General features: G+C 30.0%; 1 protein-coding gene across 1 annotated transcript; it reads left to right on the top strand.

Moving 5' to 3' along the window:
* The first annotated feature begins 49,351 nt into the window (after positions 1–49,351).
* LOC139896658 (aspartic proteinase PCS1-like) lies at positions 49,352–50,860 on the top strand. The gene has a single exon (XM_071879304.1). It carries the CDS (start codon positions 49,433–49,435, stop codon positions 50,699–50,701), a length of 1,269 nt encoding a protein of 422 aa, XP_071735405.1. The 5' UTR covers positions 49,352–49,432; the 3' UTR covers positions 50,702–50,860.
* Positions 50,861–72,089: the final 21,229 nt, after the last annotated feature.

The raw sequence follows: 72,089 nt of genomic DNA, 5'->3' as shown, positions 1-72,089 counted from the left end.
TTTATTATATCTAATGAGATGTTAAATTATTATATTATCATGATATTATGATATATTAATATATCTTAATATGATATATATACATTTCAATGTCGTTACAACGATAATCGTTACATATATGTCTCGTTTCGAAATCCTTAAGTTAGTAGTCTTGTTTATATGTATATAACTCATTGTTAATATACTTATGGAGATACTTACTTATCATAATCTCATGTTAACCATATGTATATCCATATATATATCGTCATGTCGTTTTTACAAGTTTTAACGTTCGTGAATCGCCGGTCAACTTGGGTGGTCAATTGTCTATATGAAACATATTTCAATTAATCAAGTCTTAACAAGTTTGATTGCTTAACATGTTGGAAACATTTAATCATGTAAATATCAATCTCAATTAATATATATAAACATGGAAAAGTTCGGGTCACTACACACGGTTTGTAATTTATGCGTTTTTATCGGGCTTTATATCTCTCCTTATATTTCAATGTCCCCATTTCTGTTTCCTATAATCATTGTCATCCACAGTTAATACTCCCTCCTATTTGCTGCGATTTATACTCCAATTTCTATTTCAGAGCTTTGTCCCTTTGTTTCTTCTTCTGGCGATTTGGCAATCTCTTGTAATGGTCCAGAATTCGCAGATATAAGTTTCAGAATGAACATTGTTAATGTTCTAAATAAGAAGGAACGTAATAGCACGATTTGATTTGTCAAATTACCAGATTCACTGAGAATGGAACTATCAAGAATATACTTTCTTGATATGTTCAGAAGTTAAGCAGAGTGACAGAGTTATGTAACATGGCACATGATGACGTTAAGATCTGTGAATCCTCACGTTCCATTAGAAACTCAGCATGACTTACTGTAATATAATCACGTTGATCAAGTGTCATTATATTATACTAATTCATGCATCAGTTCTCAACATTACTTCAATAACATTCATATTTTAAGCTCGAAAGTTTACAGAATATAGAAACTAACAGTTTCTATATGATGTAATACTGATAGCACGAAGAGATTAATGATTTCAGATAAGAATAGTTATAAAAATATTTCCCAAATATGGAGGATATTTATAATGAATGATACGATAATATCTCGGAATATCTAAAATCAGAGGATGATAGAAACTATTGTCTGCAAGGGTTTAGAGTAAGGAGCAAGATATTCGCTAAAGACTTTAGCAGACATTGAATCATTTGGATTCTTTAAAGTCAAACTTATTCTTTGTGATTTGTCCACGACTTTCTTCATAGTTTCGCATAATCTGCTTTTCGGTACTAAATTTTCTATTGGATGTTTCCAATATAATGATTCACAGGAAGCACGAAGAGGTATATAATTTCAGACGAGAATATTTATGAAAATATCCTCAGAAATATCGAAGATATTGATGTTGATATTTTGGAATTTCTAAGTTCGATGGTTGATGGAGGAAGATTTTTCCGCAAGATTTTAACATGACTTCGGAGCAAGATATTCTCTAAAGATTTCATCGGATCCAGAATTATCTGGATTCTTTAAATATAAGGTATGGTCCTTGTATTTGTCCTTGGTTTCCTTCGTGGTTAGCTCAATCCGTTTTCCAGTCCCAACTTTTCTGAGCTTTTCCAACATACTATATTTTATCATCAAACTTTCGATGATTAAGGTCGTTTACGGTTGTCTATGGTTTCTGCTGCTTCTTTCAGCTTTTTCAACATTCATAGTATTGATTTGTGACAGAGTGCTTTTTAGAATTTCAGAATGAGAGATCATAATTCTAAGAGATAAATGTCATACATATAACTGTTGATGTGGATATGATGTGAGTTTTTCAAAGTACTGATTGCTGAATCCCGGTAATTGGTATAGCAATTCTTGTTACAAGATGCGGATGAGTACATGACGAGACTTTAATAGATAAATATAGTGATTTGTTGGAGGAATTTAAACTAAGGAGCGACAAGGTTGCTGGTACATTTGCTGGTAATGTAGTGAAATATAAAAGAATTCTCCAGTATAAAAAGGGTAATCGTATATATATCAGGATTATAGTAAGGCTATTTCGAATGAAAAGTCGAAATTGACTTGTTGGAGCTATGACAAAATTGGCTACTTTGAAAAGGGATCGCAAAATTATTTTTGCTAATAAATGCCAAAGGATCTAACGCGGCTACGTGCTAAACTTTTACTCAGTTGCCGAGAATTTCTCAGGTGCATAACTATAGGCATAAATCTTTCCTTCTGTAGATGAAGTGCGGTTGATTCATCCTATCGATTGAGGTGTTTTCAAGAATCATGAAAGGTTTGAACGCAGATTGTAATCGTGATGACATGAATGGGGTTTAAAATGAAATCAAGTGGCAAACTTGAAGAATTGTTTAGTTTCATATGTTATAATCAATATTTTAATTCATTTTAATTGTCCAGTGTTGGTAGTCCACAGTTGATAGTCCACAGTAACAGTCCAATAATTCATATATAGTTTAATATATAATATTCGAATTAATTAATACGTATCGTGACCCGTATACGTCTCAGACTCGATCACAACTCAAAGTATATATATTATTATAGAATCAACCTCAACCCTGTATAGCTAACTCCCGCATTACTGCATATAGAGTGTCTATGGTTATTCCAAATAATATATATAGATGGGTCAATATGATATGTCAAAACATTGTATACGTGTCCCGATATTTAAAGTGCATAAAATAAATAACAGAAATTAAATGACGATAAATAAAATTGCGAGAATATAAATTGCGATAAATAAACTGCGATAAATTGCGATAATTAAATTGCGATAAATAAATTGCGATAAAATAAAATGTAATACGGAATAAACAGTTAGCTAGGAACAGTTAGCTAGGATCTTGTTAGCGTGGATTCTTAACAAAATTTCTTATTGTCAATTAGTCTGTTTCTAATCAATTTTTATTGTGTCCATTATTTCTTCATTATGCCACTTGTTGGATTCTGATAGGTCAAAATCAAAATATAAAATTGAATGAAAATGGTTATTCTGCGGTGAACAGGTACGTATCTCTGTAGATGTAAATAGGATAGTAAAGGACCGTTGAATCAGATTCGAAGAATGTACAATGTAACTTATTACTGTGAAATCTAAATATTCCTCGGGTATTACCTACCCGTTAAAATATTTTCACCATTAACAGTTTGTACGAAAGAATTTTTAATTACAGTCTTTATGAAACAATATATATATCCATATATATTTTCTTCAGACGTAATCATGGATTTAATGAGTCAATGCGATATTAAACTCATTAGGCTTACGGCTAGCACTAGAGTACATAATATCTAATACATTAGAGATTACGTAATCGCCATGAAGGACGAAGATAGTTTATGTAGAACGATTCGTAGAACGATGATTATGCTTGAGGTACAGATAGTGATATTGAAGCATAGATTGTTGATGGTACTGGTGCTGTTACTGATGGTACTGTTGGTGCCAGTGATGTTGCTGAAGCTGATACGTTTTGCACCATATTTTCCAAATTGATTACTCGAGCGCGAAGTTCGTTGACTTCTTCTATTATTCCGAGATGATTGTCGGTCGAAACGAGCGGATGAATAAGGTTTAGAATTGTGGATAAAATATAATCGTGTCGAGCTACTCTGGAAATGAGAGAGAAAATGGTGTCTCGAATAGGTTCGCCGGTAATTGTTTCAGGTTCTTTGCCAAGAGGTGAATTCGGTTGATGGAAAGGACCGCCTTCTTCGTGTCCCCATTGATTTAATAGACTACGAACCCATCAGATGAATTGGGGATGGCTGATTGGTTGTTTTCATTCTAGTGACACAGCTTTCGGAGTTTAGGTGAAACTCGATGTCGGAATAGCTGTCGGAATAACTATCGGAATAGCTAACGGAATCTGAAGGACTCGAACTGGTTGAGGGATTCATCTCGTACGATCGGACGAAGGAATTTCGATAAGAAATAGATTATAGGATGTAGATTAGTACCCTGCAATACATAATTTACATATGCATATATAATACTAAAATCCCATAAGTTACGGAGGAATCTACAGAAGCTATCAGACAAAGATAACAATAACAGATACGCTAAGATATGAATTTTTATCTATACACTATTCATGCAGTCAATGCAATAAGATGTGTCTAGACTAAGAATAATAAGCAGGTAATTTACTAAGGATGATAAGCAAATGATTTCCGACAAAAATGATAAGCAAAACTTTTGACATGCAGACACGGTCGAAGTCCAGACTCACTAATGCATCCTAACGACTATCAGTTAGACACACTAATGCAAGACCCGGTTCGCTAAGACCACCGCTCTGATACCAACTGAAAGGACCCGTCCTAACCCATCCGGACGAAGTCCATATTGATTATAAACGATTCACAACAGTTGATTACATCGCGAGGTACTTGACCTCTATATGATACATTTTACAAACATTGCATTCGTTTTTGAAAAGACAATCTTTCATTACATTGAAAGTTGACGGCGTGCATACCATTTCATAATATATCTAACTATAATTGACTTAATAATAATCTTGATGAACTCGACGACTCGAATGCAACGTCTTTTGAAATATGTCATGAATGACTCCAAGTAACATCTTTAAAATGAGCAATTTCACAGCGGAAGACTTCTTTCATACCTGAGAATAAGCATGCTTTCAAGTGTCAACCAAAAGGTTGGTGAGTTCATTAGTTTAACATAAATAATTATTTCATAATTTTAATAGACCACAAGATTTCATATTTCAATTCCTCATAAACATACGTCCCATGCATAGAGACAAAATATCATTCATATGGATTGAACACCTGGTAACCGACCTTAACAAGATGCATATAGAATATCCCCATCATTCCGGGATCCTCCTTCGGACATGATATAACTTTCGAAGTACTAAAGCATCCGGTACTTTGGATGGGGCTTGTTGGGCCCGATAGATCTATCTTTAGAGTTCGCGTCAATTAGGGTGTCTGTTTCCTAATTCTTAGATTACCAGACTTAATAAAAAGGGGCATATTCGATTTCGATAATTCAACCATAGAATGTAGTTTCGATCTCTTGTGTCTATTCCATAAAGCATTTATAAAAGCAGCGCATGTATTCTCAGTCCCAAAAATATATATAAAAAGGGAGTAATGAAAACTCACAATACTGTATTTTGTAGTAAAATACATATGATGACATTGAACAATGCAGGGTTGGCCTTGGATTCACGAACCTATATCATTTGTGTATTCATTAGTTATATAAATGTAATCGAATAAATATTTATGTATTTTGTTATTATTATTAGTGATATAATTATATTTATTAACTTATAGGTTTCCTTAATGGTTTAGTTAGATATAATTACCTTATTAACTTTAGATAGAAAATTTTTATAATAACAAATCTAATATAGTTATGTTATATGCATTAATTATTTCTTTTTTTTATATATATATATTTCATTTGTTTGGTAAAATAGTATCTATAATAATACCAAATTAATACTTGTAGTGATTAAAATAATAATAGTGATACTAATATTAATGTGTCTTTTAATATTAATGTTAGTTTTAATAATACATCTTAATCTTATAATAACACTAATAACAGAAATTTTTAAAATTGAAAAGGTTATTAATAATGATAATGAAAATAATAATTTTTATAGTAATACATAATACTTAATAATAATGATTATTATAGCAATTTCATTACTCGTGATAATATTAATAACAATACTAATATTAATCATAATCAAAAATCTTTATGTTAAACTTCTAACTAAAAAACTAAGATTTCTATAACATCAAATTGTAATCCTAATCATAATAATATTAGTAATACTAATGATAATAATAATAATCCTAATGGTAATTCTAATCATAATACTAAACGGTAATCTTTATAATAATACATGTGTTAATACAATTAAGCATTACTAATGAGCAATAAAAAGAATAACAATAATAATAATAACAATAACATAACAATAATAATAATAATAATAATAATAATAATAATAATAATAATTGTGAAATAATACTAACAAAGAAAGAAAAAGAAAAAAAATAAAAAGATTACTACCTCACAAAGAGTGTCAAAAAAAATTAGATGCTCACGCCCGGGATCGAACCCGAGACCCCTCGCTCAACCGCACCCATACCTAACCGCTACACTGTCTACTGTCTTTCTGTTTTAAACTTCAAACCGAAAATATTTAACCCGAAAAGGACATGTTTTCTCTTTTCTGCTTCTTCCTCCTCGAAATCAACTCAACCAAATTCTTTACAGCATCATTTGAATTAGTATAGAACTTGGAACAATATTTAACTATAAGTGTGATTAATTTATTTGATAAAGAAAAAAAAATAAAGACAGAAACAGCTACGCTGCTCGACGACTTGCAAAAAAAAATATATTGATTTTGTGAACGAGAATGTTTTGGACAAAATTTATAATACGAATTGTATTTCAAATTTAACCTTGAAACTTTTTCAAACATCAATTTCATCAAAAACATAAAAATGAACCCGAATTAAATCATTGTTCGTTCGTTTGACTTTTGAACTTAAAATTTGACTCCTCAAATTCGAATTAGATTTTACGAATTGGAACCTGGAAATTTGAGTAAACATTCCTGACATGATTTAAAGTACATCTGCACTTTTAGATTTTTGAATTGGATTCAATTTCGAATTATGAGTATAAAGTAGTACATCAGAGGTTTTCGAAAGAAGAAAGAAAGAAAAAAAAAATATATTGATTAATTTATAAATCTGATTCTGTAAAATAAATATAACTGATATAGAGATGGAGGATATCGATTGAGAGTTGTCTGTATTGATGATTCCAGTCGACAATTGATCACAAGCATACAGGAAAAAGGAGAACAAAGAAAGAAAAAAAATTGATTGAGATATAGATACCACGTTTTGTATATATATCTGAGTTATATTATTTATTTAATTTAATATTAGTAATTAATAATTGATAATATATAATAATAATACTAATAATATTAATACTAATAATATTGTTAACAATAATAATATTTATAGCAATATCAAATAATAACCATAATTTTTAATGATGTTACAAATGATAAAATACTAATACTAATAATAACAATAATAAGATTATTAATAATAATAATATTGAAATACAATTAATTATACTACTAATAATTATGTTAGTAGAGTATTAATACTAATTGTTAATGATAATGTAATAATAATATCTACTAATAGTATGATTAATAATTAAGTTATAACAAGTTACATATATCCTATTTGTATTTTATATATATATATATATATATATATATATATATATATATATATATATATATATATATATATATATATATATATATTGAATACCTAACACTTATCAAATTTACAAATGCTTCAATATAATAGTTATCAATAGAGATCTTTTATATATATTAATATATATCTATATAGATTTGTAATAATTTTATATATCAAGTTATATATCTTCATTTTACTAATAACTTACTTTTCTTTTTCTTTTTTTTTCTTTTTTTAATTGATCAAAGTATACTTCATTAATACATTTATATTTATATTTATATTTATATTTATATATATATATATATATATATATATATATATATATATATATATATAATTATCTGTTCGTGAATCGTCGGTAATTAGTCAAGGGTCAAATGAATCTATGTAAACAGTTAAAGAAGTTTTGAGGCTAAACATTACAGACTTTGCTTATTGCGTCGAAATCATTTAAAGATTCAGGTTTAAATTTGGGCGAAAATTCCCGGGTCATCACAGTACCCGTCTTGGGGCACTAGTCCCAAGGAGGTGAAATATATGTGTATATATCAGGAGCTAATATTTTAAGCTTGATGGTACGAGGTTATTTTTTATGCTCTATTTTTTCATAAGCTCTACTTTTTATTCGGTTACCAAAAAAAGCTAAAAAACTGTTAGCTCTACTTTTTTAAGCTCCAATAAGCTACTAAAGTAGGTCATCCACACACACCCTTAGATAATAATATCATAATCGTCATCCTTTTCAAATATTCCATTTTAGCTTTCCTTGCAAGCGGGGAACTTGCATCTCTTATAGTGTGAAATAGAACTACAAGAAGTCCACAATCTTACTAATAACTGCGAAAGGTGCAAAAGTTCCTTATAGGGGTGCCCCCGAAATGTGTTTGAATCAAACGGGGGACTAGATATGAACGTATTTAAATCGGACGTTGAACTACTTGGGGCTTTCGCTGAAAGACTTCGTTCAGAGGAAGAAAATTTCGAAAACGAAATCTCTCTCTAATCTAAAGAGGAATATCGACTAGGAGCGTGAGTATATGTACTAATTGGTGGGTCAAATCTCAGGGAAAACCTTCTAATCTATTCTCCTCTATCTAAGGCCATCACTACAGTCATGTGCTAACCTCATATATCTCTCATTAAATCGACGTCTTATTCAGGCAATAACGGGTCCATCCATCATACTGTTGGTCTCCTCGGAGCATAACCATACTTGGAGGCTTCATACTTGTATCTTGTTCGTTCTGGAAATACGTATTCTTATTTTACCTTTTCTCGAATCTCGTTTAACGTGATAAATGATTTGAAATTTCAACAATTAATTTAATTTCAATTATATATCTTATCTTTTATCTTTTATATATAATATATAAAAACAAAACAACATTATTTTTATTCATTTATATATATAAAAACAAAACTTATGTACTACTTTTATTATTATTATTCAATCATATTATAATTATTATTATATTATTATTATTATCCATGAAGTTGTGGATGTACATCCAAATTTTTAAAAAATATAATATTTGATAGATTAGATAAATACATCTAATCTAATAAGTATACTGAAAACATGTTTATATATATATATATATATATATATATATATATATATATATATATATATATATATATATATAGTGTATGGTAAATATATGATAGTGAATTAGATAAAGATGAAAATGAATACGAAAACGATGATACTTTACCATCGAACGTTTGCTTCAACGGTATCAAGCCTCAGTGTGGAAGGGTCCGCGATTAGTTGCCAAGCAACCCGGGTTCAATTCCTGGGAGCGGAAGGTTTTCTCTCCAATTTCCTGCGATTAGTTGCCAAACAACCTTGGTCCTGCGATTAGTTGTCAAGCAACCCGGGTAGGACTTTCCTTCTAGCGTGTGTGGGTGCAAATGATGAGGGTCGTTGAAATAAATGATCCGCTGATGCAAATTCGCCTTAAAAAAAATGATAATACTTTATTTAGAATCTTACGGTGTGGCAAATTGTAAGTACCCACATTTGTAGTGGTGGTGTATGATGATGAGCAGGGCGCCACCAAAATCCATATATACTCCATCTTTAAATTCTAAATACATGACCACAAATTATTATAAGTAACATACTAACATATAAACATATTATTACTATTTGTTTTATTTTTATATATTAGTGTAAACTGTAAAGTATTGTTCTAAACATATATGGTAAATAATAGAAATCAGATGTCAGATGTTAGCATTAAAAGGAAAACGAGAAGAAAAAAAATAAATAAAAATAAAAACTGCTACTGCAGTCTCGACGCATACAGAAAAAAAAAATCTTGATTTTTAATTAGATATCGTTTTAACAAAAACTTACTTCATGAAATAGGTTGCAAAACCCCTTTAGAAACTATCTGTGTACCTAATTGAATCTAAAACATCGAATTAAAAACGAATTTTGAGAAGAACTATTATTTTGACTTTTGAAAATATATCTTTGACTTCGAAATTCGACTTTGATTTTATGAATTAAGAACTGAAACTTTATATATAGATTAAATGAAGGATTTCTAACAATCCTCCATTTATAGATTTTTAAATGCGACACAGAATCGTGTTTTGGCTCAAAAGTTGAAGAACGGGTTTTACGGTCTGTTTAAAAAAAAAAATATTAATTTAACTAATTTAACAGTATTGGGTTGTTGAAATTGATATTGGAAATGGAAGGTAGTTCGAATGGATCCAATATTACAATGAATTAGTCGATCTTATAATGGAATCAGTCGACAGCCAGTACAAATATAACAGGAATTAAATAAGAAAAAAATATATAAAAGCAGATTACGTTATCTACTGAGTTTGGATGTTTTCTATTGATTGAATCACAATAGGGGACAGAAACAAGATAATGCTACAGATTGAGAGCTACTGATAACAGATCCTGATTCCAAATGAGTACGTTCTATAATATAATGTAAATTAATATATTAATTATTAGTAATTATAATTAATTAAAATCCTATTAATAATTGAATTAATAATAATAATATTAATAATAATAATAATGTTAATATTATCAAATAATACTAAAAATGATATCAATAATAATTTATAATAATAATAATACTAATTATTAATGGTAATAATAATATCCAATAATAATACTAATATTAATCATAAATACTAAAATTAAAAGTTTATTATTAGTTATAATACTAATGATATTAATAATCTTAATAAAGATAATAATAATACATAACCATTTATAGTAATTAAAATTATAATCTTACTACTAATTATGATATGAATAATGATAACAACAATACTAATAACACTAATATTAATAGTAGTTATGTAACAATTCAGTTGTATCAATTTCATATTTATGTAATATACAAAATATTAATAATAACTTTGTTATTAATATTAACTACATATTCTAATAATAGTAGTGAAAGTAATATTAATATTAGTAAAGGTAACAACTTAATTGCATTAGATTTCTTATCTATATCTATTATCTATAACAGTATAACTAATACTGATATTAATTATTAATATTAATATTAGTATTAATAATAATAATGAAAGTAATAAAATCTTATATAATTTGTTTAATAATATATTGTTAATTATGTAATATTTAATAATCATATAATATATTATATAGTAACTTTTACTGAATCTTTATCATTTAACTATATATATATTATTTAATAATATACATAAATCTCATATGTCTATATATTCATTTTAAATTTTACTTAATTATTTTGTATCTTATTTAACATATCTAATTCCAATGTTTAAATTATATTTTATAATTTTAAATTACTACACATATTTATATTTACATATATATGTGTACAATTTTATTTACAAACAATGGTTCGTGAATCATCGGAATTAGTCAGAGAGTAATTGATTACGTGACTATAGTTCCAAAACTTTTGAGGTTAAAAATTACAGACTTTGCTTATCGTGTCGGAAACATATAAAGATAAAGTTTAAATTTAGTCAGAAATTCTCGGGTCGTCACAGTACCTACCCGTTAAAGAAATTTCATCCCAAAATTTGAGTATGGTCGTCATGGTTAACAATAAAAATGTTTTCATGACGCATATGAGTTGATAAATAGAGTTTTATCATTATTGATTAATACAGAAAAAATAATTCGATTATTCGAAGGGCACGAATGAAGCTATCACAATAAAGTGAAATGAATAAATGAAGTTTCGTTTTAACTTTTGACGTTGCCTGGGTTGAATTCCGGAATTCAAGGGATTTAAAAGAAAATCTTGGAAATCTATAAGATCTGATTCTTCGGCGAATAAGAAAATTAAGATCTCTCTAATTAAATACGATGATCTGCTTCGATTACTCTGTCTGATATTTCCATTATAAATTAAACTCTTCTGTTCCATTATTTTCACCATTCATATACTTTCCTTCTTGTTTCATACATCCAAAAGATTCTGAAAGTGCTTAATCCAGTTTCAATCCTTGTCATTATCCTTTCTATCGCAACAATCATACTCCTTTTCCAACTTTCACCAGAGGAATCTGCTTTCTTCTACTTCGCCCTTGGGGTTATAGTGTTTTTAATTCTCCCGTGTCTTTATGTTGCGATAAACATCGACATACATGGTTTGTAATTTCGGTGTTGTTGTTGGGCTTTATATTTTCCCCTATGTATTGGAGCTTCATACTTTTGTTTTCTCTTCCTGACTTTAAGTCAACCGAATAATGGTCCAGAATTCGTAGATATGAATTTCGAAATGAACATAGTTAATGTTCTAAGATAGAAATGGTAATAGCACGATCTTGATTCGTCAAATTACCAGAATATCCAGGAAAGATAGAACTATCAAGAAAAATATGTTCTTGATATGTTTATAGATTAGACAGAACGTAAGAGTCGTGTAACATAGCACATGATGACGTTGTAATCTGTGAATCATCACATTCCATTTAGAAACTCAGCATGACTTACTGTAATATAACCACGTTGATCAAGTGTCATTATATTATACTAACTCATGCATCAGTTCCCAACACTACTTCAAAAACATTCATATTTTAAATTCGAAAGTTTACAGAATATAGAAACTAACAGTTTCTATATGATGTAACACTGATAGCACGAAGAGATTAATGATTTTAGATAAGATTAATTATGAAAATATATTCAGAAATATCAAGGATATTTATAATGAAAGATACGATAATATCTCGGAATATCTAAGATCAGAGGATGATAGAAACTATTGTCCGCAAGGGTTTAGAGTAAGGAGCATGATATTCACTAAAGACTTTAGCAGACATTGAATCATTTGGATTCTTTGAAGTCAAACTTATTCTTTGTGATTTTTCCACGGCTTTCTTCATAGTTTCGCATAATCTGCTTTTCGGTACTAAAATTTTCTATTGAATGTTTCCAATATAATGACACACAGGAAGCACGAAGAGGTATATAATTTCGGACGAGAATATTTATGAAAATATCCTCAGAAATATCGTAGATATTGATGATGATATTTTGGAATTTCTAAGTTCGATGGTTGATGGAGAAAGATTTTCCGCAAGATTTTAACATGACTCCGGAGCAAGATATTCTCTAAAGATTTCAACGGATCCAGAATTACCTGAATCCTTTGAATATAGGGTTTGGTCCTTGTATTTGTCCTTGGTCTCCTTCATGGGTAGCTCAATCTGTTTTTCAATACCCAATTTCGAGCGTTCCTAACACTCCTTTCTTTATCATCAAACTTTTGGCCGTTTAGACCATCTACCATTATTCTGTTTCTTCTGCATTTAATGCTATGATATCTGAATCATCGGTTATTAATTCGAGGTGGTTTCAGGAAAATTATGTTTTTAGATGATTAAACGCTGATGTTAATATGGTGGAATATGAAAGGTTCCCTGGTAACAATAAAAGAGCACGCGTATATATCAACGTTATAATAAGGTTGTTTCGTACGAAAAGTCGAAGTTGTCTTGCTGGAGCTGTGACAAAATTTGGCTATTTTGAAGAAGAACTGCAAAGTTATTTTGGGTAATAATAACACTAAAGAAATTAGCACAGTTATGTATTGAACGTTTACTCAGTTTCCGAGAGTCTTTCAAGTGCATTACTATATGCATCAATCTTTTCTTCCTTAAATGAAGTGCGGTTGGTTCATCCTCTCGATTGAGGTGTTTTCAAGAATCATGAAAGGTTTGAACGCAGAATGTAATCGTGAAGATACAAATGTTGTTTAAGACGAAATCAAGTGGCAACTTGAAGAATTGTTTAGTTTCATATGTTATAATCAATATTTGAATTCATTTTAATTGTCCAATGTTATTAGTCCACAGTCGATAGTCCACAGTTGACAGTCCAATAATTCATATATAGTTTAATATATAATATTTGTATTAATTAATACGTGTCGTGACCCGTATACGTCTCAGACTCGATCACAACTCAAACTATATATATTATTGTAGAATCAACCTCAACCCTGTATAGAGAACTCGGTCATTACTACATATAGAGTGTCTATGGTGGTTCCAAATAATATATATAGATGCGTCGATATGATATGTCAAAACCTTATATACGTGTCCCGATATTTAAAGTGCGTAAAATATATAACAGAAAATTAAATAACGATAAATAAAGTGCGTAAAGTAAATAACAGAAATTTAATGACGATAAATAAAATTGCGAGAATGTAAATTGCGATAAAATAAATTGCGATAAATAAAATGTAATCAGTTAGCTAGGATTTTGTTAGCGTGGATTCTTAACAAAATTTCTCATAGTTAATTTGTTTGTTTCTAACAAATTTTATTTTGTCCAATATTTTCTTCATTATGCCACTTGTCGGATTCTGATAGGTCAAAATTCAAATATGAAATTGAATGAAAATGGTTATTCTGTGATGAACGGATTCGTATAGCTGTGGTTGCAAGTAGGATAGTAAATGACTGTTGAATCATATTCGAAGAATGTACAGTGTAACTTATTAATCGAAATCTAAATATTCCTCGGGTATTACCTACCCGATAAATTATTTTCACCATTAACAGTTTGTACAATAAAAATTTTAATTACAATCTTTATGAAAACATATATACATATATATTTTCTTCAGACATAATTATGGATTTAATGAGTCAATATGATATTAAACTCATTTGATTTACCGTTAGAATAAGAATATATAATCTCTAAAACATTAGAGATTACCTAATCGCCATGTCGAACGAAGATAAATGATGTAGAACGATTCGTAGAACGATGATTATACTCGAGGTACAGAATGAGATGTTGAGGCATGGATTGTTGAAACTTGGGTTGTTGGTTGTACTGGTCCCATTGGTGCTGAGGCTGGTGATGTTACCGGTGTTGGTGATACAGCTGGTGCTTGCAAATTGTATATCGTGCTCTCTAAAGTTAATACTCGAGCTCGGAGTTCTCTAACTTCTTCTACTAACCCTGGTTGATTATCAGTGTGAGGTAGTGGTCGGATATCTTCTCTAGTTCCGTTAATGGTAGATTCAAGACGAAAAATTCTTGCAAATAGGGTATAAACGGTGTTGCGAACGGGTTCGCCGGTGAGCGGGTCAAGTACTCCAAGGTTAGGTGGTAGATTCGATTCATGATATGGAGTACCTTCTTCCCTTCTCCATAGGGTGAGTATGTCACGAACCCACCCCCATTTTCTCCAGTAATCACGGTAGTTGATTGGTTGGTGTGCTCCTGTCACGCTGTCTTCGGAGTCAGAGGAACTTGGTTGATTCATAGAGGCCATCTTAAGCGATCTCAGGAAAGATTTTTGGTATGAAGAGTTTAGTGACAGCAATTTATAGTTGGATGGTATTCTCAATGCATAATTTGCATAGATATATATAGTACCAGGATCCCTTAAATTAAGGAGAAATTTACGAGAGATATCAGGCAAGGTCTACAGTAACAGATACGCTAAGATATGAATTGTCAGATACGCTAAGATATGAATTTTGTCTATACACTATTCATGCAGTCAATGCAGCAAGACGTGTCTAGACTAAGAATGATAAGCAGATAATTTTCGACAAAAAATGATAAGCAAAACTTTTTGACATGCAGACACGGTCGAAGTCCAGACTTACTAATGCATCCTAACGACTTATCAGTTAGACACACTAATGCAGACCTGGTTCGCTAAGACCTCTGCTCTGATACCAACTATGAAGACCCGTCCTAATCCATCCGGACGAAATCCATATCGATTATAAACGGTTCACAACAGTTGATTACATCGCGAGGTATTTGACCTCTATATGACACATTTTACAAACATTGCATTCAATTTTAAAAGACATTTTTTCTTTACAACGAAAATTGACGGCATGCATACAATTTCAGAATATATCCAACTATAATTGACTTAATAATAATCTTGATGAACTCGACGACTCGAATGCAACGTCTTTTGAAATATGCCATGAATGACTCCAAGTAATGTTTCTAAAATGAGCAAATGCACAGCGGAAGATTTCTTTCATACCTGAGAATAAACATGCTTTCAATTGTCAACCAAAAGGTTGGTGAGTTCATTAGTTTATCATAAATAATCATTTCATAATTTTAATAGACCACAAGATTTCATATTTCCATTTCTCATAAACATACGTCCCATGCATAGAGACAAAAATATCATTCATATGGATTGAACACCTGGTAACCGACATTCACAATATGCATATAAGAATATCCCCATCATTCCGGGATCCTCCTTCGGACATGATATAAATTTTGAAGTACTAAAGCATCCGGTACTTTGGATGGGGCTTGTTGGGCCCGATAGATCTATCTTTAGAGTTCGCGTCAATTAGGGTGTCTGTTCCCTAATTCTTAGATTACTAGACTTAATAAAAAGGGGCATACTCAGTTTCGATCATTCAACCATATAATGTAGTTTCAATTACTTGTGTCTATTTCGTAAAACAGTTATAAAAACAGCGCATGTATTCTCAGTCCCAAATATATATATTGCAAAAGCATTTAAAAAGGGATTAATGAAACTCACCTAATGTATTTTGTAGTAAAAATACATATGACTATATTGAACAATGCAGGGTTGGCCTCGGATTCACGAACATATATCAATTGTATATTTATTAAAACATATAATCGTAATCGAGCAAGTTTATATATATTATTATTAATAATATACTTGTTATATTTCATGTTATTTGGATCATTTTAATATATTTAATTTATATATTTTATATAGTTAATATTTATCATTATTTATATTATACATATATATGTAAGGTTTTATATATGATAACAATATATATTTGTGTATTAACTGATACATTTTATATATATAATTTAGTAATTATCATTTTAATAATAACCATATAATGATACGTAATATTAATATTATTGTAATGTATTGTTGTATAAAATATCTATTTGTAATAATACCAGTATTGAATTGACAAGAATGATAATAGTAATGATAATAATAATAGTAATAATATTAGTAGTAATAGTATCTATTTTAATGTATATGGTAATCTTAATAAAAATGCTAATTTTGATAATTTTAATTAAAATGATACTTTTAGTAAATGATAATAATATCAGTGCTAATAATACATATCAGATTTATCCTAAGTTTCTTATAATTTCTAAACTTATGACTACAGTTTCTATAACTTAAATTTGTAATCGTATTCATAATTGTACCTATATTCAAATAATAATGGCCATTTTTCATAATTTTTATCGTATCACTTTTATTATTAATTTTGTAACATGAATGTTGTTAATATGTTCATAATCATCTTAATGACGATAATCATAATATTACAATAATAATCATAATAATATTAATAATAATAATAATAATAATACTAATACTAGTAATAATAATAATAATAATAATAATAATATAGTGATAATAATAATAATAATAATAATAATAATAATAATAATAATAATAATAATAATAATAATAATAATACTTAATGATAATATTAGTAATAATAATAATGATAATACTATTAATTAGATAAATGATAATAATAATAATAATTATACTTTAATTCTTAGGAACTAATAACACTTATCTTAATAATAACCATAATCAATAGTAATGATAAAAACAATAATAATAATAATAATAATAATAATAATAATAATAATAATAATAATAATAATAATAATAATAATAATAATAATAATAATAATAATAATAATAATAATAATAATAATGATAATAATAATTATAATTATAATAATAATGAAGTAATAACAATAACAATAAAAGACTACTACCTCACAAGAATAGGTTCCAAAAAGAATATAATTGCCCTTGCCCGGACTCGAACCCGAGACCTCTCGGATACACACAAACAACCTTAACCAACTGATCCATTCGATTTTTACTGATTATAACTCTTCTAAATATTATTTAACCTATTAACTTCTGCTTCCCTTTCATCTTCTCTTCAAACATATAAATCGACCAAGACAGTTTTAAATTGTCCCAATTAAGATATTTTAAAACATTTGTAAATAATAGAAATTAAATGTCAGATGTTAGCATTAAAAGGAAAACGAGAAGAAAAAAAATAAATAAAAATAAAAATAAAAACTGCTACTGCAGTCTCGACGCATACAGAAAAAAAATAAATCTTGATTTTTAATTAGAGATCGTTTTAACAAAAACTTACTTCATGAAATAGGTTGCAAAACCCCTTTAGAAACTATCTGTGTACCTAATTGAATCTGAAACATCGAATTAAAAACGAATTTTGAGAAGAACTATTATTTTGACTTTTGAAAATATATCTTTGACTTCGAAATTCGACTTTGATTTTATGAATTAAGAACTGAAACTTTATATATAGATTAAATGAAGGATTTCTAACAATCCTCCATTTATAGATTTTTAAATGTGACACAGAATCGTGTTTTGGCTCAAAAGTTGAAGAACGGGTTTTACAGTCTGTTTAAAAACAAAATTTATTAATTTAACTAATTTAACAGTATTGGGTTGTTGAAATTGATATTGGAAATGGAAGGTAGTTCGAATGGATCCAATATTACAATGAATTAGTCGATCTTATAATGGAATCAGTCGACAGCCAGTACAAATATAACAGGAATTAAATAAGAAAAAAATATATAAAAGCAGATTACGTTATCTACTGAGTTTGGATGTTTTCTATTGATTGAATCACAATAGGGGACAGAAACAAGATAATGCTACAGATTGAGAGCTACTGATAACAGATCCTGATTCCAAATGAGTACGTTCTATAATATAATGTATATTAATATATTAATTATTAGTAATTATAATTAATTAAAATCCTATTAATAATTGAATTAATAATAATAATAGTAATAATAATAATAATGTTAATATTATCAAATAATACTAAAAATGATATCAATAATAATTTATAATAATAATAATACTAATTATTAATGGTAATAATAATATCCAATAATAATACTAATATTAATCATAAATACTAAAATTAAAAGTTTATTATTAGTTATAATACTAATGATATTAATAATCTTAATAAAGATAATAATAATACATAACCATTTATAGTAATTAAAATTATAATCTTACTACTAATTATGATATGAATAATGATAACAACAATACTAATAACACTAATATTAATAGTAGTTATGTAACAATTCAGTTGTATCAATTTCATATTTATGTAATATACAAAATATTAATAATAACTTTGTTATTAATATTAACTACATATTCTAATAATAGTAGTGAAAGTAATATTAATATTAGTAAAGGTAACAACTTAATTGCATTAGATTTCTTATCTATATCTATTATCTATAACAGTATAACTAATACTGATATTAATTATTAATATTAATATTTGTATTAATAATAATAATGAAAGTAATAAAATCTTATATAATTTGTTTAATAATATATTGTTAATTATGTAATATTTAATAATCATATAATATATTATATAGTAACTTTTACTGAATCTTTATCATTTAACTATATATATATTATTTAATAATATACATAAATCTCATATGTCTATATATTCATTTTAAATTTTACTTAATTATTTTGTATCTTATTTAACATATCTAATTCCAATGTTTAAATTATATTTTATAATTTTAAATTACTACACATATTTATATTTACATATATATATGTACAATTTTATTTACAAACAATGGTTCGTGAATCATCGGAATTAGTCAGAGAGTAATTGATTACGTGACTATAGTTCCAAAACTTTTGAGGTTAAAAATTACAGACTTTGCTTATCGTGTCGGAAACATATAAAGATAAAGTTTAAATTTAGTCAGAAATTCCCGGGTCGTCACATTAACCATTCATCTGGTTAATTTATCATTCATTTTTGTTCGCGATGAATGATAAAATTAATCAATGCTAAAAAAAGCAGATGAATGGTTAATTTAACCATTCATCTGTTTATGATGAATGATAAAAAAAAAATAGATGAATGGTTAATTTAACCATTCATCTGGTTTTTTTTAGCATTGATTAATTTTATCATTAATCGTAAACAAGATGAATGATAAATTAACCCGATGAATGGTTAATTTTACCATTCATCATCGATTTTTGAAAGATTTTGAACTTTTTTTTTATGAAAAAAATTGATTAGAGGTGCATTTTAATGCAGATTTATGAATGTAAAAAAAAATTCAAAAAAAAAAATTTTATTTTGCTTATCCGGTTTGTACTCCTTTTAAGCTTATCCATGGATCGTGCCCCTATATATATATATATATATATATATATATATATATATATATATATATATATATATATATATATATATATATATATATATATATATATATATATATATATATATATATATATATATATATATATATGTATATGTGTGTGTGTGTGTGTGTTATGAGTTCGAATTTATAGAGCATCAGAAAATCTTTTATGGGTACAAATGTTCACCATGCACGTCTCCGAACTATTTGTAAAGCAGGCTGTTGCATGTATATTAGTGTGTTTACAAAGCAAGTTGATAACTCGAGCCCAAAGAAACCTGCTAAAAGATATTTGGTAAACGAATCCACCATCCAAAAATAAAGACTTTTTTACCGTTAGTCCCTCCATTATACACCAAAAAGCTATCAGTGTCCCTTCAATTTTATTTTATTTTTGCTAACAGCATCCTTCCATTATTCCAATTAAAGATACCGAGTCTCTCCGTCTAAATTTTGTTAAAAAATCCGTTAACCCCTAACATGTACCTTGCATGTGAGGGTAAATCGCCTTTTTTACCCTGTTACTCATTCCTTACTTGTATCTTCATCTCCATCTTTATCATAGTACAAAATAAGAAGCCTTTCCTTTCATGGAAAGAAAATTGGGAGATTAGGAGATAGAGTAGAGATTAGGCAAAATTAAAACCCCAAATTCAAAAACACAACAATTAAATCAAAAATTATTAGCCATCAACACTAAATCAAATACTGCTTCCTAAACATATTAACCATTTTTTTAAACCCACATTCAATCCAACCAAAAAGTGAAGATTAAACATGGGAAATGAATTTTTCGTCACCTGGAAACACAAACACAACTTCAATTTCTTCCAATATCATTTATCCCTAAATCCCCTTTCTTAGTTCCGGAGACAGGATCAAAGAGAGAATACAGTTGCTGCAATCGAAACACATAAATTTTAAATCTTGAAAATTTACGTGACATAAAATGGTTTATATTATAACTTGTAAGTTAAAGTTAAAGTTAATACCAGAAGACATAAGTGCATTCAAATACTTAACTTCACCACAAATACCAGTCTACCAATTGCATTCAAATATTTAACTTCAATTTGTTTCTTTCAGAAGTGCTACATAAAATACTTGCAAGTTCCTTCACCATGGGTATATCAAGCATCAAGAAATTTTATCAAGAATCAAATGAACCCATGGGTGTAGGAAGTCGCTGCTGCTGCTCGGTCAATGTTTGCGACGACGATGATACATTATTCAGAACGTAAGAAATAAACCTTGCATAAAAGCCGGAAAATTCAATCAGAGAAGATGAAAGCAACTCTGATTGAGGTGAGAGCAGGGTTTTTTATGAATGGGTTAGAGTAGATGGAAGGTAAGTGAGATTAGGGTTTTATTATGAACGGGTCGGGTCGGAGCTATTAATTGGTTTGAACAGTGATAACCTCACAACAGAGCCGATGACGGTTGGCATTTGACGGTTGGTTATAGGTTCGTGTTCTCTTAGTTTTTGGTTTGGTTCTGATCCCGTTCGCCCATCTCCTCGTCACCGGTTTCGGTTCGGAACGGGCCGGTGTAGTTGCCGCCTTAGCGACTTCTTGATATTCGTGAGGGGTTTTAGGATCGTTAAGCGCCAAAAGATTGGTTATTTGGAGTGTTATTCTCGTTCGATTCCCGATCTTCCGATGGTTTGGGGTTCGACAGGTTGGGGTTTCTGAGTTGACTGCTTTCAGGGGTTTTCTTAGTGGGCCAATCACCGGGGGTTTGTCTCTAGGTTTCTGGTTGATGCGGGCTCGAGGCGGATGATCTGGGTTTACCTGATGAACGATTTGGTACTGATCCTGAGTTCAGGGGTGATGCGGTTTGGTACGGGACTTGTGGATCGAGGTTCGTAGTTGTTTTCTTCGGTTCGAGATCCGTGGGATGTTTGGATTGTTGGTTGCAGCTGCTGTCTTCGGTTCAAGTGAGGTCTTTTTCAGGGTTCGGTGATCTAGGCGGCGGTTACTTTAATGAAGCAGCAGCTTCGTGTTCTATTTCTTGTTAGTGTTTCGTTTTCGTCATGTCAATGTGTATTCAATTCTAGTGTAGGTGGTCAAGCAATTTCAATTACGCCACTTATTAATTCATGTAACACCCTAGATCATCGGATCTATTTTTTTCTTTATTTATAATATATCGTTTTTCGCCACACACAAAAAAAAAAAAAAAAAAAAAAAACTGATAACAATTGTACACCATTTACACTAACGTTCAATATTAATATGTTTAGATTAAAGTTAGGGTTTTAATTTGAGGATGAAGATGAATGTGCGATGATTTAATTAAATAAATGAAAAAGAAAAGAAAAAACAAATAGATTAAAAGGACGAAAATACTCATCACATTTCAGGCACGTGATGACACTTAATGTTCAATTTAAACGGAGGGTTGACACAGGGCCTCGGTATGTTTAAATGGGATAATGAAAGGATGTTGTTAGGAAAAAAAAAATTGAGGGGACACTGTTAACTTTTTGGTGTATAATGAAGGGATCAACGGCGCAAAAGAAACTCAAAAATAAAATGTAGTTTATTACATTGTTGATGTTAATAGAATGGGACGTTATATATCCAAGGAGAAATTTTAATAGATCAACTTTCATTTAATGTACACTATCTTTAAGAAATACCCTTATTCAAATTTCAACATATAATTTGTCTAACACATTATTTAAGAGTATTTAAGACCCTTTAAGTAGATTTATCAAAATCATGATTCAAAATATCAACATTTAGAATAGATATAGTAATTCAAAATGCGAATGAATCGTATAAAGTTTCGTATGAACCAAAATGTTATGATGCAAGTCTACAATTCAACCACCACCAAGCACTAGTATACGAATGCGATATTGGTCTAAAAGTGCCGGCTAGAAAGCTTGCATAATATATGTGTATGCACAGGGTGGGTAACATATATAAGCAATATTTTTTGTTAGACCTAATAACATAAAAGCAAAACAAAAACTTTTTCTTTATGGATATATTCTTTAATTTTTCTTAAATTAGAAGGAAAGATATGATATCAACAGCTGTACGTGTTTCTTTTATGGTGCCCAATCTACGTGCCACCCATACAAACTTCGAACATATCATGCATTGTGAGTTGATTATTACACATCATTTTTTAATCTATAAACATTTAATTACTTATTTTATCCTTAATTTAGGAGCATAACTGTGAGTTTATGAGACAAAGTGTACATCCCTTATCATGTTGCTAATACGAAATACTTAATACACTAACAATTTTCTTTACTTTTAACAACACTACTATATCCTTTTAAAACAATTTAAGTAGAACATATATGTAATTAATTATCAATATATATAACAGCCGTCAGCAATGAACAGTACCGCTACAGTATCCGCTACAGTAAAATCGCTACAGTGCTTTTTTTTCTTCTTTTTTTACAAACTTCGTTTAGTAGCAAATTTTCTGGCCCAACGAAGTGGGCCAACAGCCACTTCCTAGTTACGAGTATAGTAGCACAAACTTAACATATACGGTTTTTTTTTTTTTTTCTTTTTGAAAAGCATGTAAAAATTTCTGTTAATATAAATGAGATTTACAATAAGCCCTATAATATTCTATACATAATCATAATGCGAATGAGAAATAATACTATTGTTTATAGCTTTCACCCTTACTGTTAAATTTACAAATAAGTTATATACTTTCATTTTAATTTCATTGTAGAGTATATACCTTAAATACTCTCACTATATGGTATAAACTTTCAAAAAAGTATATTAACGTAAACAACCAAATTTTTCTAACCTGAAACAAAAACATGTCATGATGTGTCATCCTATCTGATATTGAGTTGTCATTCCACATAAGAACAAGAGAGAAACTATATATCATTTAGAATTAAAAAATGTCAATTTAGAAGTTACAAGAACGACATGTCGTTCAAAATAACTACACCTAGAATAAATGTCCTTTTAGAAGTCAAATAACTTTAAAAAAAAAAAAAGTAAATAATATACAAATATTTTAGAACGACGTATCGTTCGAAAAGTGTACGTAATTGGTGAAAATTTTGTCGAGTAGTGAGGACGAAAAAGTGGCCTTCCGAAATATAGATTTTCTTGTAGCACGAGGTTAGATCTTGATCTTTTTTTTATACGGAGTGGTTATTTCATTCAACTATAAGTTGTTTACCTTTATTTCATCAAAATTACGAACATTGTGAAGATATTGTTTTTTTTCATTTTTTAATGTATATCTATATTTATTTATTTATTGTAGTAGTTATTATGAACTTTATGATCGAGAACAATATTACACGCGTTCTTTCAGCGAAGAAGATGACCCAACTCTATTGTTATACGTCACTACTATATGTTTGGTTCATATATAAAGTTTTAAATAAACGACAACCAAAAATAACGACAAAATATAATATAAATTTAATTTTGTGTGTAAAAACAAACATTATAATTATATTATACTTGTAATAAAATAAAAACATCATAAATCCTTTTATACTGTACGAGGAGTGTTGACTAATAGTCTAAGTTATGGACAGTGTTCTTGTTATATACTCAGTATCGTGTTGACAAATTGAGGATTGAAGGATAATGTTTTAGATAGTGTTCAGAAAAGAATTTTAAACACTGAAACAACTATGGATAAATCTCTTGCTTTAAAAAAAACACACATTAATTGTGTGTACACGTGTGTATATATATATATATATATATATATATATATATATATATATATATATATATATATATATATATATATATATATATATATAGAGAGAGAGAGAGAGAGAGAGAAAATAAATAATTTACATACAAAAAGTTTACAAAATATTTTTTACACAATAGTTTTATCAGTAAATATGAGCTCTTTATGTAAATATTTGTTTACAAAATGAAAAAATTACGCCGTTGGTATCTGTGGTTTGTTTACATTATCTTGACAGCACCTAAACATTTTATTTTACATAGTTGATACCTATGCTTTGATTGACTTTCGTGATTGGTACCTCAACCTAACTTCCGTTAAGTTTTGATGGTTAACCCCTCACCTGTGCCATATATGTGAGGGCAAATTCGTCCATTTCATTAATTTAGTATTGCTTTAATTAATTTTCATGAAAACTGACGCATGGCAGCTACTTGAAATCCACAACACAATTCTTTTGACATAAAAAAAAAGAATAAAAATCTGTGATTCTCTCTCAATTGCTCATCTTTACTGCCTATCCTCGTTCATATTTTATGTCGAAATCTCTCATTTTTCCCCTTAATAAAAAATGAGATTTACACATTCAATGAGGCCAATGCGAAAACCAAATCGGATCCAAATTATGGGAAGTAATCTGCAACGAACACTAATCGATTCATCTGGTTACATCACCGGAATCTGATTTAAAACTTGAAAGAATCAATATTTATTATGATGAAGCATCTTGTGAACGTTACGTTCCCGCATCTGTTTTAATGGATCTTGGATCTTAAACCAAGTGCAATGGATAGTATTAGATCTGGATCGTATGGTCAATTTGGTTCAAGATCCATTGTATTGAAGGGTCTTAGAAACATGAGTTTTAGAGCGGATAATTTTGTGTTTGGTCAATCTGATGCTTAGGAATAATTGGACGAAAGGGCAATATACTCAAGAGGTGGAGTTAATGGATAGATTATGTTCTTTCTAAAGAATATAAATGTTGATTTTAGTCTGATACTGTGATGACCCGGTAATTTCCGACCAAATTTAAACCTGAATCTTATTTGATTTCGATACGATAAGCAAAGTTTGTTAAATCGAGTCTCAAAATTTTTGAACTGTATTCATGTTATCCTTAACCTCTGACTATTCCCGACGATTCACGAACAATTGAGTGTAAATAAATATGTATACCAGTATGTATATATATATATATATATATATATATATATATATATATATATATATATATATATATATATATATATATAATGATTTAGAATAATTATAAAAAAAAATTACAATAGATCAGTAAGACTAAGTATGTAAAATAATATACAAGATAATAAATTGACTATTTAAATAAAACTCTATATAAATGTGCATAAATTCTATAAATAATTATTATGATATATATATATATATATATATATATATGTATATATATATTGAATTATATTATATGTTATTGTATATAGATATAATTAATAATATGTAAAATTAATATATTAAATTTAATTACGAAATATAATATAAGTTGTTATATCATTATTACATTCATTATTATTATTAATATTATTAGTATTCTATTATTGTTAATATTCGTATTAATATCTTATTAATAACATTATCAATGTTATTATTAATATTACTAAGAACATTATCATTAATAGTTATTATTATTAATATTATTAAGTATCATGGATATTATCATTATTATGATTATGATTATTATTATTAGTATTATGAAAATAATACAAAGTATTATTATTCTCATAAATATTGGTGTTAGTATCATTTTATACTTATTAGTATTATTATTTTTGTTTATAGACATAAGTGTTATCAATATTATTATTATTATTAATATCATTATTACTCTTATAGTTATTCTTAATAGAAAATAATACAATATATTATTAATAACATTAATAACATGATTATTATTATTCTTATGATTTTTAGTATCATTATTATTAATATAACTATTATTATTATCATTATTATTATTAATTGTATATATTTATTAAATATTAATATTAATTTAATTATATAAATTATAAAAATCAAGAAAAACTTGTACGATCTTTCTTTAATCTCCCATCAACTATTTTTCAAATTTGTTTCTGTCGGTAATCTGTTACATGTCTATCTCATTAACATTATCAAACAAAAATTCGTTCTTTATTAGATACTTGTGCAGATTGTGATTGATTTAAAAAAAAGATAAATATAAAGAAAAAGAGAGTCGACACTCTCTGCTCTTGGTTCAAATTATCCATAAATCGATTTCAAATGAATTATCAAAATCTAATAACGCAGTGTTGTTAGGAACGATCTAATCAAACTATCTGTAAGTTTTCAAGTTCCAATTTTGTCTCTTGAATTCGAATTTCAAAGTCAAACTTCTAACTTTAAAAGTCAAATGTTTGTTCTTCATTAAAATTCATAATTTTTTTAATGTTTCTGATAAAATTAAGGATCCAGAAAGTTTATAGGAACATTTTACTACCTAATTCATGTTATAACTTTTATCTGAAACGATCTAGAATTTGAAATTTTATTTTGAGTTCATACTCAAGAAATATGAAAAAGCAATTGCTCAAATTCGATTTTAATCTCAAAATGTATAAATGTGGTCTTGTTAGGAATCTTTTGTTTAAACTATCTGTAAAATAGCAGCTTCCAATTCCTAACAACGAATCCAAATTTTGGAGTCAAAGTTTACTTTTAAAAAGTTAACCAAATCGTTCTTGAAGAAATTCGAGGCTGTTGTTGCGAGTCAACTGCAATTGAAGATTCCAATAGTTTATATGAACCATTTACAAAATATTTGATGTTATAATCATGAACCATTACATGCTCAAATTCGAAAACAAATTTTTTTTTCTTCTCCTTTAAACAGCGACGGTAGGAGTGCTTGTCTTCATAATTTTTTTTTTTCAATCACTTTAATTACTTTAAATACTCATTAGTTGATTCTCAATATATTTTAAGTCTTAAAACCGATAATATAGTTAATTGTTTTGAGTAGATAATCCTTGATAGACTTATTATAAATAATGAAGAAGATGAAGAAGAACTGAAATAATTATGGGTTATAATAAAATGGGGTGAGCAATTCTCAGAAAAAGCAAGGCAGTCGAATGGTTTGAGGTGATCTTGGGTGAGCGGGAGATCGTGGGTTCGAGCCCGGCTCAGTGCATTTATTTTTAGAAAAAGGTTTCAAAGGGTATACACTCTTATATATTTTTTTATTTATTGTTATCATTATTATTATTATTATTATTAATTATTATTATTGTTGTTATTGTTAGTATTAATTACTATTATTATTAACATAAATTATGATGTTATCATTATTATTATTATTAATACTAGTATTAACGTTAAAAACTATTAGTATTATCAATACTAATAATATTATCATTAGTATTATTATTATCGTATTATTATTGCTAGTATTATTATTTTGACTTCAAGAAGATTAAACATGTTAATAATGCAAACGTATAATAAAAGATGCTATGATATAAGTTATGAAATGGGATATGATTATATGAGTACATGTAAAAATTATAACTACAAACTAATGTTATAAGAAAACTATAGTCATTAGTTTATAAAATAAACACGAAAATTATGATTATTATGACTATGAATATAAAGGTTTTAATAATACAGTTAAGATTACAAATATAGAAATTTTGAATATAAATATTATTAAGAAAATGATTAAGATTTTAAGTTAAAGGAATTATTAAAACTATTATAATTATTGTTACCATAGCTATTATAATATAATTCAACTCCGTATCATTATCATTATTAATATCATTATTTTTATTTACATTATTATTATTACTTTTATCATTATTATTATATGAATCATTATTAATACTAATATTAGAATTATCATAATTATAAATTTCACAAACAAATGATTCATAATATAAAAATATATTTAATATATAACTTAACTATATTAAAATGTTTACATATAAAACAGATATATTTAATTATGTAATGAAATATATAAGTTATTAATATAAAAACTATCTCATTAATAATAATATGTATAATTGTTAAATTACAAGTATACGTTTTGATATATAAATGAATGATATAGGTTCGTGAATCCAATGCCAACCCTGCATTGTTCAATATAGTCATATGTATTTTTACTACAAAATACATTAGGTGAGTTTCATTTGCTCCCTTTTACTCTTTATATTTTTGGGCTGAGAATACATGCGCTGCTTTTATAAATACTTTACGAAATAGACACAAGTGATCGAAACTATATTCTATGGTTGAATTATTAAACCGAATATGCCCCTTTTTAGTCTGGTAATCTAAGAATTAGGGAACAGACACCCTAATTGACGCGAACTCTAAAGATAGATCTATCGGGCCCAACAAGCCCCATCCAAAGTATCGGATGCTTTAGTACTTCGAAATTTATATCATGTCCGAAGGAGGATCCCGGAATGATGGGGATATTCTTATATACATATTGTGAATGTTGTGATGACCCAGGAATTTCCGACCAAATTTAAACTTTAATCTTTATATGTTTCCGACACGATAAGCAAAGACTGTAATGTTGAGTCTCGAAAACTTTGAAATTTATATTCATGTAATCAATTACCATTTGACCATGCCTGACTATTCACGAACAATTATGTGTATATTGGTATGTATATATAATGTATACTTATTAATTGAAAACGTTTATGATATAGATGAAACCTTGTAATGAATGAAGTTGAATATATACAATACGTCGGAATGTAAATTGTTAGAACTATATATATAAATAACTTGCATCGTGTATACTAAAATGTAGTTATGTATATTGTTAAATTGTATAAATATAAAATATATATATAAATATTAATTATTTCATAATTAATAATATATAATGTTAATGTATATAAGGTGTAATTACAAGTTAGAAATAGAAGTGTTATACTAAAAATTTTAGTACATTCATTAATATTATTAATATTAAAACTAATATTAATATTGAAATCAATATTAATTATATTATTATTTTCAATATATTGATATGAAATATAATATACATAAACTGTTATATTATTATTACTAATATTATGATCATCATTAATAAACATCTTATTTATTATCATTATTATTAATATCATTAATGATATTATTATTGCTAATATTATTATGTACTTGTTAAAAATTATTGTTATTAATATATTATTAAAAGAGGTATTAATATTATTATTAATATTATGAATAATTATTGTATTTAAATAGTAATAATATAATATCAAAATTATGATTATATTATAGATATAAAAAAAGAAAACCAGATTTACATGCTACAGATATAGATATAGATACATGTATACAAATAAATAAATATAAATACAGTATATATATAAATAAAAATAAATAAGTATGTAATATGTTTTATATCCTTGTCAATCTGTAAATGATTTTCAGTTTTGTCTTTAGAATCTGCACAAGGACGATTTCCATATCAGATATATCCAAGAATCTGTTTGCAATCACTTTCACTTTTATTTTTTTATTTATTTGTGTACTGGATGAGTTAAACCTGTCGACTCAATTTTTGAGGTATAACAAACGAATTACTCAGAGTATCACAAGAAGATAATTAGAAACTAATATCAAATCACCAATATCTTTACTGTATCTATTTCTATATTTCTGTTCCGGTTTGCATTTACCCACGATTATCACCCAAGCCATCATCACCACAAATCAACCATTTTAATTCCAAGTCTTCTTCTTTAATAACCATTGTACAAACACCATGACAATCACCTTCTTGTTCGATTCACCTCACCATCTCCACCCTATTCGGTTGCTAGGGTTGCAGCTTTATTTATATATTTTTTTGTTTTTTGTTTTTCTGTCGTGAACACCCAAAACCCCACAAACTATCACCACCATCGGCCTTTTAACAAAACCTCCACTGATATTTGGATCGACACCCCAGCCATCAAACACGAGCCAAACCTTGTCACGTCTTTCCCATGATAAACCCATATCGAGCTTTTAATTTTTTCTCAGTTTCATTGCAGCACATTCGAATCACACCCTCACCGCTATATCTCTCTCATCAACTCTCTCTCTATAATTCCTTCTGTATTTTTTTCTCTAACCAAGTTAAACCATCACAATCTTCACTAATTATATTCTGTGCTTCTTTCTTCTAATTCTTCTGATTCGAATTTCATCACCATCCCATCCAATATTGTCGACAACTACAGCTATATCTTTTTTTTCTTCTCTCGAATAAAATAACATGGTGATGAGAGGATAATGAGTGGAACTACTATGAAGTGTTCTCTCTTTTGGCCGACAACCCCCAAATACAATATCCCCATTTGAATTTGAATATAATATGAAAATAAGAGTGGATGAGAAAGGCTGCAGAATTCGCTGCTGTTTTTTTTTATTTTTTTTTTCCAGAATACCCTACCACTATATTATGTCATGATATTAGTTGATGAGAATGTAGGGTTGTTAATCGTGGAATCCAGCTGGAAGAAAAACTGACCGACACTATTTTTTTTTTCTATCGGCCTGCTAATTTAATTTCTCTCGGGCTTATTGAATTGGAGATTTATGTGGGCCGCAGGATGATAGCAATGGGCTGAAATAGATAGAGCTTGTTACGTGTTATATAGGTTTAGTTTAGTGTATTAAACAGAAAAACTGAAGTAGCCGATTGGTTTGAGGTGTTGTGGTGTGAGCGGGAGGTCATGGGTTCGAGCCCTGGAGGTGACATTCTTTTTGAGCCTTTCCTCAAGGTTCGTGAATCCGAGGTCAACCTTACACTTGTTCAATGTCGTTATATGTATTTTTTACTACAAAATACATTAGGTGAGTTTCATTACTCTTTTTTTAAATACTTTTGCAATATATATTTTTTTGGACTGAGAATACATGCGCTGTTTTTATAACTGTTTTACGAAATAGACACAAGTAATCAAAACTACATTCTATGGCAGGATTATTAAACCGAATATGCCCCTTTTTAGTCTGGTAATCTAAGAATTAGGGAACAGACACCCTAATTGACGCGAACTCTAAAGATAGATCTATCGGGCCCAACAAGCCCCATCCAAAGTACCGGATGCTTTAGTACTCCGAAATTTATATCATGTCCGAAGAAGGATCCCGGAATGATGGGGATATTCTTATATGCATATTGTGAATGTCGGTTACCAGGTGTTCAATCCATACGAATGATATTTTTGTCTCTATGCATGAGACGTATGTTTATGAGAAATGGAAATATGAAATCTTGTGGTCTATTAAAATTATGAAATGATTATTTATGATAAACTAATGAACTCACCAACCTTTTGGTTGACACTTGAAAGCATGTTTATTCTCAGGTATGAAAGAAACGTTCCGCTGTGCATTTGCTCATTTTAAAGACAGTATTTGGAGTCGATCATCGCAATGGAACCAGTTGTTGGTGACTTCGTCCAGATGGTTTAGGACGGGTCCTTTCAGTTGGTATCAGAGCGGTGGTCTTAGTGAACCGGGTCTGCATTAGTGTGTCTAACTGATAAGTCGTTAGGATGCATTAGTGAGTCTGGACTTCGACCGTGTCTGCATGCCAAAAGTTTTGCTTATCATTTTTGTCAGAAATCATTGGTTTATCATCCTTAGTAAATTACCTGCTTATTATTCTTAGTCTAGACACATCTTATTGCATTGATTGCATGATTAGTGTATAGACAAAATTCATATCTTAGCGTATCTGCTATTTCATATCTTAGCGTATCTGTTGCTGTAACTTTGCCTGACAACTTCCGTAGATTCCTCCGTAACTTATGGGATTTTAGTATTATATATGCATATGTAAATTATGTATTGCAGGGTACTAATCTACATCCTATAATCTATTTCCTATCGAAAATCCTGTATCTGATCGTACGAGGTGAATCCTTCAACCAGTTCGAGTCCCTCAGATTCCGATAGCTATTCCGATAGTTATTCCGACAGCTATTCCGATATAGATGTTCACCTAAGCTCCAAAAGCAGCGTCACCAGAATGAATCAACCAATTCATCTAATGGGTTTGTAGTTGACCTAACCAATGGAGACGCGAAGAAGGCTATCCCTTCCACCAACCGAATTCACCTCTTAACAATGAACCTGAAGCGTTTACCGGCGAACCTGTTCGAGACACCATTTTCAGTCTCATTTCCAGGGTAACTCGACAAGATGATATTCTATCCACAATTCTGAAACTTATTCATCCGCTCGTTCCGACCGACAATCGTCCTGGAGTAATGAGTCAACAAACTTCGCGCTCGAATAATCAATTCAGAGAATATGGTGCAAAATGTACCAGCTTCAGCAACATCACCGGCACCAACAGTACCATCAATAACAGTACCAGTACCATCAACAATCCATGCTTCAATATCATCATCTGTACTTTGAGTATGATCTTCGTTCTACGTATCGTTCTACCTCATTTATCTTCGTTCGACATGGCGAATATGTAATCTCTAAAGTTTTAGAGATTATTTATTCTAGTTCCAACCGAAAAGCAAATGAGTTTAATATCATATTAACTCATTAAATCCATGAATACATCTGAAGAAAATATATATGTATATATGTTTTCATAAAGATTGTAATTAAAAATTCTCTTGTACAAACTGTTAATGGTGAAAATATTTTAACGGGTAGGTAATACCCGAGGAATATTTAAATTTCACATTAATAAGTTACATTGTACGTTCTTCGAATCTATTTCAACAGTCATATACTATCCTACTTACATCCACTGATATACAAATCCGTTCACCACAGAATAACCATATTCATCCAATTTCATATTTGGATTTTGATTTATCAGAATCCAACAAGTGGCATAATGAAGAAAACATTTGACAAAATAAAAATTGTTAGAAACAAACAAATTAACTATGAGTAATTTTGTTAAGAATCTACGCTAACTGTTCCTAGCTAATTATTCCTAGCTAACTGATTACATTTTATTTATCGCAATTTAATTATCGCAATTTACATTCTCTCAATTTTATTTATCGTCATTTAATTTTTGTTATTTACTTTACGCACATTATTTATCGTCATTTAATTTCTGTTATTTATTTTTACGCACTTTAAGTATCGGGACACGTATACAAAGTTTTGACATATCATATCGACCCATCTATATATATTATTTGGAATAACCATGGACACTCTATATGCAGTAATGCGGGAGTTAGCTATACAGGGTTGAGGTTATTCTATAATAATATATATACTTTGAGTTGTGATCGAGTCTGAGACATGTACACGAGTCACGATACGTATTAATTAATTCGAATATTATATATATAATTATATATGAATTATTGGACTGTCAACAGTGGACTATCGACTGTGGACTAATAACATTGGACAATTAAAATGAATTAAAATATTGATTATAACATATGAAACTAAATATTTCTTCAAGTTTGCCACTTGATTTCACCTTAAACCTCATTTGTATATTGACGATTACAATCTGCATTCAAACCTTTCATGATTCTTGAAAACACCTCAATCGATAGGATGAACCAACCGCACTTCATCTACGGAAGAAAAGATTGATGTATGTTATGCACTTGAAAGACTCTCGGAAACTGAGTAAACGTTTAACACATAACTGTGCTAATTTCTTTAGTGTTATTATTACCCAAAATAACTTTGCAGTTCTTCTTCAAAATAGCCAATTTTGTCACAGCTCCACCAAGACAACTTCGACTTTTCGTACGAAACAACCTTATTATAACATTGATATATACGCGTGGTCTTTTATTGTTACCAGGTAACCTTTAATATTCCACCATATTCCCATCAGCGTTTAATTATCTAAAAACACAATTATCCTGAAACCACCTCGGATTAATAACCGATGATTCAGATATCATAGCATTAAATGCAGAGGAAACAGAAAAATGGTAGACGGTCTAAACGGTCAAAAGTTTGATGATAAAGAAAAGGAGTGTTAGGAACGCTCGATAGAAAATTGGGTATTAAAAAACAGATTGAGCTACCCATGAAGGAGACCAAGGACAAATACAAGGACCATACCATATATTCAAAGAATCTAGGTAATTCTGGATCCGATGAAACCTTCAACGAATATCTTGCTCTGTACTCATGTTAAAATATTACGAAAAATCTTTCTCCATCAACCATCGAACTTATAAATTCCAAAATATCATCATCAATATCTTCGATATTTCTGAGGATATTTTCAAAAATATTCTCGTCCGAAATCATATACCTCTTCGTGCTTTCTGTGTATCATTATATTGGAAACATTCAAGAGAAAATTTAGTACCGAAAAGCAGATTATGCGAAACTATGAAGAAAGTCGTGGACAAATCACAAAGAATAAGTTTGACTTCAAAGAATCCAAATGATTCAATGTCTGCTAAAGTCTTTAGTGAATATCTTGCTCCTTACTCTAAACCCTTACAGACAATAGTTTCTATCATCCGCTGATCTTAGATATTCCGAGATATTATCGTATCTTTCATTATAAATATCCTCCATATTTCTGGAGATATTTTTTTATAACTATTCTTATCTGAAATCATTAATCTCTTCGTGCTAGCAGTATTACATCATATAGAAACTGTTAGTTTCTATATTCTGTAAACTTTCGAGCTAAAAATATGAATGTTATTGACGTAATGTTGGGAACTGATGCATGGGTTAGTATAATATAATGACACTTGATCAACGTGATTATATTACAGTAAGTCATGCTGAGTTTCAAATGGGACGTGATGATTCACAGATCCTAACGTCATCATGTGCCATGTTACATAACTCTTTCATTATGTTTAACTTCTGAACACATCAAGAAAGTATATTCTTGATAGTTCTATTCTCAGTGATTCTGGTAATTTGATAAATCAAATCGTGCTAATACATTAGTTCTTATTTAGAACACAATGTTTATTCGAAATTTCATACTTACGAATTCTGGACTGTTACTCTCTTTACTAGAGGACAGGAGGATAACAAAAAGGCAAAGAGCTCCAAAATATAAGAGGAAATATAAAGCCTAACAACAACACCGAAATTACAAACCGTGGATATCAGTGCGTATAACAAATAAAGACACGAGAGGATTATAAATACAATAATCCCTAAAGCATAGAAGAAATAAACGGATTCCTCCGGTGGAAGTTGGAAAAGGAGAATGATTGTTGCGATAATCAGGATAAGGACAAGGATCAGAACCGGATTAAGCATTTTCACGATCTTTTGAATTTGGGAATTGAGTATTGAAGTGGTGAAAATTAATGGAACGGAAAAGGTAAAATTTATAGTGAAAATATCAGACAGAGGAATCGAGGCAGATCACCGCATTTAATTATAGAAATCTAAATTTCCTTGTTCGCAGGAGAATCAAATCTTTTAGATTTCGAAGATTTTCTTCAAATCCCTTAAATTCCGGAATTCAACCAAAACAACGTCAAAAGATAAGACGCATCCTGTTTTCTAAATTCAATCGTGACTACATCAAAAGTTAAGATGTATCTTACTTTCAAAAATTCAACCCTGACCACGTCAAAAGCTAAGGCGAATCTTATTTTCCTCATTTCAATCTTTTGTGATAGCTTCATTCGTGCTCTTCGAATAATCGAATTATTTTATCTGTATTATTCAATAATGATAAAACTCTAGTTATCAGCTCATACTCGTCTGGGAAACATGTTTATTGTTAGCCATGACGACCTCACTCAAATTTCGGGACGAAATTTCTTTAACGGGTAGGTACTGTGATGACCCGGGAATTTCCGACCAAATTTAAACTTTAATCTTTATATGTTTCCGACACGATAAGCAAAGACTGTAATGTCGAGTCTCGAAAACTTTGAAATTTATATTCATGTAATCAATTACCATTTGACCATGCCTGACTATTCACGAACAATTATGTGTATATTGGTATGTATATATAATGTATACTTATTAATTGAAAACGTTTATGATATAGATGAAACCTTGTAATGAATGAAGTTGAATATATACAATACGTCGGAATGTAAATTGTTAGTACTATATATATAAATAACTTGCATCGTGTATACTAAAATGTAGTTATGTATATTGTTAAATTGTATAAATATAAAATATATATATAAATATTAATTATTTCATAATTAATAATATATAATGTTAATGTATATAAGGTGTAATTACAAGTTAGAAATAGAAGTGTTATACTAAAAATTTTAGTACATTCATTAATATTATTAATATTAAAACTAATATTAATATTGAAATCAATATTAATTATATTATTATTTTCAATATATTGATATGAAATATAATATACATAAACTGTTATATTATTATTACTAATATTATGATCATCATTAATAAACATCTTATTTATTTTCATTATTATTAATATCATTAATGATATTATTATTGCTAATATTATTATATACTTGTTAAAAATTATTGTTATTAATATATTATTAAAAGAGGTATTAATATTATTATTAATATTATGAATAATTATTGTATTTAAATAGTAATAATATAATATCAAAATTATGATTATATTATAGATATAAAAAAAGAAAACCAGATTTACATGCTACAGATATAGATATAGATACATGTATACAAATAAATAAATAAATAAATAAATATAAATACAGTATATATATAAATAAAAATAAATAAGTATGTAATCTGTTTTATATCCTTGTCAATCTGTAAATGATTTTCAGTTTTGTCTTTAGAATCTGCACAAGGACGATTTCCATATCAGATATATCCAAGAATCTGTTTGCAATCACTTTCACTTTTATTTTTTTATTTATTTGTGTACTGGATGAGTTAAACCTGTCGACTCAATTTTTGAGGTATAACAAACGAATTACTCAGAGTATCACAAGAAGATAATTATAAACTAATATCAAATCACCAATATCTTTACTGTATCTGTTTCTATATTTCTGTTCCGGTTTGCATTTACCCACGATTATCACCCAAGCCATCATCACCACAAATCAACCATTTTAATTCCAAGTCTTCTTCTTTAATAACCATTGTACAAACACCATGACAATCACCTTCTTGTTCGATTCACCTCACCATCTCCACCCTATTCGGTTGCTAGGGTTGCAGCTTTATTTATATATATATTTTTTTTGTTTTTCTGTCGTGAACACCCAAAACCCCACAAACTATCACCACCATCGGCCTCTTAACAAAACCTCCACTGATATTTGGATCGACACCCCAGCCATCAAACACGACCCAAACCTTGTCACGTCTTTCCCATGATAAACCCATATCGAGCTTTTAATTTTTTCTCAGTTTCATTGCAGCACATTCGAATCACACCCTCACCGCTATATCTCTCTCATCAACTCTCTCTCTATAATTCCTTCTGTATTTTTTTCTCTAACCAAGTTAAACCATCACAATCTTCACTAATTATATTTTGTGCTTCTTTCTTCTAATTCTTCTGATTCGAATTTCATCACCATCCCATCCAATATTGTCGACAACTACAGCTATATTTTTTTTTTCTTCTCTCGAATAAAATAACATGGTGATGAGAGGATAATGAGTGGAACTACTATGAAGTGTTCTCTCTTTTGGCCGACAACCCCCAAATACAATATCCACATTTGAATTTGAATATAATATGAAAATAAGAGTGGATGAGAAAGGCTGCAGAATTCGCTGCTGTTTTTTTTTATTTTTTTTTTCCAGTATACCCTACCACTATATTATGTCATGATATTAGTTGATGAGAATGTAGGGTTGTTAATCGTGGAATCCAGCTGGAAGAAAAACTGACCGACACTATTTTTTTTTTCTATCGGCCTGCTAATTTAATTTCTCTCGGGCTTATTGAATTGGAGATTTATGTGGGCCGCAGGATGATAGCAATGGGCTGAAATAGATAGAGCTTGTTACGTGTTATATAGGTTTAGTTTAGTGTATTAAACAGAAAAACTGAAGTAGCCGATTGGTTTGAGGTGTTGTGGTGTGAGCGGGAGGTCATGGGTTCGAGCCCTGGAGGTGACATTCTTTTTGAGCCTTTCCTCAAGGTTCGTGAATCCGAGGTCAACCTTACACTTGTTCAATGTCATTATATGTATTTTTTACTACAAAATACATTAGGTGAGTTTCATTACTCTTTTTTTAAATACTTTTGCAATATATATTTTTTTGGACTGAGAATACATGCGCTGTTTTTATAACTGTTTTACGAAATAGACACAAGTAATCAAAACTACATTCTATGGCAGGATTATTAAACCGAATATGCCCCTTTTTAGTCTGGTAATCTAAGAATTAGGGAACAGACACCCTAATTGACGCGAACTCTAAAGATAGATCTATCGGGCCCAACAAGCCCCATCCAAAGTACCGGATGCTTTAGTACTTCGAAATTTATATCATGTCCGAAGGAGGATCCCGGAATGATGGGGATATTCTTATATGCATATTGTGAATGTCGGTTACCAGGTGTTCAATCCATACGAATGATATTTTTGTCTCTATGCATGAGACGTATGTTTATGAGAAATGGAAATATGAAATCTTGTGGTCTATTAAAATTATGAAATAATTATTTATGATAAACTAATGAACTCACCAACCTTTTAGTTGACACTTGAAAGCATGTTTATTCTCAGGTATGAAAGAAACTTTCCGCTGTGCATTTGCTCATTTTAAAGACAGTATTTGGAGTCGATCATCGCAATGGAACCAGTTGTTGGTGACTTCGTCCAGATGGTTTAGGACGGGTCCTTTCAAATGTCGGTTACCAGGTGTTCAATTCATATGAATGATATATTTGTCTCTATGCATGGGACGTATGATTATGAGAAATGGAAGTATGAAATCTTGTGGTCTATTAAAATAATGGAAATGATTGTTATGATAAACTAATGAACTCACCAACCTTTTGGTTGACACTTTAAAGCATGTTTATTCTCAGGTACGAAAGAAATCTTCCGCTGTGCATTTGCTCATTTTAGAGATATTACTTGGAGTCATTCATGACATATTTCAAAAGATGTTGCATTCGATTCGTTGAGTTCATCAAGATTATTATTAAGTCAATTATAGTTGGATGTATTATGAAATGGTATGCATGTCGTCAACTTTCAATGAAATGAAAGTTTGTCTTTTCAAAAACTAATGCAATGTTTGTAAAATGTATCATATAGAGGTCAAGTACCTCGCGATGTAATCAACTATTATGAATCGTTTATAATCGATGTGGACTTCGTTCGGATGGATTAGGACGGGGTGTTACAGTTGGTATCAGAGCGGTGGTCTTAGTGAACCGGGTCTGCATTAGTGTGTCTAACTGATAAGTCATTAGGATGTATTAGTGAGTCTGGACTTCGACCGTGTCTGCATGTCAAAAGTTTTGCATATCATTTTTGTCAGAAATCATTTGATTATCATCCTTAGTAAATTACCTGCTTATTATTCTTAGTCTAGACACATCTTATTGCATTGACTACATGAACAGTGTATAGACAAAATTCATATCTTAGCGTATCTACTAATTCATATCTTAGCGTATCTGCTAATTCATATCTTAGCATATATGTTATTGTTATCTTTACCTGACAGCTTCCGTAGATTCCTCCGTAACTTATGAGATTTTAGTACTATATATGCATATGTAAATTATGTATTGCAGGGTACTAATCTACATCCTATAATCTATTTCTTATCGAAAATCCTTCATCTGATCGTACGAAATGAATACTACAACCAGTTCGAGTTCCTCGGATTCCGATAGCTATTCCGATAGTTATTCCGACAGCTATTCCGACATAGATGTTCACCTAAGCTCCGAAAACAGCGTCATCGGCATGAATCAACCAATCAGCCATTATCAATTCATCTGATGGGTTCGTAGTCGACTTAATTAATGGAAACGCGCAGAAGGCAATCCCTTCCACCAACCGAATTCACCTCTTGACAATGAACCTGAAGCGTTTACCGACGAACCACACCGAAATACCATTTTCACCCTCATTTCAAGAATATCTCACCATGATTATATTCTGTCTAAAATTCTAAACCTTATGCATCTATTCGTTCCGACTGACAATCATCCTTGAGTAATACAAGAAGTCAGCGAACTTCGCGCCCGAGTTATAGTCTTGGAAAAATATGGTGCAAAACGTACCAGCTTCAGCAACATCATCGGCATCAACAGTACTACCAACAACATAAGTTTCAACATCACATGCCCAATATCTCATTCTGTACCTCGAGTATAATCATCGTTCTACGAATCATTCTACATTATTTATCTTCGTTCGACATGGCAATTATATAATCCTTAATATTTTAGAGATTATATATTCTTGTTCTAACAATAAATCAAATGAGATTAATATCACATTAACTCATTAAATCCATGATTATATCTGAAGAAAATATATATGTATATATATATTTTCATAAAGATTGTAATTAAAAATTCTTTCGTACAAATTGTTAATGGTGAAAATATTTTAACGGGTAGGTAATACCCGAGGAATATTTAGATTTCACATTAATAAGTTACAATGTACATTCTTCGAATATGATTCAAAAGTCATTTACTATCCTACTTACAACCACCGATATACGTATCCGTTCACTGCAGAATAACCATTTTTATTCAATATCATGTTTTGATTTTGATCTATCGGAATCCAACAAGTGGCATAATGAAGAAAACATTGGACAAAATAAAATTTGTTAGAAACAAACAAATTAACTATGAGAAATTTTGTTAAGAATCCACGCTAACGGTTTCCAGCTAACTGTTCCTAGCTAACTGATTACATTTTATTTATCGCAGTTTATTTATCGCAATTTACATTCTCGCAATTTTATTTATCGTCATTTAATTTTTGGTATTTACTTTACGCACTTTAATTATCGTCATTTAATTTCTGTTATTTATTTTTACGCACTTTAAATATCGGGACACGTATACAAGGTTTTGACATATCATATCGACGCATCTATATATATTATTTGAAATCACCATAGACACTCTATATGTAGTAATGATCGAGTTCTCTATACAGGGTTGAGGTTGATTCTATAATAATATATATACTTTGAGTTGTGATCGAGTCTGAGACGAATACGGGTCACGATACGTATTAATTAATTCGAATATTATATATTAAACTATGTATGAATTATTGAATTGCTAACTGTGGACTATCAACTGTGGACTACCAACATTGGACAATTAAAATGAATTAAAATATTGACTATAACATATGAAACTAAATAATTCTTCAAGTTGCCACTTGATTTCATCTTAAACTTCATTTGTATCTTGACGATTACAATCAGCGTTCAAACCTTTCATAATTTCTTGAAAACACCTCAATCGAGAGAATGAATCAACCGCACTTCATCTACGGAAGAAAAGATTTACGCATATAGTTATGCACCTAAAAAATTCTCGAAACCTGTATAAATGTTTAACACGTATATGTGCTAGCTCCTTTGGCATTGTTATTACCGAAAATATTTTTCAAACTCTTTCCAAATTGGCCAATTTTGTCACAGCTTCAACAAGGCAACCTCGACTTTTCGTTCAAAATAACCTTATTAATACCTTGATATATATGTGTGTTCTTTTATTGTTACCGGAGAACCTTTTATATTACACCATATTACCATCAGCGTTTAATCATCTAAAAACACAATTTTCCTGAAACCACCTCGGATTAATAACCGATGATTCAGATATCATAGCATTAAATGCAGAGGAAACATAAAAATGGTAGATGGTCTAAACAACCAAAAGTTTGATGATAAAGAAAGGAGTGTTAGGAACGCTCGATAGAAAATTGGGTATTGAAAAACAGATTGAGCTACCCATGAAGGAGACCAAGGACAAATACAAGGACCAAACCCTATATTCAAAGGATTCAGGTAATTCTGGATCCGTTGAAATCTTTAGAGAATATCTTGCTCCGAAGTCATGTTAAAATCTTGCGGAAAATCTTTCTCCATCAACCAACGAACTTAGAAATTCCAAAATATCATCATCAATATCTTCGATATTTCTGAGGATATTTTCATAAATATTCTCGTTCGAAATTATATACCTCCTCGTGCTTTCTGTGTATCATTATATTGGAAACATTCAATAGAAAATTTAGTACCGAAAAGCGGATTATGCGAAACTATGAAAGAAGCCGTGGACAAATCACAAAGAATAAGTTTAACTTCAAAGAATCTAAATGATTCAATATCTGCTGAAGTCTTTAGCGAATATTTTGCTCATTACTCTAAACCCTTGCGAACAATAGTCTCCATCATCCTCTGATCTTAGATATTCAAAGATATTATCGTATCTTTCATTATAAATATCCTCGATATTTCTGAATATATTTTTATAACTAATATTATCTGAAATCATTTATCTCTTCGTGCTATCAGTGTTACATCATATAGAAACTGTTAGTTTCTATATTCTGTAAACTTTCGAGCTTAAAATATGAATGTTATTGAAGTAATGTTGGGAACTGATGCATGAGTTAGTATAATATAATGACACTTGATCAACGTGATTATATTACAGTAAGTCATGCTGAGTTCTAATGGGACATGATGGTTCACAGTGGATCATACCACCATCATGTATCATGTTACATAACTCTTTCATTTTAATTAATTTCTGAACATATCAAGAAAGTATATTCTTGATAGCTCTATTCTCAATGATTCTGGTAATTTGACGAATCAAATCGTGCTATTACATTCTTTCTTGATTATAACATTAAATTCATTCGAAACTCCATACTTACAAATTCTAGACCATTACTCGTTTTACTAGAGATCGAGAGGAGATTAAAAAGACGAAGAGCTCCGAAACATAAAGGAAGATATAAAACTCGACAACAACACTGAAATTACAATAATAAAAAAAATTAAAACATCACGACAATTAAAAATTAAAAGATTACAATCAAACTACTCATCGTCGTCAATTGTCATCTGCAAAGTAGTGTTCACCAGTCATTTCACCATCCGTGAGGTACTCTGGAGACATCGGTATTTCTCTTGATGCCTCAACTACTGCTTCAGCTGATTCATCGAGGTAACGATAACCCAACGTCTCTTCATCTTCAAGAACCGCATACAAAGAAATGCGTTTACCGCGATCTTCAATGGTATCTTTTATAAAGTACCATTGATCATCGGTACACAGAAAACTTGCCCTACAATCCGCATCATAATCGGCTTTATAAAAGAACACAGACGTGAATTCACACGGAACTTTTTTCTTCAGAAAGGATAGCAAGTCTTGTAAACCAACATCACGAATGTCGATATCTTCAAACGAAATACTGTCGCCCTACTTATATTCCTTCATTTGATTACAGAAATCACCTCCGTAATGAACATCGAATGAAACAATCATTGGGGGAAGTGTTAACATTTTGCAGTTTGGGAGTGTTTGATGTTGATTTTGAGAAAGGTGGAAATATAAAAGAAATATATGTTTGAGTGTATAAAATGAAGTATATGGTTGGTGTTTTTATAGTGTAAAAGTGACCGTTGGGATAGCCGTTGGAATTTTTTTTATTTTACTAACGGCTAAAAATTTGGGCAAGTTTTTGGGCGAAGGTGGACGATGCCCGTTGGGACCTCTCTCATGATAATTTCATTCGTGCTATTTGAATAATCGAATTATTTTATCTGTATTATTCTGTAATGATGAAAACTCTATTTATCAGCTCATATTCGTCAAGAAAAACATATTTATTTTTAGCCATGACGACCTCACTCAAATTTCGGGACGAAATTTCTTTAACGGGTAGGTACTGTGATGACCCGGGAATTTCCGACCAAATTTAAACCTGGATCTTATTTGATTTCGATACGATAAGCAAAGTTTGTTAAATCGAGTCTCAAAATTTTTGAACTGTATTCATGTTATCCTTAACCTCTGACTATTCCCGACGATTCACGAACAATTGAGTGTAAATCAATATGTATACCAGTATGTATATATATATATATATATATATATATATATATATATATATATATATATATATATATATATATATATATATAACAAAAGTATATATAATGATTTAGAATAATTATATAAAAAAATACAATAGATCAGTAAGACTAAGTATGTAAAATAATATACAAGATAATAAATTGACTATTTAAATAAAACTCTATATAAATGTGTATAAATTCTATAAATAATTATTATGATATATATATATATATATATATATATATATATATATATATATATATATATATATATATATATATATATATATTGGATTATATTATATGTTATTGTATATAGATATAATTAATAATATGTAAAATTAATATATTAAATTTAATTACGAAATATAATATAAGTTGTTATATCATTATTACATTCATTATTATTATTAATATTATTAGTATTCTATTATTGTTAATAATCGTATTAATATCTTATTAATAACATTATCAATGTTATTATTAATATTACTAAGAACATTATCATTAATAGTTATTATTATTAATATTATTAAGTATCATGGATATTATCATTATTATGATTATGATTATTATTATTAGTATTATGAAAATAATACAAAGTATTATTATTCTCATAAATATTGGTGTTAGTATCATTTTATACTTATTAGTATTATTATTTTTGTTTATAGACATAAGTGTTATCAATATTATTATTATTATTAATATCATTATTACTCTTATAGTTATTCTTAATAGAAAATAATACAATATATTATTAATAACATTAATAACATGATTATTATTATTCTTATGATTTTTAGTATCATTATTATTAATATAACTATAACTATTATTATTATCATTATTATTATTAATTGTATATATTTATTAAATATTAATATTAATTTAATTATATAAATTATAAAAATCAAGAAAAACTTGTACGATCTTTCTTTAATCTCCCATCAACTGTTTTTCAAATTTGTTTCTGTCGGTAATCTTTTACATGTCTATCTCATTAACATTATCAAACAAAAATTAGTTCTGTATTAGATACTTGTGCAGATTGTGATTGATTTAAAAAAAAAAGATAAATATAAAGAAAAAGAGAGTCGACACTCTCTGCTCTTGGTTCAAATTATCCATAAATCGATTTCAAATGAATTATCAAAATCTAATAATGCAGTGTTGTTAGGAACGATCTAATCAAACTATCTGTAAGTTTTCAAGTTCCAATTTTGTCTCTTGAATTCGAATTTCAAAGTCAAACTTCTAACTTTAAAAGTCAAATGTTTGTTCTTCATTAAAATTCATAATTTTTTTAATGTTTCTGATAAAATTAAGGATCCAGAAAGTTTATAGGAACATTTTACTACCTAATTCATGTTATAACTTTTATCTGAAACGATCTAGAATTTGAAATTTTATTTTGAGTTCATACTCAAGAAATATGAAAAAGCAATTGCTCAAATTCGATTTTAATCTCAAAATGTATAAATGTGGTCTTGTTAGGAATCTTTTGTTTAAACTATATGTAAAATAGCAGCTTCCAATTCCTAACAACGAATCCAAATTTTGGAGTCAAAGTTTACTTTTAAAAAGTCAACCAAATCGTTCTTGAAGAAATTCGAGGTTGTTGTTGTTGCGAGTCAACTGCAATTGAAGATTCCAATAGTTTATATGAACGATTTACAAAATATTTGATGTTATAATCATGAACCATTACATGCTCAAATTCGAAAACAAATTTTTTTTTCTTCTCCTTTAAACAGCGACGGTAGCAGTGCTTGTCTTCATATTTTTTTTTTCAATCCCTTTAATTACTTTAAATACTCATTAGTTGATTCTTAATCTTTTTTAAGTATTAAAACCGATAATATAGTTAATTGTTTTGAGTAGATAATCCTTGATCGACTTATTATAAATAATGAAGAAGATGAAGAAGAACTGAAATAATTATGGGTTATAATAAAATGGGGTGAGCAATTCTCAGAAAAAGCAAGGCAGTCGAATGGTTTGAGGTGATCTTGGGTGAGCGGGAGATCGTGGGTTCGAGCCCGGCTCAGTGCATTTATTTTTAGAAAAAGGTTTCAAAAGGGTATACACTCTTATTTTTTATTTATTTATTGTTATCATTATTATTATTATTATTAATTATTATTATTGTTGTTATTGTTAGTATTAATTACTATTATTATTAACATAAATTATGATGTTATCATTATTATTATTATTATTAATACTAGTATTAACGTTAAAAACTATTAGTATTATCAATACTAATAATATTATCATTAGTATTATTATTATCGTATTATTATTGCTAGTATTATTATTTTGACTTCAAGAAGATTAAACATGTTAATAATGCAAACGTATAATAAAAGATGCTATGATATAAGTTATGAAATGGGATATGATTATATGAGTACATGTAAAAATTATAACTACAAACTAATGTTATAAGAAAACTATAGTCATTAGTTTATAAAATAAACACGAAAATTATGATTATTATGACTATGAATATAAAGGTTTTAATAATACAGTTAAGATTACAAATATAGAAATTTTGAATATAAATATTATTAAGAAAATGATTAAGATTTTAAGTTAGAGGAATTATTAAAACTATTATAATTATTGTTACCATAGCTATTATAATATAATTCAACTCAGTATCATTATCATTATTAATATCATTATTTTTATTTACATTATTATTATTACTTTTATCATTATTATTATATGAATCATTATTAATACTAATATTAGTATTATCATAATTATAAATTTCACAAACAAACGATTCTTCATATAAAAATATATTTAATATATAACTTAACTATATTAATATGTTTACATATAAAACAGATATATTTAATTATGTAATGAAATATATAAGTTATTAATATAAAAACTATCTCATTAATAATAATATGTATAATTGTTAAATTACAAGTATACGTTTTGATATATAAATGAATGATATAGGTTCGTGAATCCAAGACCAACCCTGCATTGTTCAATATAGTCATATGTATTTTTACTACAAAATACATTAGGTGAGTTTCATTTGCTCCCTTTTACTCTTTATATTTTTGGGCTGAGAATACATGCGCTGCTTTTATAAATGCTTTACGAAATAGACACAAGTGATCGAAACTACATTCTATGGTTGAATTATTAAACCGAATATGCCCCTTTTTAGTCTGGTAATCTAAGAATTAGGGAACAGACACCCTAATTGATGCGAACTCTAAAGATAGATCTATCGGGCCCAACAAGCCCCATCCAAAGTACCGGATGCTTTAGTACTTCGAAATTTATATCATGTCCGAAGGAGGATCCCGGAATGATGGGGATATTCTTATATACATATTGTGAATGTCGGTTACCAGGTGTTCAATCCATATGAATGATATTTTTGTCTCTATGCATGGGACGTATGATTATGAGAAATGGAAGTATGAAATCTTGTGGTCTATTAAAATAATGGAAATGATTGTTATGATAAACTAATGAACTCACCAACATTTTGGTTGACACTTTAAAGCATGTTTATTCTCAGGTACGAAAGAAATCTTCCACTGTGCATTTGCTCATTTTAGAGATATTACTTGGAGTCATTCATGACATATTTCAAAAGACGTTGCATTCGAGTCGTTGAGTTCATCAAGATTATTATTAAGTCAATTATAGTTGGATGTATTATGAAATGGTATGCATGTCGTCAACTTTCAATGAAATGAAAGTTTGTCTTTTCAAAAATGAATGCAATGTTTGTAAAATGTATCATATAGAGGTCAAGTACCTCGCGATGTAATCAACTATTATGAATCGTTTATAATCGATGTGGACTTCGTCCGGATGGATTAGGACGGGGCGTTTAAATATTGATATTTCTATTTACTTGAAAGGATAGCAATGGATGTAGACGTTTTTTGTTAATCGATGATGATGAGTTGTTTTTCAATTTTATTTTTTTTTAGTGTGTGAAATGAATTTGTGTATGTATGTACCTAAACTTTTTTTTTTCAATTAAATGGACGAATATGCCCTAACATGTGTGGCACATGTGAGGGGTTAACCATCAAAACTTAAGGGAAGTTAGTTCAAGTATTAATCACGAAAGTTAATCAAAGCATAGGTATCAACTATGCAAAATAAAAAGTTTATGTGTTGTCAAGATAATGTAAACAAACCACATGTACCAACAGCGTAATTTTTTCTTACAAAATATTTTGATATTGATTTGTAAGTAATTATAGATAGATATAGATTATAGATTATAACTTAATTAATAAAAAAATAAAAAAATATTTCATGAAAATAAATGAATTAAAAACGCGTTTTGGTTTCTTCTTTCGGCTTTGTATTGTTCTTTTCCATCTCCTGTCCCCTCTTCACTTTCAAATGTTTAGTTGTATATAAACCTCCTCCTTCATTCATTCTCTTTCAAACAAACCAACCAATTTTCATTTCATAATAAATAAATCAACCATCAACACTTGAAGTAACACAAACATACTGTCACAATAATCAACCATGGTTCAATCTTGTTCCCTCATCATCTTCTTTTTCATGTTCTTCAACTCTGTTTCTTGTTCTACACAGAACAATTCACTTTCATTCTCACTTACTTACATTCCACCTTCTCATCGATCCAAAATTCGGTCTACTTTAGTACAACCATCATCATTGGGCTCTAATCATAAGTTATCTTTCAAGTATTCAATGGCTCTAGTTGTCTCGTTACCAATAGGGACCCCACCTCAAACGCAACAAATGGTTCTTGACACTGGTAGCCAACTTTCATGGATTCAATGTCACAACAAAACACCTACGACGTCGTTTGATCCTTCTCGATCATCTTCTTTTTCTATACTTCCTTGTAACCACCCTATTTGTAAACCACGAGTACCCGATTTTACTCTCCCAACTAATTGCGACCAAAATTGGTTATGTCACTACTCTTATTTTTACGCGGATGGTACTTTGGCTGAGGGGAATTTAGTACGAGAAAAAGTTACATTTTCTCGTTCCCAAAGTACCCCTCCTGTCGCTCTCGGATGCGCAGCTGTATCCGATGAGGCTGAGGGTATTTTGGGAATGAATTTAGGACGGTTGTCCTTTGCTTCACAAGCTAGAATATCTAAATTTTCTTATTGTACACCCACGCGTCAAAATAACGCAAGGGTAAAAGTAAAACCGAGTGGAGCTTTTTACCTCGGTCAAAATCCAAGTTCAGGGACGTTTAAATACGTTGACATTTTGACTTTTCCAAAAAGCCAACACTCACCGAATTTTGACCCGTATGCTTACACGGTTGGCTTGGAAGGGATCAGGATTGGTGCAAAAAGGTTAGCCATACCACGAACCGTGTTTAGACCGGATGCAAGTGGGTCCGGGCAAACAATGATTGACTCGGGCACCGAGTATACGTATTTAGTGAACGAGGCGTATAACAAAATTCGTGAAGAGATTGTGAAAACTGCCGGGTCGAGAATAAAAAAAGGGTACGTTTATCGTGAGTCGTTGGATTTGTGCTTCGATGGAAACTCAGTTGAGATCGGACGGTTGATAGGGAACATGGTATTTGAGTTTGAAAAGGGTGTGGAAGTTGTGATTGGTAAAGAAAGGATATTAGATGACGTGGACCGTGGGATCAGCTGCTTGGGGATCGGACGGTCAGAAAGACTTGGTGTTCCAAGTAATATAATTGGAAATTTTCATCAACAAAATCAATGGGTAGAATTTGATTTAGTAAAACGAAGAATAGGGTTTGGTGCAGCAGATTGTAGTAAATCAGTGTAAGTATGGTTGGTGAAAATGTGGTAAATACGTATACGTACCAAGTCTTTATAGGGTGTCTTAAATACCATTACCATATACAAATATATACAATCCAGTGTGTGCATTGTTTCATGTACTTTTTGTATAAACACACAAGTAATTAAGTGCTACTTTTGCTTTTTTAATACTCTATGAACGGCTAGTGAGTAGTGACTATCGCTATTGAGTACAATTGTACAAACATTATCATTATAGATTTATAGATACATATTAGTATAGATTTATGAACCTATCTACTTTACAGATGGAAACTTATTAACCGTCTCTTATGATGGTTCACGCTATACAAAGAGCAAAGTGAAGCAAACATCTTAAAATTATGTTATTTTAAATTTTTTCTTGTAACAAATTAGGTATTTAGTGAGATAAGATCATGACCTTAACCCAAGGGGTGGTGGCTAAGTAGTTAGCGCGTATCATGGCCTCCCAATAGGAGTAAAATACTCAATGGGTCTCAAGTTTATTTCCTTTTCGGTACTCGCAAAGTAATTAGTCGTTCTGAAATTAATAAATTCGTAAAACGAGTTGAAACAAAAGCTAAAAAAAAATACTATGTAATGAGAGATGATCGAATATTTGTTGTGTAGTATTTTTTTGGTATACATGGATGATGTGATTATGATCAATTTATATTCATATAATTATCATAAATGTGTTATTATGCATATCTATATTTATATACTGGACCAATCTATGGATAAGCATAAATGAGGCACAAACTGGATAAGTAAAATTTCAAAATTTTTTTTTTAAAAAAAAACGATCCTTTAATATGCAAATAGAAGAAAACGAAAAAAATTTAAAAAGTTTTTTAACAAAATCGTTCGAAAATCGATGATGAATGGTAAACATCGATGATGAATGATAAAATTAACCATTCATCTGGTTAATTCATCATTCTTTTTGTTCGCGATTAATGATAAAATTAATCAATGCTAAAAAATTTTCAACAATTCATCTGTTTATGATGAATGATAAAAAAACAGATGAATGGTTAATTTAACAATTCATCTGTTTATGATGAATGATAAAAAAACAGATGAATGGTTAATTTAACCATTCATCTGGTTTTTTTAGCATTGATTAATTTTATCATTCATCGTAAATAAGATAATGATAAATTAACCCGATGAATGGTTAATTTTACCATTCATCATCGATTTTTGAAAGATTTTGAACTTTTTTTTTATGAAAAAAATTGATTAGAGGTGCATTTTAATGCAGATTTGTGAATGTAAAAAAAATTTCAAAAAAAAAAATTTTTATTTTTGCTTATCCCGTTTGTACTCCTTTTAAGCTTATCCATGGATCGTGCCCCTATTTATATATTTATATTTATATTTATATTTATACTACAAAGCATATACTACAAATACATTTTACAACATTTAATTGTAGCTCAACTGGTAGTGGTCTGCATCTCTTTGCGAGAGGTTAGAAATTCGACTCCACTGAGCTGCAACATAATCTGAAATATCTATCCATGTCGTCTTTCGCTCCGTTGGTACATGATGAGATTTTCTATATATACCAAAATTTGTTTTTTCTTCTTCTGCTTGGCATAGTTTAATACTATACTATTCAGGAAAAAGGGGCTTTCTGACGATAAATGAAAAAATGAAATAGATAACGGGTCAAAATGCGAATTCGAGCAAACTTAATTATTGTTTGTAAAACTCAACATGTGGAGTGGACCTCACCTAGTTACTTCCGTTACTGGAAGATAGTTGTACTCTTAAAGGATGTTTTAAAGACTCAGGACCAACTTGAAAAGAGGATAGTGATTAAAGGTGCATAGTCTAATTTTTTGTGTTTAAAATTCAGTTTAGCTTTTGCGAAAATCTAACAACACATATGTAATAATTGTTAAAATACGGTATTTTTTTTAAGATTAAAAATATACAATCAAACACGTGTCGACTAGCTAGTTTAGGTTTTGTCACGAGAAATTGAAGATTTGCTTTTGGTGATCGAATTGATATGAATAAAAGAACGTAAAAGAAGAAAGTTGAAAAACAAATGAAGTGGGGTTGTCTCGTGAACAAGAAGTCATGTCGAATGAAACATAGCTTCCTCGTGTCGACTATCTTTTGGTTTGTGGTATCAAATGTGTCATTTTCTCAGGTGAGATACATTATATTATTATTATTATTTATTATTATTATTAAAATTTTGTTAACGATAGTCTAACACGTTTTAAGTAATTGTAAATTAATACCAACATTACAAAACTAATAAGAAATCACGATATACGACTGTTAAAGCGTGTTAACGACATTCCTTAGTAGAGATATTCATTGGTTCAGTTTTCGATTCGATTTTCTCAGTTTTGAAATTTTTGGGACCAAAATGAAAAACCGAACTGAAAATCAAATTTGAATTCGATTCAATTCGGTGAAAATCGAAAACTAAAAAAATCATAATAATCTAAATAAAATAAACATAAAATTGACTTTGATTTTTCAATTTTGGGATTTAATCTAATTTTCGATCTATATAAATTAATAATTTAATATACTGTTAATCAAATTCGATATTGAATTTGATTTTGGGCTTAACCAAAAAAAAAAAAAAAAAAAAAAAAAAAAAAAAAAAAAAAACTAGAATTGAAAACCAAGTCAAAAATTGAATTCAGATTAGAAATCAAACAAACCGAAAATCAAATTCAACTTTTTACGATTTGATTTTCGGTTGGACGGTTTGATTCCAAGTATTAAAGACCCCTATTCCTTTACTGATATCGTTACCAAATCCTTATTATTATTATTATTATTATTATTATTATTATTTGCTTGGATGTCATCCATTTTATACACAACCTTTTCTATTACATCCTTTGTTTTACATATAAAAAAATTATTTGTAACGACTAATGAACACTTGGCACAACAACTAATAATTAAGTGGACATAAAACGTTAAAAATGTCAATGTCGATATAGCATGCCACATATACATCTTTAATCGATTCAACAAGTGGTGGTGAGTGATTTAACTAAAGGTTAATAACTAGTTTTCGAACTCTCGCTTCGCACCGAGAGTTCGATTTTCAGTGTATTTTATTGCGTTTAGTTTGTAAAATTATTTCGTGGCTAACGATGATGTCGTTGAAGCGCAACTCGAGTCGAACTAAAAGGTATAACTCATGAAAGATTTAAATGTTATTTTAAATTAACAATATATGTGTATCTCCGCGTTTCGCTATGAAATTTTCGACTTTTAAAAATTTAACGCAAAATCAACATGTATGAAAAGTACCTCAAATATTTAACGTTTTTTAAAAAATGTCCGTTTTGCGTATAATTAGTGACATTGTGTTCCTAAAATTATTTCGAGTTTAACGGTAGTGTCGGAAAAATTTAACTCGTTGCGAGCGAGAAGATATGACCCGTTGAATATTTGGGTAGAGTTTATTTAAAATTTTGAAAATAGTTATTTGGCAGTTTACCCCCCTATTTGGGGGGTCGTTTTGAATTTTTAAAAAAAGTGTAGGGGCATTGTTGGTGTGATGAAATTTAGGTAAAATTTAAAAATAGAAAATGTGAAATAACGAAAATACCCCTAGTTACTATTCACTATTTTTTGTCTATTAGATAATATATTAATTAATAATATATTACACAACGTATACAATGTTCTTTATACAATACAGCATACACATGCAAAAAAAGCACAATTAATTTTGATTAGAACAAGTTTTGTAGAAATGTTAGTATTTTGAAGAAAACTAAACTTCTATTGATCTATTCGCCTGTCTTTTTTTTATTTGCATTGTATTATAAGTTTAAAACTTTTCTTAACATTTACAGTCAAATTATATACCTATACCATGCAAACATGTCGAGATGAGTCAGGTTGGATCAAAAATCAGATGAGTTTGAGTCGAAATGGATCATGAGTGGATATGGTCAGAATTAAAATGGATCGAACGGGTTGGGTCGAGACCCGGGTTGAGTCAAGATGTGAAGAAGTAAGCATAAACAAACAAACTGCATCTAGAGTCCTATCTAATCACCAATAAAGTTGAGCAAGTATAACAACTGCCTGATATCAACAATATTAACATATTAATTAATCTATATATCTAAAAGAGATAGGGAAAATGAATAGTCAATTTTACGCTCTTCACAAATCTACTTCAAACTTTTATTTTTTATAATTCAAACACACTCTTTATAATAATTAATTTTATAGCTTTTATGAACTTACCTCAGACTATTCACATTTTATAATTTAACCATTAACCTTCTCAAACACTATAAATCGATCACATAATTTTTCCTATCTAATAACTATCATTATTATATTATTAATATTATTATTATTATTATTATTATTATTATTATTATTATTATTATTATTACTTTACTACTATATCTAAAAGACATAGGAAAAATGAATAGTACCTAGGGTTACTTTTGACTTTTCACTTTTTTTTTTCAAATTGCACAACAAAACCCCCACACTTTATCCAAAAAATCAAACCTACCCCCAAACAGGGGATAAATTGTCAAATACTCATTTTCATAAAAAATCTTAAACAAACTTCACCCAAATATTCAACGGGTCATATCTTCGCGCTCGCAACGAGTTAAATTTTTCCGCCACCATCGTTAAACTCAAAATAATTTTAGGAACACAATGTCACTAGCTATACGCAAAACGGACACTTTTTAAAAAGCGCTAAATATTTGGAGTACTTTTCATACACGTTAATTCTCCGTTAAATTTTTAAAAGTCGGCAATTACATAGCGAAATGCGGAGATGTACATATATTGTTAATTTAAAATAACATTTAAATCTTTCACGGGTTATACCTTTTAGTTCGACTCGAGTTGCGCTTCAACGACATCATCGTTAACCACAAAATGATTTTACAAACTAAACGCAATAAAATACATTGAAAACCGAACCCCTGCCGCAAAGTGAGGGCTCGAACACTAGTTAATATCTGCTAGACAAAAATGGTGAATAGTAACTAGGGGCATTTTCATCATTTCATTTTTTTTTTAATTCTAATTAAATTTTACTACACCAACAAAGACCCCCACACTTTTTTCAAATATTCAAATTGACCCCCCAATCAGAGGGGTAAAGTGTCAAATAACCATTTTCATAAAAAATATTAAATAAACTCCACCCAAATATTCAACGGGTCATATCTTCTCGCTCCAACGAGTTAAATTTTTTCGACACCATCGTTAAACTCGAAATAATTTTAGGAACACAATGTCACTAACTATACGCAAAACGGACGCTTTTTAAAAAATGCTAAATATTTGGGGTACTTTTCATACACGTTGATTATGCGTTAAATTTTTAAAAGTCGATAATTACATAGCTAAACGCGGAGATGGACATATATTGTTAAGTTAAAATAATATTAAAATCTTTCACGGGTTATACCTTTTAGTTCGACACTAGTTGCGCTTCAACGACATCATTCTTTACCCACGAAATAATATTACCAACTAAACGCAATAAAATACATTGAATACCGAACTCCCGGCACGAAGCGAGGGTTCAACAACTAGTTTAAACAATTAGTTCCATCAGACACATGCTTATTTATAAATTATAAAATATTTTTTAAAAGGCAAAAATATATAACAAAATAAGAAATTTTAAGATTATCATAACTGCATAACTGCAACTACAGTGTATATAAGATGACCCGTCCTAATCCATAAGGATGAATACAATAACATATGGTAACATTGCGAGGTATTTGACCTCTATATGATAAGTTTTACAAACATTGCATTCGCTTTTAAAAGACAACTTTCATTTCATCGAAAGTTGATAGGCATGCATACCATTTCATAATATATCCAAACTATAAATGACTTAATAATAATCTTGTTGACTTCAACGACTCGAATGCAACGCCTTTTGAAATATGCCATGAATGATTCCAAGTAATATCTTTAAAATGAGCAAAACATGCTTACAAGTGTCAACCAAAAGGTTGGTGAGTTCATTAGTTTATCATAAACAATCATTTCCATTAATTTAATAGACCACAAGATTTTTATTTCCATTTCTCATAAACAACATCTCATATCAGGCATTTCGCAATCTGGATAGAGATAAAAATCATTCATATGGTGAACACCTGATAATCGACCTTAACAAGATGCATATAGAATATCCCCATCATTCTGGGACTCCCTTCGGAAATGATAAATTCGAAGTACTAAAGCTTCCGTACCTGGATGGGCTTGTTGGGCCCTGATAATGCTAAAAACGAACATATATTTCATAGCATTATCCTTCAAGAAAGACAAGCTTTTAGTTGCAATTGTTCTATTTACAAGTGATATTCGTTTAAATAATAAAAGGTGAAGACAAAAGACAGATTCGACGATTTGAAGACGCAAACGACTAAAATGCTAAAAAGTACAAAGTACAATCCAAGTGGTTCAAATTATTGCTGAGAAACGTCCAAAAATTACAAGAGTACGAGCCGCGAAACGCAAAATACAAGATATTAAATCGTACGAAAGGACGTTCGAAAATCCGAAATCGGGACATGAACCAACTATCAACGCGCGACGCAATGGACCTAAAATTACAAGTCAACGATGCACAAGAATATAATATAATATATATATAATTATATAAAATTATATATATTATATTATATAATATTTAAATACGAGCAGCCCACGTTTTGGAATCATATGTGACCAGTGGATGGCGGCCATACGATCGCATGGCTAGGAGGAACAATTTCCATGCGATCGCATGGAGTGGAAAGGCTGGTCAGGTCTATAAATTGGCCAGAATTCGGACGAGTTACACACACCATATTCAATCTTATCTCTTACTCTCTCAATATATATATTTTAATTATAATTATAATTTTAATATTAAGTTAATAATAATAAGGTTATAGTGGCGAATGTTTTAAGTTTGTAAGTCAAAATTATATCCGTGTAACACTACGCGATTAATACTCATTGTAAATTATGTTCAACCTTTTTAAATTAATGTCTCGTAGCTAAATTATTATTATGCTTATTTAAGCCGAAGTAATCGTGATGTTGGACTAAATATTAAGATTGAGTTACTGGGTTTTGAACCATAATTGGGGTTCGGACAAAAGACCGACACTTGTGGAAATTGGACTATGGGCTATTAATGGGCTTTATATTAATTAAATGATATCTCGTTATCTATAAATACTAATAATTGTTCATTTGACCGGACACGGGGATGGATTAATAGTCACTGGACTCATTAAAACAAGGGTGGATTACATTCAAGGGTAATTGGTGTAATTGTTAACAAAGTATTAAAACCTTGGATTACACGCAGTCGATAACCTGGTGTATTCATTAAACAAAGTATTAAGACCTTGTTACAGTTCGAATCCCCAATTAGTTGGAATATTTGACTTCGGGTATAAGGTTAATTTGGCGAAGACTCTCGCACTTTATAATTATGACCGATTGACTATTATGGAGAAAACCAGATGGACATATCGAATAATCCAGGACAAAGGACAATTAACCCTTGGTAATAAACTAAAATCAACACGTCGAACATCATGATTACGGAAGTTTAAATAAGCATAATTCCTTTATTTTATATCTCATCGCATTTTATTTATCGTCATTTTATTTATCGTATTTTTATTTTATTGCACTTTTAATTATCGTACTTTTATTTTATCGTACTTTTAATTATCGTCATTTACTTTACACTTTAAATTAAGTTGTATTTATATTTAATATTTTACATTAGGTTTTAATTATGACTTAAGACTTAAAATCGATAAACTGGTCACTAAACGGTAAAACCCCCTTTTATAATAATAATAATACTACTTATATAAATATATATATTTATACAAATATAGTTTTTAAAATATATATATAGCGTTAAACTCAGCTAGCTCCCTGTGAAACGAACCGAACTTACTAAAAACTACACTACTCTACGATTAGGTACACTGCCTATAAGTGTTGTAGCAAGGTTTAGGTATATCCATTCTATAAATAAATAAATAACTTGTGTAAATTGTATCGTATTTAATAGTATTTCGTAGTAAAATATAATCTATTTCGTACTACACCTCGCACACATCAAGTATTTTTGGCGCCGCTGCCGGGGACGCCATAGAACGCTATAATAAAAAAAAATTAGTTTTTAAGGTATTTTTGTAAAAATATATTTATATAAGTTTTAAATATTAAAAACAAAAATATATTTTTATATTTTGAAGTATTTAAATTAAAAAGTTTATATTTTTAGAGTTATAAAACTAATAAGTAATATAATTTTTTTAAAACTAATAAGTTATATTTATATTTTATATAAATTAAAAAAAAAGAGAAGTAATCGTGCTACTACACTGTAGCAGCCCAATTTCTAAACTGGATTCACACACCATGCGACCGCATGGATTTAAAACCCTCAACTCATGCGATCGCATGAGCTGAGGTGACAGGACTACAACCTCGTCTGTTCAGAATTAGGGTTAGGTTTTTATTATTATTATTATTAATTAATTAGTTATTTAGGGTTTAATTAAATTAATATTTAGTTAGTTTTAAAATAAATTTGTATTTTTAAGTTTTAATTAGTTTTATTAATAAATATATTAATACTTTTATAAAATAATAATAATATAAAAATAATATTTTTATAAAAATAAGTAATTTTTTCATTTTTATCTTTTTATTATTTAGTACGTAACTTGTAATTTATCGTTCGTAATTAATTCGTAACGTAGTATTTTGCCGTAGTTCTTTTATATTTCTAGATCTTTAGGCTTTGCCGTAAAATTCCTTAAGTGCTTTTTCTTTAAGATTAAGATTTAGGCGCTTTAGCATTTTACGACGTCGCTTATCGCTTTAGTTTTAAATAGATTTTAGTGCCTAATTAAGTTATTGCCGTTTTGGATATAGAATTCCTTTTAAGCTTTAATTCCTTTAAATGTAATTTTTAATATTTAGTTTTTAGACTTTTAAGTTTCGACGCTTTACTTTCTTATTATTATTTTTCGACCTTTTATTTTTCGACATTTTTCGACACACTCTTTTTCTTCCTCTTATTTCTCGACGCTCTAGTTTTTAGGACATAGATTTTATCTTCAAAATTTCGACGAAAAATTATTTTAAGCGGTTAAATTGATAGACATCCAAAATTTTCTGGTTCGTAGTAATAGTTGGATTTGTTAGTGGCGAGTTGTGGGCTTCCGATTTAAAGGGTCCTGGCTACCTGCTGCATCTATTGGCTATTCGAAACGTGGGCAAAATCAGAAAAGTCTATTAATTTGATAACTTATATATATATTTTTTTATTTTTATAACTAATAGGATATTCAGCGAATGCACCGAGCAAAACGTTCACCACCTTTCATAATTCACCACCTGTAACTCGATCAAGACATCTTGCCAATATTATCGCCGTTGATTTTTCTTTATAATCATCATCAAGTCGAACGAGTACTCCGATTCAAATTTCCGATAATCCATTTTTTGAACCCGACCTCACAATTGAGAACCCGGAGGATATTCAAGGACAATTCAGAGATCCTGAACCACTAATCATTCCTCCTGAACCACAAATCATTCAACCAGAGATTGTCGAGGAAGAAACCATTAAATCAGAATCCCCTAGTGATTTAGATTCAACAAACTCACTCATGAAAAATCAGGAACCTCTAAATATGAAAGATCGAATGAGAGCTACACGCACTGGCCAAGGTCATGCAATTACTCAACTAGACATTAATGCGCCAGATTATGAAATCAAAGGACAAATTCTACACATGGTAACTAATCAATGCCAATTTAGTGGTACCCCGAAGAAAGATCCAAACGAACATCTTCGTACCTTTAATAGGATCTGTACTCTATTCAAAATCAGAGAAGTTGAGGATGAACAGATCTATCTCATGTTATTTCCCTAGACTTTAAAGGGAGAAGCCAAAGATTGGTTAAAATCGTTACCTGAAGGGGCGATTGATACATGGGATGTTTTAGTTGAGAAATTTCTTAAAAGATTCTTTCCAGCATCTAAAGCCGTGAGACTTCAAGGAGAAATTGTTACGTTCACACAAAAGCCAAATGAAACTCTATATGAGGCGTGGACAAGATTCGGAAAGTTGTTGAGAGGATGTCCTCAACATGGTTTAGACACTTATCAGATAGTACAATATTCTACCAAGGATGCGACATTACTACACGAAAAAATATCGACATAGCAGCTGGTGGTTCCATTATGAAGAAAACCGCAACTGAAGCTTACAAAATTATTGATAACACAGCCTCCCACTCACATGAGTGGCACCAGGAAAAAGATATTCCTCGTTCATCTAAAGCGGCTAGAGCCGATTCTAGCCATGACTTTGATTCCATTTCCTCAAAGTTAGATGCTTTCGAGAGACTAATGGAAAAGATGACTAAAGATATTCACGCAATACGAATTAGTTGTGAGCAGTGTGGAGGACCACATTTGACAAAAGATTGTCTCAGTATTGAACAAACAATGGAACAAAGAGAGAATGCTTCATACCTGAACCAAAAGCCTGGAAATAATTATCAAAATAATTATCAACCGCCAAGACCAAACTACAATCAAAATCAGAATTATAACCGAAATGTTCCATACAACAACCAACAAGGTCCTAGCAATCAACAAGTATCTAATAATACTTACAACCAGCAAAGACCTATTTTTCAAAATAAACCACCACAAACCAATGATAAAAAGTCAAATTTAGAAGATATGATGTCGAAGCTAGTTGAATCTCAAACGCAGTTTTTCACATCTCAGAAACAAACTAATGAACAAAATGCTCAAGCATTTAGAAATCAACAAGCTTCTATTCAAAATCTGGAACAAGAAGTGAGTAACCTAGCCAGATTAATTGGAGAAAGAAAACCAGGGAGTCTACCTAGCGATACAAATGCTAACCCCCGAAATGAAACAGCTAAGCCATTACCACAAGAAGTGGTATTACACTCAAACCACCTGAAATACCTTTAATTTCTGATGACTCTATTCCTACTACACAGGCATCACAGCCTGAGCAAGAGAAGAAAACAGAACCGGTAGTTGAAAAGGTTAATAAAGATAAAACAGTTAAGGCGAAACCTTATGTTAAACCATACCAACCACCACTTCCTTACCCGAGTAAAATGAGAAAAGAAAGACTTGAAGCCGAGCAATCCAAATTTTTGGATATGTTTAAACAAATAAATGTCAGTCTTCCTTTCATTGATGTGATTTCAGGAATGCCAAGATATGCTAAATTCCTGAAAGATCTAATCACAAATAGAAAGAAAATGGAAGAACTCTCGGCTGTTACAATGAATGCTAATTGTTCTGCAGTGCTGTTGAATAAGCTACCAGAAAAACTCTCTGATCCAAGAAGTTTCACAATTCCATGTTTTCTGGATAGTCTTAGTTCAATAGAAGCACTGGCAGACTTAGGTGCTAGTATAAATTTAATGCCATATTCATTATACGCTAAACTAGACCTTGGAGAATTGAAACCAACACGAATAAGCATACAACTAGCAGATCGATCAGTAAAATATCCTAGAGGGATAATGGAAAACATGCTAGTTAAAGTTGGTACTTTAGCATTTCCAGTAGATTTTGTTATTCTGGACATGGAAGAAGATTCTCGAGTTCCTCTCATATAAGGAAGACCATTCTTAAACACGGCTAAAGCAATAATAGACGTGTTCGGTAAGAAACTGACCCTAAGTATAGAGGACGAGAGTGTTACCTTTTCTGTTGATAGAGCCATGCAACAACCGCAATCTGCAGATGATACATGTTATTATGTTCAAACTATAGATTCACATGCAGAATTGTTACAAGAATTTCCAGAATTACAAGGAACGGGAGAATGTTCTTTAGGAAAAGGAACTGAACCAATTGATTGTGACAACCCGTAAATTTCCGGCAAAATTTAAACAAAATTTTTATATGATTTCATTTAACCTCGACTAATTCCGACGATTCACGAACAATTATTTGTAAATAATTACGCATTAATTTGATATATTAATATTATTATTATTGTTATTATGACAAATATTCTTGGAAAAGTAGTAAATCAATTTGTTTATTTTAAAAAAAATATATAAAAAAAATCCTTAAAATAAATGATTTTTTTTATAAAATAAATAAATAAATAAATTACTTTTTAATTAAAAATTATAATGGAAAATTACTTTTATTATTTTATTTTGTGCATTATCTCATGACCTAACATTTAATACTTTTGAATTTTAAAATCCCATTAAAAATTACAATATTTCTTTTTCTTTTAATTATTTTATTCTTTTTACCTAATTTTTTCAAGTATAAATACCTCTCATTTCTCATTCAAACTCACACCAAAATTTCTCTCATTCTCTCTTTGAAGAATTACTACTAGTAAGTATTTTTTCCTTACTTTTTACTTTTTACTTTTTACTTTTTACTTCAGTTTATTATTGTTTTACCGAAACATGTAAATAATGTTATAAATTATATGCAATTAAAATTAAAATAAATAACATGTTATAATTAGTAATATACGTTACTAAAAATTATAAAAGTATTTTTATGAATTAATATATAGGAGTTATAATTAAAATTGAATTAATGAATATATATGTATATACGCACCTAACGTGAAGGTTATAATTAAAGATAGCATACAAAGAGTACAAACATCACCGCTACTTGTGGCCTAGGGTGATCCTTGTTACCATTATGGGACGCTTGTGAATCTCGAATGCCAAGACTTAGATTCTGGTCAAGAGATCCTAGGCCGCTCGGTAACAATAGATCATTCGAGTGACTTGCATGTTAGCGACGAAGTTTGGGCGAGATTGTACAACATCTTTGTTAAGAATTATAACCCAAACATTCTTAAACTAGAAGCTTACTATAAGTGGAAGTTTTTCATAAATAGTAGGTTTTCAAAAATAGAAACTTTTGAGAAATATGAACTTTTCTCGAAAACCGTCACAGTCAATATAGTTGCTATATTAATAAACATACTTTATGTCAAGTTAGACATTAACTAATCAAACGTTATACCTCAAGGTTGATATCCAGATCACTTACTTGCTTTACTTTCCTTCTTGCGTGGAATACTTCAACTGCTATTTAATGTGAGTTCATCTGCTCCCTTTTTATATATTTTTGGGCTGAGAATACATGCGCAACTTTTATAACTGTTTTACACGTATCAAATATTAAACTGTGATATGTTGGGCTATGACCAGCAAGTCCCCAATCGACAAGTATAAACGATAACTTGTACGGGGCAAACTTGAAAGTCTAGTCTAAATATCAGTACCAACTATTAAACTGTGATATGTTGGGCTATGACCAGTGATAGTTATGCGAGGTGTATATAAAATAGCTATTAATTTTTACAAGAAAATACTATTAAATACGATACAATTTTACACAAGATATTTATTTATTTAGAGAATGGATATACTTAAACCTTGCTACAACACTTATAGGCAGTGTACCTAATCGTAGAGTAGTGTAGTTTTTTAGTAAGTCCGGTTCGTTCCACAGGGAATCTTTTTAAACAAAGCTTAACGCTATATTAGTTTACTTTTATAAAAATACAAATATATATATAAGTAATATTATTATTATAAAGGGGGGTTTTTACCGTTTAATGACCGGTTTGTCGATTTTAAAACTTTAGTCGCAGTTAAAACCAAATGTAAAATAATAAATAAATACAAGACTTAATTTAAAGCGTAAAGTAAATAACGATAATGAAATTGCGAATAATAAAAGTGCGATAAAATAAACTTGCGATAATTAAAAAGTACGATAATTAAAAGTGCAATTAAATATAATAACAACAAATAAAAGTGTTATAATTAGAAGTGCAATTAAATATAAAATAAAGGAAATTAAATATGAAATAAAAGAATTATGCTTATTTAAACTTCCGTAATCATGATGTTTGACGTGTTGATTTTAGTTTTATGCCCATGGGTTAATTGTCCTTTGTCCTGGATTATTTAATATGTCCGTCTGGTTTTTGTCCATAACAGTCCATCAGTCATAAATATAAAGTGCGAGTGTCCTCGTCAAATTATTCTTATACCCGAAGTTAAATATTCCAACTAATTGGGGACTTAAACTGTAACAATATTTTAATACTTTGTTTAATAATTACACCAGGATGTCGACTGAGTGTAACCCAAGATTTTAATATTTTGTTATCAATTATACCAAGTGTCCTTGTACATAATTTCACCCCTGTTTTAATTATTCTAGTGACTATTAATCCATTCCCGTGTCCGGTTAAATGAACGATTATTCGTACATATAAATACCCTGCCCATCGTGTCCGATTGAGTGTATATGGTAATTTATAGGGACGCCCAATTGTAAATCTTTATATTAACATTAACAAACTATCATTTAGTTAAACAAATATAAAGCCCATTAATAGCTCATAGTCTAATTTCCACAAGTGTCGTTCTTTTGTCCAAACCCCAATTATGGTACAAAGCCCAATTACCCAATTTTAGTAATTAGCCCAACATCATGATTACTTCGGATTAAATAAGCATAATAATAACTTAGCTACGAGACATTAAATTAAAAAGGTTGAACATAACTTACAATGATTAAAAATAGCGTAGCGTTACACGGACATAATTTCGACTTACACCCTTACAACATTCGCTAACATACCCTTATTATTAGGATTAAAATTAAAATTAAAATTAAAATATAAATTATAAATATAAATATTACGATATAGATAGAGAGATGGATGGATATATGTTATGAAAAATGATCAAAATTCGGTTGGCTTTATAGGGAGTTTCAGAATTTGGGGCTCCGCGACTCGCGGCCCTTTTTGCCTTCAAACTCCGCGAGTCGCGGAGTTTGTAAATACAGCTCACACAAGTTTGGAGCCTTTCTTGCCGACGGTTTATAATATATTATATAATATATAAATAATTATAAGAATTATTTAAATATTATATTATATTTATGTGCATAGTTGACTTGTAATTTTTAGTCCGTTGCATCGAGCGTTGAGAGTTGACTCATGTCCCGGTTCCGGATTTTCGAACGTCCTTGCGTACAATTTAATATCTTGTACTTTGCGTTTTGAATCTTGTACTCTTGTAATTTCGAGACGTTTCTTATCAATAATTGGAACCTCTTTGATTGTCTTTTATACTTTTGAGCTTTTTGGTCGTTTGCGTCTTCAATTCGTCGAATCTGTCTTTTGTCTTCACCTTTTATTATTTAATCGAATATCACTTGTAAATAGAACAATTGCAACTAAAAGCTTGTCTTTCTTGAGGAATAATGCTATGAAATATATGTTCGTTTTTAGCATTATCAAATATTCCCACACTTAAGCGTTGCTTGTCCTCAAGCAATATCGTCTTGAAATACTAGAATCACTTCTTTATTCTTCACACTTTGTACATCAATGATTTCTATACGGCGGTATAAACAATGGTAGTAACGATATGGTTTACAGTCCCACATGACTATAAAAATTTAGATCCATTAAGGAAATTGGATCTTTATGAAAACATTTGATCTTAAAATTAAATCTAGTTTTTACCCTAGATAAGTTTTCCGGAATAACCCTTCACCGGTGTTTGCAAAATATTTTTGTGGGTTTGGTGGGTTTCAGATTTGAAAATTTTAGCTCAAAACTTATGGTTTTGTGTCACCCACTTGCTAACCTTGTATTTGGAAAGCAACACGTCCAGTTTACTTGTCCCGTATATTACCATTCGGTAAACTACCGTCCGGTTGTAAAGGAAAGCGTTGAACAAGCAACTGTTAAGGCAATGTCTAATGACATGCATTTGATTATGGTCCAAAAACGTGTCGGATGCTATTACTATCCTTGGTAGGAGCAATAGTAAAGATCATCCTAAAATTTTTCCGGTCTGGCACAAGGTCCTGTCTTCGACCATGCTATGCAACCACCGTTCTTACGGTTGACACCTGATTTGGTTCAGGTGACCTAATGAATTCCAGGTGAATTCCTAAGATTTTACGTTCAATGGTAATGAACGCATTGAAAATGGGTTTTCAGAAAACAAATCGGTTTTAATTTTGATCAAAATATTTTCTCGTTCAAGCTCGAGTTTAGATATCATTGAATTCCATGAGTTTGTAATTCTCAATCTTTAAGGTCAATCTTAAGGATTGAGTAATATCAGTCTTAAAAGCTGATTTTTGATCTTTAAGGAGATTATCCTTTCTGGGGATCTGATTCATTAGTCTTATCAAGCTAATTTGCACGGTGCTCCCCCATATTACGAGATAAATCCTTCTCATGGTTAGGATAAATCTGACCACTTGGCGACCCTGTTTAATGCTGAGGTCCGTGGATTTCCTGCTGATTTTAGTGATGAATTTTCTAGATTTTTCGTCAACCTACAGCTGGTCTGGACGACAACTTCTTGACCTAAATCAAGAAGCGCGTGTCTTTTTCGGAAGACTTACTTCCTTTTAATGATGGAATTGATTCATCGTGTAGATCCATCTTTCTTACAGTAAATCAGGTAAAACTTTTTAGTTTAGTCCAAAGCAAAAGTATTTTCAGTTATTTGTACAAAAATATGTGATATATGTTTTGAATAACTTGGAGAATTTTCCCACACTTGGCTTTTATTTTCCTTTTTATTGTCCTCTATTTCATTTTAAATGAATTTTAATATTTTGGTTTGTTTCTCAATTTATGTCCTTTCCGAGGTTACAATAATTTCGGTGTTAAAACCTAGTTTTATCGTTCATAAATATGTATAAACATGATTTTGAGTTCATTTAATTGAAAATTTTGAAAAATTTTACTAGAATTGGGTAGTCAGTATATAAGACTAGGGCTGTTCTTTATTATCAGAGAGCACTAGATTCTAATACAACTACTACTTTACTAGTATTTCTAATGGTAACCAAGTGTATAAAGTAAAAATTTTAAAATCCGAAAGAATTTAACCCCTTCCCACACTTAAGATCTTGCAATGCCCTCATTTGCAAGAAATCAGTAACAATTTAAATTATTGAGGGTGATTTGTGTGAAAATGATTAAATTTTTACCAAAGTTTCCAAACATATTGGCGTTTGTTTGCTGAATGATAAATGGTGCACATCATTTGTTCATTCCGTCTTGTTGTTATTTCACATATATTTTGCATCTTGTCGTCAAAATTAGTTGCTTTTGCTGAACTTAATGCCAGTCTTTGAAAATGCGTTGTTTTACCTTGTTGTGTACATAAGATAAACTGCAAACATATATACATATTTTTGAAGTTTGGTATATTACCCCACATTCAAAAATTATTAAAATCTAAGAATAAAAGTTAGAAAATTATAAAAATTATTACAATATTAACATAAGTATTAAACGTATCAACATTACAAATTACAAAATAAATAAAACTAAGTAGACTAGGGATGATACTGATACCAATAGGGGTTCCATGCATAACCATAGGTGCTATAGAATGCTTCGGCAGGGTTATACGTAGGATACGGTGGTTGCAACTCTATAGACCAGGGAGGGAATATGGGTTTTGGAGTAGGAATATAGTTTCTACCTATATGTTGGCAATGAGCTATGATTTGGTTTTGATGAACTTGCCAATCTTCAAATGCTCTCTGTCTAGCATTTTCGTACTCCTGTGAAGCTATAAACCTTTGCATTTATTGCATTTCATTTCCCCCTCCTACATTACCTTGTTGTTGGTTTCTCTCAACCTGTGGATGTCTACCATGGTATTGTACTGCGGCGTTATTTCGCCTCTTCAAAACTTTCGCACCATGGTATACATTTAAACCTATTGTATCGCGGGGTTCTGGCTCTTCTACTAATAATCCCCCCCGACTTATATCCACACCGAGATATTCAGCAATCAAAGTAATAAAAATACCACCTCCTATTATGCTATGCGGTCTCATCCCCCTAACCATAGCTGATAAATAATAACCCACACAATAAGGTATACTTACAGCGCTTTGTGGGTCTCGAATACACATATGGTAAAACAAATCCTGTTCATTTACCTTTTCCTTGTTCTTACCTCTTTGTGTAATCGAATTAGCTAAAAACCTATGAATCACTCTTAATTCAGCTCTATCTATATCCAAATAAGAGTAATTTCCCCCTTTGAATCGGTGATGGCTTGTCATTTGACTCCATACACCATGTGTATCAAAATTTTCATCTATCTTTCTACCATTTAGTATCAACCCTCTACAATCGGCAGATGCTAACTCCTCAGGCGTATATATACGTAAAGCCTGAGCCATGTCTAGTAAAGACATGTGGTGCATCGAACCTCCTAACAAAAATCTAATAAAAGTTCGATCGGTTAAACTAGCTACTCGATCATTTAATTCTATACTACATAACAATTCTTCACACCATACTTTATATACAGGTCTACGCATGGTGAATAAACGTACCCAGTCGTTAAAAGTAGAATTACCATACCTCTGTGCAAGTAATTCCCTAATTGGCCCGGCCAATTCTACAGCTTTTAATGGTCCCCATTCTATGACCCTAGGTACCTCAACAACTTTAGAATGAAGAGTATGCAAACCCCTTTGGTATTTTGGATAATCTATCCAAAGTCTGTCAAATCTCAGGTTCGGATGCAAATCTTCCAAGTGCATATCAAAAAATGCCATGACTGGATGAGGTATATCTTGTTTATAGTAATTATCCACCTCCTGTTGTTCCGCATTCTCAGCAGGAGCATTGCGAGCTTGGGATGAAGATTCACCCCTTTCAGTCTGCAAAACACATCAAACACAATTTTTGTGCATCCAAATATGCATTAGTGTCAGCAAAATCATCAATCAAAATAATTACAATGACATGATCAATTTATATCAAACTTAAGCTCATTTTCATATTTTTATCAAATCTACACTTTTTCAACTAAGCATATACGAAAATGTTCGCCAAGTTCATAAGCATTCAACTCAAATAACATGTCAAAATAATTATTACTAGCAATTAAACAAGTTTCAAATGGCATTATCTCTCAAAAATCAAGTTCATGAATTTTAGACTTGAAAAAGTCCACTTTAATTCTCAAAATCATGTTTAGGCTCAAAGTTTGGATCATTTAACTACCTAAACATGTTACACTACTTAATTTAGCAACAATTCATGAAAAAATCGGCCATAACCTGTTTATATCAAAAAGCCCCAAATTTCTCAAGAACACAAACCCTAGATTACTCAAAATTTGAAGTTTAAGGCTTCTAATCATGTTAAATAGCATCAATCTAGGTTATACAAGCATAATACATAAACAATTTAAGCATAATTACACTAAAAAGCATCAAAATCAAATTGGGGAAAAAATTGCTCAAGAACACTAATTTTCGGATTAAATGGTGTTTAGGTGTAGAAATTTACCATTTTTCTTGAGTAATTCCTTGATAGCATCCTTCTCAACATGATTTTAGTAAAAGATTTGATGATTAATTTAACGCCTTGAATCGAGTAAAAAATTTTTTTTTTTTTTTTTTGAAAAGTTAAGTCACTGGCCGGACAAGGCAATTGCCGCGGCGCGGCCTGCCTTGTCGCGGCGCGACATAACACTTAACTTTTTTTAACCTTGTTAACTCCATTTCTGTTTTGAACATCAGTTGTTTGCCGCGGCGCGGAGCCCTTTGCCGCGGCGCGACATAACACTTGCCCGGGTGCCAGACCTGCAACAATTAACTTAAACCAATTTTGCACTTTTCATCATTTTCAAACACTTTCAAAACAGCGTAATTCATACACAACCATAAAATTCCGTTTCTAATATCTTAAACCATCCATAAACAACATTTAGTCAATAAAATATGTTTCCATGAATCAAAACCAACATTTGGTCCCAAATTCAACAATGGCAACTTGACACTTCAAAATACTTGGCGTTTGGTAAGCGGTAACTATAGAGCGTGATTACAAAAGGGACTTGCAATACCACTTACGCTAATGCCAATGCTCCTCTAGCACTTCACACGGGCTCCTTACCTTCACGATGAACCTTAGCACCTAAAACATAAAACATCATGGGGGTAAGCTTTTACACTTAGTGAGTTATAGGAAAGCAATAAACATAAAACATAAACATAAATCATTTGGGCATAATCGAAACACTTATCCTTCAACCCTTAGGTTGCTTGCATACTTTCGGATCCGATCATTCATACCATAGACATGACTTACTAGGCCGAACCTAATAATCATGCCTAAGCTAACCATAGACATACTAAATATGCCTAAGCTATCATCATCTCATACGTAGACACCCAAAGTGTCTAAGCTAACAAGAACCATAGGCAAGATTACTAGCAATGTGATAACCTTGCCTAAGCTAAACATCAACCATAGATACAACTATTGAGCTAACCCAATAGTTCTATCTAAGCTACATAACTAGTGCACTTAGTCGTTACTCTCTTGCACGGATGCAATCCGAGAACACTAAGCCACTCTTGACCCGCCCATATTACCCCCTATAAACTCACCTTGCTTAATTGAATTTCCTTGGTCACTTGTAACCTCTTTTCCTTGATTAGCACCTATACATGAGCTAATCCCATTAATCACAACATTCATACATTCTAGCTTTGATCACATCTTTTCTAAAACAAGATTATTACCCATCAAAATTCATCACTTTAATCACGTACAATTACTAGTTCTTCACTTTTAGCAATATATGCAACTTTTCCTTTAATCCTTTCATTATTTAACAAATGTGCATACAATCCAAATTTCATTACTAACACCATTACATTATCAAACTATCAATTTCTATAACTTACAACTATAACAATAGTTCATATATGAACATCCTTCATCATAATTTCTAGCTAGAACACATAATCACCTCATTGAGACATTTTAACAAACACTTGGTGTGCATGACTAGAAATTTAACTAAAACATCATCAATCTTACCATATTCATGCCATAAATCCATAATGCAAGTTCATACATGTAATTACTTCTAAAATCATCAACAATTCCATTCCAACTCATTCAAATGTGCACAATTCAATAAATAGCAACTTTCTTAAGCATAATCTCATCATTAACACACAATACAAGCAATACATCAACATAAAATCCATACCTTGACTTTTAGAGTTTAAGAACCCTAATTGTGCACCAAGAGAGTGAAAATGGAAGATTGAAGCTTGTTAGAGTGATTAAGGTGTGTTAGATTTCACAAATCTTCAATTGCATGCTCTTAATTTCACAAAATGATGGATTTCTCCTTCTCCTCTACCCAAGTCGACACACACACACTCACCAGGAAGGTTTTTCTGAAATTTTTCTTGCACTAATAACAAATTC

The sequence above is a fragment of the Rutidosis leptorrhynchoides genome, chromosome 3 (genome assembly GCF_046630445.1).
Source record: "Rutidosis leptorrhynchoides isolate AG116_Rl617_1_P2 chromosome 3, CSIRO_AGI_Rlap_v1, whole genome shotgun sequence".
In the NCBI taxonomy this organism is placed as follows: domain Eukaryota; kingdom Viridiplantae; phylum Streptophyta; class Magnoliopsida; order Asterales; family Asteraceae; genus Rutidosis; species Rutidosis leptorrhynchoides.
This window is presented reverse-complemented; position numbering and strand designations above follow the sequence as displayed.

Excerpts from the sequence above, each read along its gene's own strand:
- LOC139896658 (XM_071879304.1), top strand. The coding sequence starts at position 49,433 with ATGGTTCAATCTTGTTCCCTCATCATCTTCTTTTTCATGTTCTTCAAC.